Below are 72089 nucleotides of genomic sequence, written 5' to 3'. Positions count from 1 at the left end.
TTGGCTGGCAGTTTCTACATCAGCAATCCTTGGTCTCTCAGGTAATCTTCAAATAGGTCCTCTTGAAGGAGATGCCTTTGCAGGTGTATGGCCCCAGCATTATGTAGAGGTGGCTGCCTCTGTTCCTCCTTCATTTCCACCATTTTGTTTTTAGATTTTGACAGTGTAGTGGGAACAGGGGTGCCTTTGCCTAGACATTTTGACCCCACCTCAGAGGATTCCCAATATACTGGACTATGCCTGTCTTAGATTGTCTTGTCTTTCAGGATCTTATCCATCATTGACTACCAGCCCTCAAAGATATATCACTCAAGAGGCATGTTACACAAGGGAGAACTGAGGAACAGCCTACATGGTGGTCTTACAGATCTATGCCATCTCCGCTTTGATCACTTCCTTGGGGGGTGCTATGATCAGGATTTTCAAGAGTCATCAGTACCTGGAGGGCCACCTTATTTATGGAGTGCTCCTTGAAGATATGCTGTGGGAGATACTTAAACAAAATAATTGTTAGTATGACAATTCTTCCCATAATAGACTGACTATCCACAAGAGGTCAAACAGCCTCTTAATATTGTCCCACATTTTTCCCAATACAATGATTGCACTGAGGTTGGCTATGTTCTCCCTTAAAAGAACAGAATAGTTAAGGAATTTGTCTGACCAGATACCTTCAAGATATTGAGCCAACTGTTGTTGGGCTTCAGTGGAGTTATGCATCTGGTGAGGGATTATGAAGATTGAGTGAAACCTGGGGTTGTATGCCAATAGAGACATTTCTTTAACAAGGGTCAATTCTTCTGCCAGTAAGTCAATCTGTCGTTGTAAAATGTAGATGATTTGATAAAGATGTTGATTTAGTACCTTCTGACCTGAGGTACTTCAGCTGACTTAGAGACTACAGCATTGACAGTGGCTGTCTGGGTTAAGTCAATAGCAGCTATTATCACCCCAAGCAATGCCCACAATGATGGCCACACTGATGGTATCTGTAATACTAATATACCTCTTTTCTGGGTATAGGGGTTATAAGTGAGTCTGGTCCATCAGAGTGACATCGTGAAAGTGAGTGGTATTTACAGCAGGCATCCAAATGGCAACTGGTTCCTACATCAGGATAGTCATTTTGATTACTCCATCCAGCAGACAGTCAGGAGACATCTCTCATTAAAGCAGTTAAGGCTGATTATGACAATGGAGATATTGGTGACCAGGAAAAAAAAAAAAAAGGAAGGTAAGACACAGACTGGGGTGGCTTTCCAGACAAACTGGCTGCCAATGGTTACATTCTCAGGCATTGCCACACTCTACATTTTTGGTGACCAGTTTATATGGAAATATGTCCATTAAATAGACTGCCACCTTTTAGGAGAGTAAGGTGCCATAAATCAAGACAACTAGAGAGGCCACATAAATCCTAATTGCCCATAATGTGATCATATGAGAATCTTATGGGATCCTTGTTAACATAGAAAGTAATATTGGAAGTATCATGTGAGGTAAACCTCCACATGCTAAGTGTGAGGTTAGATGACAATATTGGGTAGTCCCTGGTGAATTTTGTACCTAGTGCAGGCTGATAGTGCTCCCAGGATCCCAAGACAGAAAGACCCATGGAAGTGGGCATTTCAGGAACCTTTGGACAGTGAAGCAGGGGTGGACGTGATATGCTTGGGGGATCCTTTGGGGATTTTTAATCAGGAAGGGGAATGCAAAATTCCATGCCTAACATGGTGCCATAGGTTAGAGTCCCATGAAAGTGCCCTGTGGTCATATTGTGTAGCTGGATACAAGGGCTGACAGAGGAGACATTGATGGTAAAGCAAAGAATTGCCTCCATGGGCCAGTTGCCATTTAATCATCCTGCAGTCGTGACTAAGTCCAAGAAAGGGAAACCCAAACTCACATTGGAAAAGAAAAAAACAGGGTAGGCCATGGATTTAGCAGCTACAGACAAAAGAATGGAGGGCAGGGGCACCAAAGCCCAGAGATCATTGGTCCTCCTAAGCTGAAGAAAAATTAATAAACACAGTATGTTCATTACAGCTCCATGTCCTGACTCCTTTATTGCCCCCTGGTCCATGGACAGTAAGCATACAAGTAATGTTAAAGTTATATTCCAAATTAATCCTAGCCTGATTCTCAGACAAGTAGCAGATGTCCAACTAAAACACATGGTAGAGTCAAGCACCACCTTAAGGAAATTATACCAATTGTAATAGGTCTGGAGGTACATGGCCCATTGCTTTAGTTAATTATTCAAAATAAGGAGAAACTGGGCCAGAGTCGTTGGCAGCTTTTCTAATTAGTGCCAAATCTGCCAGAGGAGTGGGAATACAGGATCTAGTCCCTGAATCAGGGCTAAGATTGACAGGAAAACCCTCATGATATACCTGAGCATAATGGAAGCCCTCGGGAGAGAAGCAGTTTAGCATGAGGGTCAGATATCACAGAAATGGCCATCACAGGAATGACTGCTGGAAGGCAAAGTCCCCCTATATCATGCCAGCAGTAAGTAGAGTGTAGCTCCAATGGGGCAGGATAGAAGGGTTAGTTGAATGAGTGACCTGGGATAACAGGGTTAGGGGATGGTTTGGAACCTGATGGCTGGAGATCCAGAGCAGAGGCACTTTCATTCTCACCCTCATCCTCATCGTTAAAAGCAACCTGTTTGCCCAATGAATGTGGGACGGGCTCAGGAGTAGAAAGGTGAATATTAGCCTGATCCTGGCAGTGTTCCTTATGGTCGGCTACCACTTCCCCTAGGGAAGAATTCTTAAGACTGATGATGACTGCAAGGAGAATGGAGACAAAGATCAGGGGAGGGGTATTATCAGGCTATACCTTGCACTTTCAGGCAAGGAAGAGAACACACATCCAGAGGTCAGGGTTCCACATGTTCTCCAGTGATATCCAGGGGGCCAAAATAGCAGCCTCCTTCCAAAATTAGTCTGGGTCATGAATCTTGAGCTTGAGAACACAAGTAATTAGAAGGGTTTTCAGCACCCTAATCTGGTGTTCCTAGATGGTGGAGAGGAATAACACATGGCAACAAGCCCAAAGGAAACAAACAATAAACAGATTTGACAAATATGACAGAGGAGGTGATGAAAGTCACTTACTAAGCAGGTGTAGCTCAAAGGTCCTATGCCTGCACAGTGACCCTAGGATGGTACTGATCCCTGGTACCACTTCCTTGCAAAACCAGCTCCTATGTCAGGTACCAGGATGAATCCAAACCAAAAGTGAAAATGAGCAGACAGAAGACAGAAAATTATGTCCACACTCTCACCAAAAGTGAGAGTATATCAGTTGCTGGGGCGAGCAGCCAAACAAGACACAGAAGACAGAAAAGATGGCTATGGCAGTGGCACAATCACCCAGAAAAACAGAGACAAAAAAGAAAGAGAAGATGACTACCACATGCTCACCCTTGAACCAAGACCAAAGTGAGATTACAATGGTTTCCAGGAGCAATCAACAAAACAGACAAAGAAGACAGATATGAGATACATGTGTTCACCTTCATGGGACCCATAACACAAAACACCCAAACTTGAGACCTATCACATGAGCAAGAACCAGTTTCTGACACTATTCATGATACTGTTACACTTGCAGACAGGAACATGCTCTCCTCTGAAAGACTCTACCCAGAAGCTGATTCAGACAAATGCAGAGACTCACAGCCAAACAATGGATGGAGCTTGGGGACTCTGTGGAAGAATAGAATGAAGGATTACAGGGGGGCGGGGGGAACTCCACAGGAAGACCAATAGAGTCAACTAACCTGAACCCTTAGGGCTCTCAGTGTCTGAACCACTAATCAAAGAATAAACAGGGGCTGGACCTAGGCCTCCCCACACATATGTAGCAGATGTACAGCTTCTTGTGGATCCTGAACAGCTGGAGTGAGGTCTATTCCATAAGCTGTTGCCTGTCTGTGGGATATGTTATTTTAGCTGGGCTGCCTTGTTTGACCACAGTGGGAAAGGAAGTGCCTTGTCTAGCTGAGACTTGAAGTTCCAGATTGGGGAAGATACCAGGGCAATGACACCAACTCAGAGGACAAGGGGAAGGGGAAAGGATTGTGGGAGGGGTTAACAGGGAGGGGGCAGTGAAAGTAATGTAAAGTGAATACATAAAAATGAATGAAAGAAAGAAAAAGACCAGGTGGCTCACACCTGTAATCTCAGCTGTAGCAAAGTGAAGGGAGAAGAACTAGAAGTAAAAAGTTGATGTCATTTCCTCTGTTATATTTGAAGCTGTGGGCCAGTCTCATATACATAAGCCCCTATTATTTTGTTTTATAGCTAACTGAAAATTTTACAAGTAAATCCACTCATAGGGAAAAATATTCCAATCTTGAGCAGGAGGAACAAGCTAAAGGATCATAGATCCAAGTTGAGGTTCAATTTGTTCAGACTCTAAGAGTGGAAATGATGAGGAAAAGAGCACGATGTACGAAATTTTCTAGAACACCGCCTTGGCTAGTCAGCTATTATTGATCCAGTTTTCTGATTTTAAAGAATCTGAATAAATTATGTCTGCAAAATACTCACTTCATAGCTACTGTTTGTATCTTGATATTACAAGCTGTGTTCTTCCAAAAATTATGAGTTAATTTCTGAGCAGAACTTTGTTAAAGCCTGAGATTCTTAGAAAATAAGTTAACTCTGTTATGTAACCTATGAAGACATGGCTTCTGTACAAGATGTTATAGTTAATAATGCAAATAAGATGCATTAGAATGGAAGTTCCACAAATGAAGCATATAATCTAATTTACATTACAGAACATGAAGTATTCTGATCTCATAATTTATCTCTGTACTTTAATCATTCTGAGACTAAAAGAAAATACACGTTCATTTGCCATCAAATAGAAAAAAAGGATGGCTCGGAGGGCTAAGTCATCTACTTTAATGACTTATGATCTGTCTTCATTCCCTAGAACCTACATGGTACAAGGAAAGAAATGACTTCTATAAATTGTCCTCTGATCTACACACACACACACACACACACACACACACACACACACACACTCAGATACACATATGCTCACACATGATCAAATAAACGAAAGCATACATAACCCCCAACCAAATATCCATGATAAATAAACATAGAGAACAAATCCTAAAGTCTATTCCAATCAGCTAAATTTTATTCATAAATTATAACCTCTGCTGAAAGGAGTATCTAGTTTCCTACTGAATCCAACTATTCACTTGCTGTCTGCAAAATATCTGAGGAAAACCATTTGCATTCATATTCTTCGACTGCATTTCAATATTATTATTACATGAAGTGGTTTACACATTCATCGCTGTTTTAGTTTGCTAGGGTTATCATAACAAACTCCTATACTCCGTCTGGATTAAAAAACAGAAATTTCATTTCTTACCATTCTGGAGTCTGGAAGCTCAAGATCAAGGTGACGGCTCAGTTGGTTTTAGCCTAGGTCTTTCTCCCTGGCTTGCCCTCCCTATACCTCCTCACCCAACCTACCCCCTGTGGACACATGTCTCAGCTTCTCTTAGACAAATACGACTCATTAATGAACTAGGGCACCAGCCTAATGAACTCATTTAACTTGATCAGCTCGTTTAAAGACCGTATTCACAGTTATGCTTGCTTTCTGAGATACTGGGAACTGGACCTTAAACCTGGACACTTTAGAGATGATTAATTCAACTCATAAAAACTAACAACTTTGCTTTATATAAAATATATCGATTACTGATATGTTCATATGTATATTTATCGTACTTCATTGACTCTTAAAATGCAGTAGGGAGTATATGATAATGTATATTCCTGGAATAAAGAAGCTATTTGACATAGAGAAGACAATTAATCAATATTTATTATGTAAATAAATTAATACATGGATCTAATTAGTATATCTAGAAAATTCACATAGAAACAAACTTCTTAAACATAACCTTTCTAAAATTGGACTCATCTCTTTCCTCTCAGAAGTTCGTTTCTTTACCTTTTTCCTCAGCTATAATATTTTCTCCAATTTTCTTCTTTCTCCCTATCAGTCACTAAGTCTTGCAGATTCCACCTCGTAAGTTTGCATTCAACTATGTCTCCTTTTCTTCACCTCACAATTTACCTCCCATATTATGCAACATGTATTATTGAAAAACATATTACACCACATATGATCATAACATACATTATTGCAAACAGCTACTGATCCATGATAGTGGCTTGTGTGTCCCTAAACTGATGCTTGCTTTGCTGGTGCACCGTTTTGTTAGGGTCCTTTATAACCTAGAACATTCTACTTATATTATTCTCATGTTATAATTACCAAGTTTCCAATTAATCCTGAATGTTTAATTAATAGGCAGCTCCTTAGAGGAACTTCTTAAGCACAAGCTAAGAGCACTAATTTTCTGTCCCCAAATATTCAATGAAAAAAATCTCAGTGAGATTAGCTCAGTGAGTAAAGCACTTGTTGAACAAACATGAAGTCTGGGTTTTGCATATGAAGAACCCAAGCAAAGGCAGGGATGACATGGGAGACTACCTGTAATTCCAGCCTCAGAAGATATAGACAGTGAATCTACTGACCGAGAAGGATAGTAAGAATATTCATTTTAGGTGGGCTCTAGAGGTGATTCTACCACAATTAATAAGGTGGAAGTATGACCCAGGATGATTCTTGACCTCAGCCTCCAGCCCCACATACATTTGTACACATATGCATATGCACTCAGACATATATGCACTGCCACATGCAAAATGTAAATACATAGATGTGCAAAACCACACATGCATATGCACATTACATGAAAAGTGGAAGAAAACTCTTAATGTGTTTTCAGTTGCTACAGATACAAGAAAATTTAGTAAAGTCAGTGGTTTCAAAATTAAAGTGGTAATTTCAAGAATCAGTACCATTCCCATATGCAAATAAAATTGTTATAAATTATAATAAAGAACGTTCTATGATAGAAGTTCTAGCGATAGAAAAATCTTAAAAGCAAATGACTATTATAAATGAAGATAGGAGGAACAATAATATGAACAAACCAGTACCCACAGAGCTCAAGTCTCTAACTGCATATGTAGCAGAAGATGGCCTAGTCGGCCATCAGTGGGAGGAGAGGCCCTTGGTCTTGCGAAGATTATATGCCCCAGTACAGAGTAATGCCAGGGCCAGGAAGCAGGAGTGGGTGGGTTGGGGAGCAGGGCGGGGGGAATGTATAGGGGACTTTCAGGATAGCATTGAAAATGTAAATGAAAAAAAATATCTAATAAAAATTGTTTAAAATAAAAAAAACCCCACAATCATTAATCATCTAAAAAAATAAATGAAGATTTCAACTAGGGGATAGTGCTGTACTTATAAGCAAACAGGTCTCATTTATCAACACACACACACACACACACACACACACACACAGGAGCATTAGTAGTTTAGGTATTTATGCAGATTCCAACATCAAATGGAAAATAAGTGACAAGCATCATCAAAAAGGAAAATCGCAATGCCTCACTTCTAACATCATAACAAATTCTAAACAGACCAAATTTTAATGCTGTTTAAGGTTTAAAAACTTCTAGTGAAAGAAAGCATAGGATACATTATATAAGAGTTGTGTGAAAATAGTCTTTTAAAGTATAATTAGCCCCCAAATTAAAAAAAATATGTATACCAAATTCACAACAATCAGTGAGTATCTCAGATTTAAACAAACATAATCCATTTATAATGAATGAGTGAGTGAATGAATGTGGGGGTGTTGAGTGTAAAGAAACGAGCAGCCAAGCTGAGGATATGATCATAAGTAAAACAGTAAATTAGTATGCTCTCTGAAAGCTGACAATAACAGGACACAGTAGTCCCTTTTACATCTCTAAGAGGGCAGTGGAAGCACTTACTGCATTCAAATAGAGAAATATGTACTCAATGTGGCCTGGTAGAGCACAGGTTTCCTCCAGGGATTCAGAGAAGAAACTCACACTCCTCTTTTAATCCTTTGCTAATAGTATTGACAGAATTGATCAATGTTGCTCAATCAGTATCTATCAGACCATACAGTTTATTCTCTTAGCAAATAAAAACTTAAAAACAGGCAAAATTAAGAACTTAATGAATGGGATTATTACATTAGAGCCTACAAAAAGTCTATGAATTAAAATATAAGCCAGCTATAAAGTAATACACTGAGGTATAGAAGAAAAAGACAGTAAAAATCAGATAAAAAGGAAATATATATTGTTAAATATTTCAAATTAGACAAGATAATAACAAATTAGACAAAATAATACATAACAGAAATGTAACTTGAATATGTTAATAAAGAACATTCCAAGTTAATGACTGTTTCCACAAATGTTGGGGCTAAAAAGTGGGTGTCTGTGTAGAAAAGAAAGAAATAGGATTATTATCTCAAACTATATATAAAAATTAATTCAAATTGGTCCAAAAATATGAATGCCCATTCCATAGTAGTTCCAGAAAACTTGGTAACAAACTTGGTGACAAGACCTTAAAAAATGGTTTCTTGGATAGAGCACAAAAATTAAACAGAAAAGAGCAAAATGATTCAACAAAATCTAAACTGTGGATGTATTAAAAACTACCATCAGTATAATTCAAAGTCTACCTACAGGATGGAAAAAGTAATTTTTAATTTACCAACTCATAAACGTTAATATCAAACCATGTGAACCACTTCCACACTTCAATAACAATGACAAAACTGCTGAAAAAGCAAAAACTGTACGCAGACAGTCTCCAAGGAAACGTATGTAAACACTTGTCACAGAAAAAGATGCTCAGCCTCACTAAATATCATGATAACACCACACAATGAAATACCACTTCATACATATTTGTTTGGTCAATGAGTGGCAAATATTCACAAAAATGTGGGGGAAAGTGGAATTCCTAGGCACTACTAGTCAGAAGAGAAAATGATGCAACCTCTACAGAAACTGATATGATAGTTTCCCCAAAATTTAAAATTAAACTATTGTATAATTCAGAAAGTTCACTTCCAAAATAATTTAAAGGCATAATTATACTTGAATGATCCCAATCTACTGAAAAATGAGGCAGCATCTATTGATTAATGTATTAGTCAGGGTTCTCTAGAGTCACAGAACTTATGGATAGTCTCTAGATAGTAAAGGAATTTATTGATGACTTACAGTCGGCAGCCCAATTCCCAATTGTTCAGTCACAGCTGTGAATGGAAGTCCAAGGATCTAGCAGTTACTCAGTCTCACGCAGCAAGCAGGCGAAGGAGCAAGAGCAAGAGCTAGACTCCCTTCTTCCAATGTCCTTATATTGTCTCCAGCAGAAGGTGTAGCCCAGATTAAAGGTGTGTTCCACCACACCTTTAATCCCAGATGAAAGGCGTAGCCCAGATTAAAGGTGTGTTCCTTAAACTCAGAGATTCAATCTTCTGGAATCCATAGCCACTGTGGCTCAAGATCTTCAAACCAAGATCCAGATAAGGATCTCCAAGCCTCCAGATAAGGGTCACTGGTGAGCCTTCCAATTCCGGATTGTAGTTCATTCCAAATATTGTCAAGTTGACAACCAGGAATAGCCACTACAATTAATAAATGGATATACAATGTGTAGTAAGTGTATATATGGTGATATAGTAATAACTTTAAACGTAAGGAAATTCTGACACATGTAACCATGTGCGTAAAACCTTAAGACACAAAGCTATGTGAAACAAGCTACTGCCAAAAGAACTATGGTTCATGTACATGAGGTGCCAAGAGTAGTCAAGTTTGTAGACAAAGAGAGCCAAGCCATGGCTGTCAAGAGCTGGAAGGGCATTACTCAGTGAGAATGTGATTTCATTTGTAAAAATAAATATAGTTTTGGGGTGAATCAAGGTAACAGCTGACCAACAATAGGAATCTACATAATAACAATAGACCCTTTATATTTTTAATTTAAAGAGAGTTTGAATATAATGAATGAAATATTTTAAGCATAATATTATAAACATAAATTAAAAATAAACCAAAAATTGTTCCTATCTGAAAAATGCAATGTTACAATGAAGTAAATGCATTACAGATTTGTCTATGCACTCAATGTCGGGCCAACCAAAAGTATATACAGGGAAGCTCAGATCTAATTCTAGGCAAATGAGTGAGTCCCTGAGGATAGATAGGGCTGAGTATAGGTGAGGATGCACAGAAATAGAATATGGTATTTGGGGAAAAACTCTAACCTTTATGTTGTATATGATAAATATAAGGTGCTAGATAAGTCTCTTTTAATAATTCAAAAGTTTTAAGATTTATATTGCAATCTCTATATATTTGCTTTTCTTAAAAGTAAAATTATATGGGTGTGAACTTTAATCTAGCATTCTTACTATAAATATTTAGTCTTTTAGGACATAAAATTTGCCTACAAGTATTAAATTTATGCACAGACACACAATAGAAAAATATGCAGTACTCAATTTTACTTCAAAATAGAAAGATTGAAAAAACTAATTATAAAAATCTTATTGACACATAATTAAATGACTTGAAATGAGGTGTTAATTTCTCCCTGCTGTCTCATTTAACTCATCAAAGTGTCAGCAATAGATGACATTGGAGGAAGAAGTCTATAGTCAAAATAGGATGCCCAACCATATAGCAAATTAGGCACAGTCTTGATTATTGACAACTCAAAGGATAGCAATAAAAGACATAGTCACGTGTAAAGAAAAATCTCTGTAAATCTCAGGATAGTGGTGTCCAATTCTCTGAAAGAAGGGATAATAAGACACCTTCTGTTTGTCCTGTCAGTCAGGGAATGGTGGTTTTGGGGAGCATGGTGGAAATCCCCTTAACACTAGCACTGAGAAAGGGGATTTTAAATATATCGTTGGGCTCAAAGACTCAACCATGGGCAAGATTGTAGAAGCTTTGGTATAGGGTGACATTTAAAGCAAACACCTCAACATCAGCTTGATGTGACCTTGGGCAGGATGTTTCTACAGCAGCATCTCAGACTCTGAATGTCAGGGTGACATTGTGATAGCGCAGATGTGAGGCAATGCCTCTAGCTGTGCTCCAACGGAAAAACACATATGTAGCAGGATATTTAGCCCTCACTTTGACCATGCTCTTTTCGGCACTCCTCTAGGAGTGGGAGTTCTGGAGTCCTTGGAAAGTGAGTCACAGTTTTGGATATGCTATCTGTTCTATAAGCTACCACCATAAGTCTCAACTACTTGCTACATTAAGTTACACTAAGCTACACTAAGAACCCTTGCTCAGTTCTCCCGTTCTCTCTTAGACTCTTGTTTTATTCTGCTAATGGTTTTCGTTACAATTCTCTTCTGCAGAGGAAGAGGCAAGTCCAGAGCATCTCTGCTTGGCCATCCTGCCAATCTGTTGATTTTTAGCACTTAGGAAATGTAACTGGCTTGCCGACTTGCATGATTCCTAAAAAGGCGTTATCTTGATCATAACTTTTATTTTTCTGTAAGTAGCACCGTTTTAGCACAGTGTTTTCAGCTTTTTCTCTGTCTTTGTTTCAAGCAGCTTGGTTATGATGTTTCTGTTCTTCTAATTTGGTGTGTGTATAATGTGGTGAAAGTGTATGTATACACGTATGACTTTAATAGTTCTTGTGTGCGCGTGTGGAGGCCTCATGTGGACAACATGAATCTTTAGTTATTACTTCCCATCTTATGTTTTCCAGTCAGATTATCTCACTAAACCAGAAGCTTCTCATTTTGGATGCATTTGGTAGCCAGTGAGGCCGCAGAGCCTCTTGCCTCTGTTCCACACTCAGATGGCTACTGCCATTTTTTCTATCCCCCCTGCCCCCTGCCACATAGGTGCTAAGAATCTATACTCATGTCACAACAATTTAATCCCTGAGCCATCTCCCCTGTGCTGGGTGTGGCACTTCTAGGTGCATAGGTGCATTCGGATGCATCACTACGACTGCTGTTTCCTGTTTTCTGAGAATGTGAATCTGCATTTGGGGTTTGGCGACTATATCTTGGAGATTCATCTTTTATCCAAAGATACACCCATTTCTACTTCTCATGCTTTTTGTTTCCTTCTAGCATTCCAATCACACATGTATTAAAAGAGTCAATATTGTTCTCCAGTCCTGAATTGGTTCCCCCACTCTTGTGTTTCTCCCCACCCCTTACAGATCCTTTTTGTTTTGGTCTGGAAAAATCAGTCTGCACTAGTTGATGTTCACGTGACAAGCTTTCTGATGCAACCTTTGAGGAAATTCTTCACTTGCACTGAATTTTTAATTTCTTGTATTTTATTTTGACCCATTTTCTTTATAGTTTCAGTAGTTATCCACGTGATCTTAAATGTTATCCACTCTTCTCACCAGGGGCTCAGCATATACCAGTCATGGGTGGCAATCACAGTTAAAGACCCTCTCAAGTCTTCCTTTCATTGTGATCTGTCTGCAGTTGAGTTGTGTTTGCTTCTCTGAGGAGATTATGTTACTTTCTGCCTTCTTATATGACAAATATATTGGCTGAAAGCTAAATTTTTTTGTTTTTTTTTGTGTTTAGTTCAAGCGGATGAGTGCACCACCATTATGGTCTATTGTACAGTCTCTGTTGATATGTAGTTATGCATTTATCTTACATTCAGCAGGTTTGCAAATAGCAATGATTTTGATGTGCCATTGTTTTGCTCAACAAAGTTACCTCAATTCCTTTGCACACCTTTGTGAGCCTTTACTTTCAGTTCTTTGGATAAGTACCTGGCAATATCTGTCCCAAACCTCAACCACAGGGAACATCGTGATGCAGTCAAGGGCACTCTATAAAAAAAGGAGACAATGCTATTTTTGGCTTTATATACCTAAAACTATTAGATAAACATCTGTGTTGATTAAATTGGCCTGTCTTTGATATTTTATTATAGCAAGGAAACATTGAATATTTTACTTTTAAAATACATATACATATTTTACTTTTTAAAATTAAAAAATTTTAACATGAAAAGAACCATTAGTGAAAAATAAGTTAGAGCAAATATTCTATATCTATGAATATGACAAAATTCAATCTTTTATCTGGTAAATGAATTAACAAGTGCTCGTGTTGACTAAAACTGGGAGTGTGTTTCGGTACAATCACTCTGAGAACATGCGGATGGATATATGGTTAAAGTTGCTGAAGTATATATTAGAAGGCACAGATGGTTTCAAATGATATAGTGTCATTAACAATGATCACAAAGAAGAAAAGTGGGAAATAGTTTTCTGGTTACTGTAGACACTATATATATGTTAAAACTAATGAATTAATATTTACAAAACAAATTTCTAAAACAAAGCTGAATTAAGTTTAAAGGTTATGAAATACCATGCACAGAAATAGTGTTCCTATGAAACAGAAAAAAAGGCCAAAATAATTATTTGTATGCTTACAGACTTATACTTGTGTTTAAAAATTGGGAAAGTATGCTCTAGGATGAGTCATAACAGGATCAAAGCACTAACAACCTTCAGTAGGGAAAAAGGCACCAGAGAAAGATCGCAAATGTGTTTTGGAATCACCTAAAATAGATGTAAGGAAACATCTGGTAAATATAGATTTTGGTTGCGCACAGTCAGCTATTGGATGATTTTTTTTTTTTTTTTTTTTTTTTTTTTGGTTTTTCAAGACAGGGTTTCTCTGTATAGCCCTGGCTGTTCTAGAACTCACTTTGTAGACCAGGCTGGCCTCGAACTCAGAAATCCGCCTGCCTCTGCCTCCAGAGTGCTGGGATTAAAGGCGTGCACCACCATGCCTGGCTGGATGATTTTTTTTTTTTAGTCTATGTGTTTTAAATATGTTTCAATTAAGCATTTTTAATAATTTTAAATATTTTAAATTTAATTAATTCAAAATCTAATTGTCCTCATAACTACTACCCTAGTGTAATAGAGATTGCTTATTTCAAAGCATTTGGATCTGCCTTAGATAAGAACTGCCTGTACATACTGTTTTTTCAGTTGGTTTAGAATAACATGGGAATTTAAAAAAAAAAAAAAAAGGTCTCCTTTTACCACTCTCTGAGTTTGCAGTCACAATGTAGCTAGAAGACAGTATTAGTTCTTAGCTACTGTGAGGTGAATATTAGAAATTTTTCACTGGAGTGGTGGGACTTACATTTTCTCTTTAGCAATGCCTCTAGGCATCCGAAGCCCTTTTACAGATCATACACCCTGGCCAATTTCAAGAAGATTTAAGTCAACAAAGTCAGTCCTGATGGATTTATATTGAAATTATTTCATTGTTCAAGCATCCCATCATGGTATGCATTCCTAACACTAGACTTAGGTTCAATACATTTCTCATAAGATAAAATGTTAAAAGATAACAGGCTCTGAGTACCAGTTCTATCTATCTATCTATCTATCTATCTATCTATCTATCTATCTATCTATCTATCTACCTACCTATCTATGTAATACACGACTCTAAATACTGCAGAACTGCAGGCTAGTAGGCAAGTTTCCTATCATACTCAGAGGCTTCATTTCTCTTTTCCTATTTTTCTTTTTTTTCCTCTTTATTTATTTATTTTGCATTCCAATCTCAGCACCCCTCTTTCCAGTTCCCCCTCACATTGCCACTTTTCCCAATTTCTCCCTCCCCTTCATCTCTGAGAAGGATGAGATACCCTCCATGTACCGTCCATCCTGACACATTAAGTCACTGCAGAACTAGGCACACTATCTCCCACTGAATCCAGACAAGATGGACCAGTTATGGGAACAGGATCTGCAGGCAGGCAACAGAGTCACAGTAAGCCCCTACTCCAGTTGTTGGGGAACCAGCATGAAGACCAAGCTGCATGTCTACTGTGTATGTGCAGGAGACCTAGGTCCAGCTCTTATGCTCTTTGGTTGGTGATTTAGTCTCTGGGAGCTCCTAATGGTCCAGGTTAGTTGACTCTGTTGTTCTTGTGGAATCCCTTTCCCCTCTAGGCTCTTCAGTTCTTCCCCCAACTCTTCCACAAGACTCCCTGAGCTCTGTTTAGTGATTGGTTGTGGGTCTCTGCATCTGTTTTGTTCAGTTGCTGGGCAGAGCCTCTCAGAGACTAGTTCCTGTCTGCAAGCATAAAAGAGTACCATTAATAGTGTCAGAGATTAATGCTTTCTCATAGATGGATGTCAAGTTGGGCTGGTTATTGGTTGGCTATTCCCTCAGTCTCTATGACATAGTTGTCTCTGGACTTCTGGTAAGCAGGTCAAATTTTAGGTGGAAGGTTTTATGGGTAGGCTGGTGTCCTGATCTGTCCTCTGGGAGTCCTGCCTGGCTACAGTAGCTGGCTCTTTCCTGCTCCATAACTCCTTCTGCCTCAGCTCCAGTCACCCTTATGGATTCCATGGAGTCTCTCCAATCTCAAATCTCTAGTGTGTCTTAGAGATGCCTGCCCTACCAAGGGTGTGCTGATTTCATTTCACTGCCCTGGCCCTCTCTCCCATGCTCTCACTATATCTTATCCCTACCTTTTGCTCCCCATCTCCTGTCCTATCCAGTTCCCTCCCTCCCTCCAACTCTGATGACAGGTTTATTTCATCTTCTAAGTGAAATTCAAGCATCCTACCTTGGGCCCTCATTATTTAGCTTCTTTGGTTCTGTTCATGAAACTTTATCTCTTAATTCATATAAAATTTTCGTCTTTTGGGTTGTTTTTTGTTTGTTTGTTTGTTTGTTTTTTGAGACCTCAAACTCATAGAGATCTGCTTGTCTCTGCTTCTAAGGTGCTGAGATTAAAGGTCATGCCACCATGGTCAGCCTCATATAAATTTGTAATAAATTAGATTATATGGACACTCATAGATATACAATTCATTCCTAAACTAGCTGTGCACCACTAAATGTCCCAGATGGGATTACAAGAAGCTCATATTATGAAGATTCAATGTCAGATTACAGAGAACCAGAAATTTATTATTGTGGCTAAAAATCAACTCCCATTTACGTTAGTATTTACATTACTAATATGTTTAGAATATATGCTATTTTCAGATGCAATAACTTGCCCAATATGTTTACAAATGTGTGATGCTTTTTATACAATTCTCCAGAATGAGAACAGATGGAATGAGCAGAGTGAGGAGGGAAAACATGTTGGAATAGTTAGGTATAGTTGGAGGCTTAGCCTTCATGCCCCATATTGCAGAATTCATATGAGATACATTGTAAACTGCTAGGCAGCTGTAGCAGTCTCAAGTAAAGTGAAAGGCCATTAGGATACTCACAGTGACAAACAGAGACTTTGTCAAATCTCACATTCCATTACTTAATAAACTCACATGCAAATTTTCTTTTAAATATTTTAGTCGTGCTAATATGGGAAGATTAAGGAATTAGCATTCTAATCAGTATAAATTGGATCTGAGATGTAATAAGGAATAATCAAGTTGAAATTAATACCTTCAGTAATGAGGTTTTACTCAAATTACTTGCTACGATACTCTGCTTAAATCTAAGTGATGTTTCTGTTAAATGTGTTCCTAATTTCTGAGTCAAGATGACATATTTATGAAACATAAAATACTCAGTTAAAATATTGCCTATTATTGCTCACATCGAATTCTAATACAAGCAAATATATCTATACAGAAAGGAGAGAAGAATATCCATTTTCTACAAGGATGAAGTTATTTAGGAAGTGTTAGGTCTTATCTCTCTGTTTTCCATTTATTACATGTTGGACATGATGTTGAGTAGCCTATACACATATTCTCAACCAGTCTATTTTTATCTAGGAAATTGATTTACACATTAATTTTAAAAGCATTTTATGAGAGGAAGACTAGATGGAGCTTGAAGCACTAAGTGGTATTGCTTGCTTTCACTGGTTAGTACACTGGGCATATTGAGCAGTCTGCCAGCTCTGCTGCTCAAGGTAATAAAATACAAATCACAGCTGCTGATTCTTTGTTTCCTGCAGTTTTCCTCACTAAGGAAGACTCTAGGGAAGACAGAAGAAAGCTAATAGACACCATCTTTCTGACCTAATGGCTTGCCACATGGAATCAAACTGACTTTCTTTCTTTCACAGACTTTTCCAGAAACATCAAGCTACCAAAATAACTGACAATGATATTTTTTGACACATGACAATGCCAAGTTTTAATCATTGTAGTATATTACTTCACTAGAGCACTACATAGTAAAACACTGATGTGATTTTCCTATTATTTTTGGTTGCCAAATCTATTTTTTCTGCATTTCTCTTCAGTGATTACAGATAGTTTCTGCACTGCCAAGCTATGCTTACTCATCACTGAGTCAACAACAGAGAGGCTGCTGACTTCAAACAGTGTAGCCACACTGCCTTAGGTCATCTCAGATATTACATTATTCAACGATCATGACAAACATGTGAAATCCTGATAGCATGAAAACAGAAGATCCTGGGAGAGGGTCTAGGTGGCCAGAGTGGCACAGCTAGCGTGCATGACCAACTGTCTTAACTGCCATCTTTATCCATTCTCTTCCCTTCATTTCCCTTTTTTGGGGGATAAGCCAGGGCATGTAAGAATACGGATTGTAACATGGTTTGTAATATGATTCCTAATTATGTCAAAGGGATGCACACCAGTCACTAATACTCATTGATCAATTACTACATATCATGCCGCCTTCCAAAATCTTTGGAAGGATTCCTCCATTTGATTTTTTTAAATAAACTTTAAAATATGTAACTTCATGTTACATGTCCAGAAACCACCATTTAGAGATGCCTAAAAAATTACCCAGGGACACAGAATTAGAAAAAAAAAAACAAAAACAAAAACAAAAAGAAGCCAAACACTTAGCCATTAGTAGATAAACTGATATCAGACACATCATAAAAACATTCCACATTTAACACATTTTTTCCTATTTGTGTTTTTATAATTTAATTACTCTTTTCTACAAAATATTATGTCATATCTTGAGTTCACAGAGGAAGAAAAGCCAGAATAAACATGCTTAATAATTTGTAATTTTATTTATAAAATGTTCTATGATAGACATAAACAGAAATTAATTATGGAGGTCACTTAATAATAAACAAAGAGAAATGTGAGTGAAATCTTATATATTTGCTGCATATATTTATTAATAGCATCTTCCTTTTATAATATAAACTACATATCTATGAATATGTATATATGTATACATATATATGTATATGTATATGTATATGTATATATATATGTACATATATATATATATATATATAAGTTTTGATCAAGTTATCTGATTCAATAATATGCAAAAGAAAAAGCAATATTTTCTTTATCAAAATGGATGGGCAACTCCTGATAAATTATTAGCCCCTGTTCATGTTCCCCATAAAAATTCATACAGTTTTTATTTGTCTTACATGGAGTTCTGTGTGGATGAGATGAATCTGTCAAATTATTCTTCTCTAGAGAATGCTGTTGATCTGATGGTCTGCATTGGGAATTCAGAAATCAAATATATTTGGACACATAGCTTTAGAATCACCTTGGCTAAACTATCTCTTCTGTGTGCCTATTGGAACAAATCTAACACTGGCATTTATTATGAGCATCTGGGTATGAGACCAAGACAGACTAAAGAGGTTTCTATAGCCATAGATAACAATTACTAGAATAGAACAATATTTACTATCATACAATACCAGCTTTAATCCTTTAAGAGGATGTTAGAGAGTAGAAAAGCACACTTTTTGTTGTAAAATAGAAGCTAAACTAACAAAGGGAACAAAACTCTTTGTGATTAGCTGAATTTGCGCTGTGTCATTGAAAAACCCTGGACCAAAATCACAGGATCAGTCTGAGGTGAGTGAATAGCGGACGAACCACTGTCTGCCAAACTTTTCCAGAAGGAATCTAAACTGCTGACCCTTGTTTCCCAATCTGGTCTGGTAAGTTTCTCACTTTTTGTTGTTATTATTATTGTTTATTTCTATGACCTTTTAGCAAATCAATCTCACTATGTATGTGTCTGTCCCTCAAAAAATGACCCCCCCCCAAAAATACAAACAAAACCACACCAGTTACAGTAAATTTTTGTGATTTGGATTAATGCCCATTGTGAATTAAAATGTCAAATTGCCATACTTCCATGTCCTTTGGAACATCCCTACTAAGAGTCCACAGCACCTCAAAATGGGCCCATATAGTAGACAAAACTGTTGAAAAAAAATCAGACTTAGAAGTGTAGTTTTCCACCACAGCTATGAACTGTTAACACAATTTCTCATGTTGCTGTGACCCCCCTAACCTTAAAATTATTTTCATTACTACCTCATAACTGTAATTTTGCTACCATTATGAAGTGTCATATAAAAACCCGTGTTTTCAAATGGTCTGAGGTGGCCCCTGTGAAAGTGTCATTTGATTCCCCCAAAGGAGTCACAACCCATAGGTTGAAACCACTTCCTTAGAGAAACCATGTATAAATTTAGAGTTGTAGAACTTGTCATTGCTATATGGGCAGATCCAGCCAGAAGTCCCAGCAAGCTGTTGAGAGCCTGCACATGGTCTATAGTTACTTATAGCATTTACAGGTTGTACAGCATGATTTTTATTATTTCTCATATTGATGGGGTAGTGAAGTAGACTTTAAGAGTATGCATGACTAGGCATGCTTACAGAGCAAACCCAATGAAGAAGAAGGGGAATAAAACTTGTAAGAGCTAGAAGATCATGGAGTTTGTGATGAGATATGCCTCCTAGAAATATCAGAAAGTACACTCATAAAGTCTCATCAATGTCACTGCCTAAACATGAGTTGAATAAAGAACACAACAGTAGACATGCCAAACTGAATGGGACCTGATACATGAAGCCTCAACCCTACCTAAAGACATACAGAAAACTATGCAATTATGGGAATAAAATATATAGTCTTCTCCAGGGTAAATAACACCAACCAATTGGTTATCTAATACCAAATGGTCAGTATGGACAGTTCTGAATATATATATAATATATATGCAATATTATACAGATCTAGCAGCTTATATTTAGGAAAAATATATGCAATACATATAACCATGTAGTAACAATTAATGAAAAGAAAGAGCATGAATTTGAAATAGCAAGAAAGGGTATGTGAGAGGGTTTTGGAGGATAATTAAAGGAAATGTAAAATGATGACATTATGTTATAATCTCAGAAATAAAAAATATTTTAAAAAGCACAAAGAAGGTTCTCAACTTGTGGGCTATGACCCCTTAGGGACCAATTGACCTTTTCACAAGGGTTTCTTAAAACCACTGGAATGAATGTTTACATCACCATTCATAACAGTAGCAAAAGTACAGTTCTGAATTAGCAACAAAAGTAATCTTATGATTGGAGGTCTGTACAACACGAGGAATTAGGTTAAAGGGTTGCAGCGTTAGGAAGGTTGAGAACCAATGGATTTAGAAAACTTGATGCTCTTACAGATGGGTTTTGTTTGGTTTGCAATACTTACATGAAGGTTCACAACCATCTACACTCCAGTTCCAGGAGATATGACAGCCATTCTGGTTAACAATACATTCATGCAAGCAGAGCTATTATACACATAAAATAATACTAAAGCTTTAAAAAAATAAAGACATCTCATCAAAGCAAATTTGTAGATAGTAAATATCACATTACTAGGAGAAAATGTACATGAAAATTATGATGAGGTATCACTGCAGAGTTATTGCAATAGACAAAATTAAGAACACTGAAAAAAAAAAAACAGTTGCTACCAAGAATATAAGCTAGCAGGAACTCTCATTCTTTGCTGGTTGTAATACAAAGTTGTATAGCTACTTCAGAAAATATTTTGCTCTTCTCTTAAAGAACCAAATATATTTTTATCACATAATTCAATAATCGTATTTTCTGGTATTTATCCGAAGGAGAACAATGATACTAGCAGTTCTATTTATAATTCTTAAACCACTGAAACATGCTCATCACCAGGTAAAAGAATAAACTCTGGTATATTTAGGAAATGGAATATTATTTAACTTTAAAACAAAATGAACTTTCAGTCCCTGAAAAAATATGGAAGAACTCTGGGTGCACATGGCTAAATAAAATAGAGCCAAAAGAATGGATGCATATTGTGTAAGTGTAGCTATATGACATTTTGACAAGGAAATCCTATGGGCATATGAAAACCCAATAGTTGCCAAGATTTCTGGGGAGCTGTAATTGAATAAGCAGAGGGCTATTTAGAACAATGAAACTACTGTGTTACTGCAATGAGATTGATACATTTGTTAGTTCCCTAGAATGGACAAGCATAGACCATGGTCAACATCATGGACTTTGATTGGTCTATGTAGTTTAATTATAAATAATACATTATTTCTAAGAGGTACCAATATGGCAGAAGTTATACATAAAAGGGAGCAGGCATAGATGTAAATGAGTTACGCTTCCTATTCAATTTTCTATGAAATTAAATCTATCCTAAAAGCAAAATTTAAAGAAAACTGCATATTGCTTTGATCAAATAGTTCCAGTAAATTAAATCATACCTACAAATCCTTTTTAATATGAATGTTTTCATTACCTCATTATAACCCCGTGGAAGCATTAAGATTAGATGGTACTTAGTTTGGGGGTGGTGGAGATTTTAAATACTTAAAATATTTAAAAGTATAAAGTCTATTATCCTTCTAAACTCACAAATCATTTGAGAGTTCATCCTATTAATTCCTGCCAGACAATTGCAGATTTCAAACAGTACATTTTATCCTCGAGCAGGACTAATTTTTTTTTCTTGACATAAGGGAAATTAAATTAGAAAGCATTTGTTATTCTGAAAATGAAAACTGAAAAATAAGCTATGCATATAGACTTTCTTTGTAATTTGAGTGACATCAAATCCACTGAACATCCACATTAAGGCTTATAGTTTTTGCACCAGACAAGTTCCTTAAGGCCAACTGATTCGAAAATATTTGATTTAATGAGTTAAAAATCAATAGAATACAAGTAAGTTTCAATAATCCTGTAATACATGAATATATAAAGATATTCAGAAATGTATTTATGAAAAGTTACATTAGCTGGGCTTAATGGTACACATTTGCAATTTTAGCATGCAGAAATTAGAGGGAAGCTGATCACTAATTTGAAGCAAGTTTGAGTAAAATTTTGGCATAAGAACAAACGATTTTTTCAGTGATTAAAAAGATACCTTCTCAGTGGAAAAATATTTCATTTGCTTTATTCACAGAAGTCAGGATATTAGTAAGGGATATTGGGGAGAGAGGATCCTAGCTGAGGGGCCAGAAGGACACAATAACTCAAGAAAAGAAAGGAGAAACTGGAACATGAAAGCTTAAATGGAGTGGGAGATAGGCAGATTAAAGAGGAAAACAAGGGGAGAGATAACTAACACTAAAGAAAGCTACTACTGCAAAAGCTTACACATACACACACACACACATATATATACATATACATATATATGTATACAGAGAGACGGAAGGAGGGAGGTAGGGAGGGAGAGAGAGAGAGAGAGAGAGAGAGAGAGAGAGAGAGAGAGAGAGAGAGAGAGAGAGAGGAGAGAGAGAGGAGAGAGAGAGTTTGAGTAGAGTTACCACACAGTAGGGTAACAATGCCCCTACTAGACACTACTGGCTTCCAAACAAAAAACCCAATGTCAGAGATAGGTTATCTTTATTAAATTTTGGGGGCAGTGAACTTCAACAGATAGTCAAATACCAAAAGCTACAGCCTTTGCTAAATGTTGGTTATGTTAGATAACTTGATAGACTCTATGACTGAAGATATTATATACTTGAGTACATGAAGAAATCAAGCTGGAACTGTCATAGAAGCCTTATCCTTATTGGCTAGTTTTCATGTTTTATAAGATGCTGTGCATGTTGCCTGATGAAAAAAGTAATCATTAATTTTATCTAATTGTGAACCCTTTGAGATACAATGATAACCTGCCTCAGAAGATATGCCCACTGACGCAATAGAAGCATGAAGGTGATGGAAGTTACCAACTACTTTCTGATTGAATTTAAAGCCAGGTCCACAAGATGGAATCCGTACCTTATACCATTGTGAAAGCCTGGGACCTGTGGCTAAATAGGAGGGTGTAGGGGAGAATCTACTATTGTTGACCTGGTAATGGGCTTATAGTATTAAAAAACTGACTCCTAAGGACTTATACTACCCATAAATTAGTGTATCTCTCAAACCTCTTCAGAAAAGCTTCTTTTTTGGGATAGCATTTGAAATGTAAATGAAGAAAATATCTAATAAGAAAAAAGAAAAGCTTCTTTTTGCAACTGATGATGATTAAGAGAGAGAGCTATAGTTGTGCAGAGAAAACGAAACATTGAAATCCTTAGCTACATGGGACATCTACATTAGCATCTACTTGCCAAGGCTCAGTGATCACTGAAAAAGAATTGGAAAGATAGTAAGAGCCAGCAGTAGTAAAGGTTGACCACAAGGAAACAGTGTTCTCTGAACTCATTAGGGCTTTTACATGTGTGAATGCATAGTGGTTGTGACAGCATACACAAGTCATGTGCAACCTCAAGCCAAACAAAATCCCAGCTTGTAAGTGGAGTAACACAAAGTCTTACCCCAAGAGGAGGTCCTGTGGCTGAGAAGGAGAATTGGTTTTCTTTAACAGTGTGCCCTAAAAGTATGTATATAGAAAGCATTATTGATCTTGACAGATTTTAAACTTTAAAAAAAATGAAGGAGAACACAAAGTTGAGTTGGTGAGGAACTGGGAAATGGATCTGGATTGAGATGGGAAGAAAGATAAATATGATAAAATAAGGTATATGAAAATCTCGGAGAATGAAAAGAAAGACTTATGAGTATATAAACTGTTAAGGAAGTTATTTGAAGAAGTTTATGTGTTCTCATTTTGCTTTGTTGTTTTATTATTAAAATAACTTATTACAATTGAATAAATGCATGTTTTTAATAGAAGAGTTGAGCTATACAGATTAAACCAAAGATTACATGTATCATGTGTCCACCCCATGTTATATGTGCTAAAATCACCAAGGAATAGACACCAGTGCAGCATGCACAGGAAGATGGAGATGAGTACTATGTCTAAGAAGCAACTGGTAAGCTACACAGTCTTGAAAGGTTTTCCTTTTATGGCTTTCTCCAAATACCTTATCATTCCAAAAAGGTGTAAGGAGTTTGGAGCTCCTTGTATAATTAGAGTTAATGTTAACTACTCATCTTTTACCTCTAGTGCGGAAGATTTTATGTTTATTGAAACCAGGAAAGTTTATACACACACACACACACACACACACACACACACACACACACAGAGAGAGAGAGAGAGAGAGAGAGAGAGAAAGAGAGAGAGAGATTCAGAGACAGAGAGACAGAGACACAGACAGAGACACAGAGACACAGACAGAGACAGAGACAGAAACACACACTGAACCCGAAAATGTTATCCACAGGTCACTGCTTTACCTGGATTTACAGAATTTTCATTGCAATGGAACAGTAAGTAAAGGTTAGACTCATTTTGTTAAGAGACTGGTTAAGACAAATTCATAAAAGATGCCATTTGGCAATAAACATGAACAAAATTCTTAGAGATTTTGCAGAAACGCTGTTTGATATTAGCATCATTCTTGGGAATTTTCATCATTTTAAGAACTGTCATTAAGCACAAATCTTCCCTCTTTCATGTAGGCAAGATAAATGCCAAACACCAATTCCGAGAACTGCCATGAAGATTTCTTTATTGGACCACAGTGATACAAATTTTTCTAGTCAGAGAGTTATTTTGAACACTTTAGAAATATTGTTTTAATAACATAAGACTTCACAGAACAGAGAAAAAGAATAAACTTTGGTCATTACACCAGTGTAGCTTGTCTGCCCAATTATTAATAAGAAACATCTTTTATCAGCCAAGACTAATCATAAGAATCTTTATTCATATTTTGTAAAAAGTAAAATTTTGGTTCATAAGGTTTTTTTTAAATATGATCTTTTATTTGAAGATGGAATGCTCTTTAGAGCCGAAGAGATGTGGTTAGGGAATTGCCAACTGATAAGTGTTTGACCTGTGAGGCCCCGTGTTGCTTTTCAACAGTCCATTAGGTTCTAATCTAAGGCCCAGGGGTATGAAGTGTGCTTATCACAGTTACTCTATGGTTTGAAATGGTGTGTTGAGTATTTATACATTTTAGATAATATTTTGTTATTATCTAAAAAGTAGTTTTATTTACTGGAGCAGCAGACAATGAAAGCTTCCAAAGGAAATGTGTGAGAGGCTGCACAGGTCCTGTGTTTAGGAGGTAAACTCATATCCTTGAGCTTTGCAAAACTCTTTATGTTGAAGTGGAAAAGCACTTTGAGTACAAGATGAAGCGATTACCAAATCCCAATGCTTTCAGTAGCAGAAAGGTGCTCAAAAACTAACAACATCCTTATGTGTATCATTTTAAAACAAGCAAGCTTTACTTCTATGAATTTTAATGTATTCCTTAAATCCAAATCACACAAGAGCATCCACACTGCATTTCTACCATGAAATTCTCTGTGTAAGAAAGAAAACTTTGCATATGATTGAGAAATACATATTTTTTTCCTATCCATAATATTCTATATTAGCCCTCTCATTGCAAATGTTTATTCTACAGAATTAATGTACCATATTTTTAAAAACAAACTTTCCGAGAAGAACAAAGCCTATCATTTTCTAAAAAGAAAAAGGGAAAGCCCTATGAATACAAATTAATTTTCTTGCACAATTGCTCTCAAAATGAAATGAATTTACAGAGTATGCCTCAGAATACATCATGTGAAGACATCGAGGTTGGTTTACATATTCATCCACTTGCCCAGCATCTTGCTTTGTGACCTGGCAGGCTTCAGCTGTGCGCAATGACATTGAGACAAGCTGCTAAAAAGTCTGTTCTTTCAAAATGTCACTCCACGCTGTGGACTATGTTTTATTAAGGGTAATGGGAAACGTGCAGATCTGGTGGTGAACTTGCTTTTCTTTCCTCAGAAGAAATTTAAACACAGACATAATAGAAAAATTTGCCATTGACCTAAACTACCAGTGTTGTCTGGTGCTAGGACCCCGCCTCCACTCCAAACAGAGGGCCTCAGTCCAAATTTTCAGAAAGGTTGACCAACACATCCCAGAGTGTCCATTGTCTGAAGCCAAGGATCACATGGCTAAGATTAAATTGTTTGAGACAAAGCTTACAGCCTAAGTAGGAACATTTTCAGGACACCATGAAAAAGAGCCATTTTAAGACACTAGTGTTGATTCATCAACATGACTCATTTTGCTGTTTTTCAAAGAGATAACAACATGCAGTTAAAAAAAATGATTAAAAGCATAGTTATTACAAAGTGATATTCATGAGACTTCAGTTTCATGAATTTCCTAAAAGGTGGGCATTCAATGTTTCCATCAACGTTAGACTCAAACAAAGATTCCTCTTATCCAAACAAAAGCAAAAGACTTCCTTTTGGTAAGTGAGTTTTGATGTTCAGTGAGCTATAAGTATGGCCTCTACTGAAAGATCATGATCTTTAGAGTAGGAGGAAGTAGACATTGGAGTACTATGTGAATTAGTTATATTTCATCATCTGTATTTAATTCTGAAAATGCCAGCATCAGAGCTTTGTGACTCTATGAATTTTTATGAATAAAACTTAATGAGCTGTTCTTAATGAGCTCTAATTTTCAGATAGCAAGACCAGAAAAGGCCTTATTTTAATTTCACCATTTAGCCTCATTGTCTTAAAATTTATTCTGAAATATATTGGGATTTATTAGTGAGGTCTTCTGGGACAGTGGTAGATGTATCAGGGTCGTAAAGCCTCATCTCAAGTCCTACCTCTTATAATCTCCCTATTTTCTTGGGACTAAATATTACTCTTACTCTGATATTTTAAGTCCCATTAAGATACCACCTTTTATACCCACCCAGTAACCACTAACAATATAATCTTGTAAAAATTTATATTTCTAAGCCAAAGCTTCCATACTTTGAAAATGGATGTGATGATGACCCCTGTAACACAGACCTATAATAAAAATTCAACTTCTAAAATTCCATGGAAATGGTATAAGACTTGATGAGCTACAAATAGACCAATAACACTATGTGTTAATTTCTAATGTTAGAAAATAAACAGGCAAAAATATGCCTTGGCTCCATATACTAATGTAGAGCAGACAAGAACATACTTCAAGGCATTTCAGAAAACCCAGGGCTCATATAAATATTTCTACACATGACTTTCTGAACTCAAAAGACTCAATATAATGTTTTTATGGTAAGACATTTGCATTTCAAGAGCAACCTAGAAGTTTTCATTTGTTTTATTAAAAAAGAACAAATTGTAAAATGTTGAAAATAGTAGAGAAAAAAAGACCATTTAAAATATTTAATATTTTATTTACTCTTTGACAGTTTTATAAATATATCAATGTAGTTTTTCATGTCAATCCATAACTCATTCATTGTCATGTACATGTCTTCGTCCCCAGTACATGACTCTATACTTGTGCACTAAAGGGAACATGAACTGGACTCAGTGAGTTAAAAACAACAACAACAACAACAAAAACAAAACAAAAATACCAGACATCTTAAGGAGTTGCTTTTCTGCTGCAGGTGGTACCTCATGAAGAAGACAGCTGACACAGAAGCAGTAGAGTTAGAGTTACCTGCTTGAAAGGACTGTGGGCAAAGCCCTTTGCCACAATGAACACTCAGCTCTCCAAGGTTGAAAGACATCCAGAGGAAGTGTCTTGGGCCATACTGAAAATAGTCTATACATAAAAAGAAGTGGAAAGTGGGGGAAGGGATGTAAAAAAAGATGTCAAATGCTTTGGTAGGATGGAACCATCTTTCATGAAGCACAGAGTTATCTACTTCATATACTATAGTATATGGTAATATAATTTAAAGTGGTAAGTCTCATATGTGTTTGGGTAATTGAAAAAGATCTTGAGAACCTATGAGAGATAATTATTAGGAATTGTGTAATGCAAACTTGGACAATGAAGAATAAAATAGGGTCTTGGCAGGAGGTCTAGGAGACTGCTCTTTTGATCACTCTGTTTTTGTGTTTGTTTGTTTGTTTGTTTGTTTTTCCTTGCCCGCCACCCATACAAGATTCAACATTTGTATATTTGATCATTCTGCTAACCAAATAAATGTCCATGTAATTTTGTAGAGTATTCCACACTTTGGCGAGATGGGGGAAAATGGTTTGTTTGCTTATTAGATAAATTGTTATCAATAAAAATCTCAAATTGGACCTAAATAAAAACATTCCACTCCAAAAAAATTAAAATAAAAATAACATGGTCAGTCTAAATATGTCCTCTATAATGTCCCCCAAGTCACTTTATACTTACACCAGACTGTGAGCTCTTGTTTAGATAGAACTCTCCCTTGGCCATTTATAGAACAAAATCTATTTCTTGGAGGCATTAAGAGTAAACCAGATCCACAGAGGCTGTGTCTTATCCTCTTGCAGCAGGAGCAGAGTAGCCTGCTGAACAAGAATGTCTGGGTTCTCACCGCCTCTTGGCAACTGCACCAAAAGCAGCAAAGCATAAGTAAACTCAATGGTCACATCCATAAGATTGTTCAGATTCCTTGTAGACATGCTGTCACTATTGCAGACTACCAAAGCTCAGAAGATAGAGGCAGTTTCTACATGATGGCCATTTTTAATAGAAAACTGTTGAAAGGAATTTTATTTTGATGAAAGCAAAAATAAAGGGAGATGAATGTCATAAAACACACAGAGGAACAAAGAGTAATGAACCAATAGTCTGAGATCTGGCTGATGATTTTACAGATATTGTTATTTGTTACATTTGTGTAATGCTTAATAGTTAGTAAATATATATCTCTTCTTGAGAATTTTAGTCTCCTGAGATGCATCATATTCTCACCCCAGTTTTATTGAGATTTATTAGTCACTAATACGTGCATTTGATCTCCAGAACTTATTTATCCTACATAATTGAAATACTGAGTTCTTTTCCAACAGCTTCCATTTCTCTGCCTTCCCCCGGATCAGGAAATCTGTATTTCTGCTCTCTGATTATATTAACTTAATTCTGAGGTATAATAATTGAAATGCTGTGTATGCCCTTTCTGTATCTCATTGGGTTCCCTTAACATAATGTCCCCCAGACTCATCCATGCTGTCCTGGATAGAAGGATGATACTCACTGGCACATGAATATTATTATACACACACATACATGCACAAGCTGTACATTTTTATCTCCAAATTGATTCATGGATGCTTACATTGTTTCTCCTTCCTGTTTATTAAAAATAATGCTACAATGGGCAGAAGGGTATAGATAACTTTTAAATATAGTAATTTAATTTCTTTAAGATAGAATAACAATAGTGAGATCACGAGAATTTTTTTGAACTGCTTTCCATAATGTTTGTATGAATGTAATTCCTATAAATGGTGTTCAAAGGTTCTCTTTCCTCAATATTCTCTTCATGCCTTGTCTTTCATCTTCTGGAGCTATCTTAGCCAGCAGGAGGTGACAGCTCATCATGTTTTTATTTGCATTTCCTGATGGTGTGATTTGTTTGGATTCTTTCGGTAATGTTGACTCAGGGTCTGTGCTCACATACTCACATTTCTCAATTGCCTAATTTTCTGCTATGTTCAGTTTTCTCCCTCCCTTCCTCTCTGTCTTTCCCTCTTTGCTTTACTCTCTTTCCTTCATCCCTCTTTCCATTTTCACACACCCCAAAAATACTCTATCATATATGAAAATGAGATATAGTCTTCCCCAGGGAAGAGCACACTAACATTGGCTGTCCTGTGTTAAATGATCAGTCCTGAAAACATACAAATAACATTCTACAGACTGAACAGCTTGTATTCATTTATTTAGTAATACATATGTGTGTACATATATATGTATATATGTGTCAACAATTAAGAAAAAAAGAGGCTAGTCCATAATTTGAAAGAGGCAAGGAGTGGTATAAGAGAGATCTTGGAGCAGTGGTTCTCAGCCTTCCTAATGCTATTCCTTGTATGGTGACTTCCAACCATAAAATTATTTCATTGCTACTTTATAACTATAATTTTGTTACAGTCATGATTTTTAGTGTAAATATTTGATATACAAATATCTGATATGCAACTTCCAAAGGGGTCACAATCCACAGGTTGAGAATTGTTTTTAATGTACAGTTCATCTTTAAATGCTAAGATTCATACTTTACACTTCTCTTCTGTTTTGACTTTAAAGCACATTTAACATGATGACTTGTGTACTAGAAAACTATAAACAATAAGAATTAGAAAAAACATTTTGTACCTGAGTCCTAGAAGATTATGCTGAGAAAGCTGAAATATGTATGGGGTTGTATTTAAATTAAAAGATGCTTTTTTTTTCTTTTCAACAACCCTGCTTTTAATATTGGGGAATGGAGGACAGTTAGCGAACAAAAGGGAGGAAGACACAATTTATCTCACCTTGTTTATTGGAAGGAGTGATACCATCCTTAAATAGGTGCAAGAACTAAAACCGACCAAGTAAGAGAAATATGTCCTGGGAGATTGAGCTGGCCTAGTAAAGTTGAAAGGGATAAGGAGGCTCCCCAGAAGCCATGCAATGTTCATTACTACAAATACGAAATGCATTCAAGAAGGCATTTTAGGTACTGAAATTTTGCAACTTTTTATTTTTATGTTTTACCTCTTTTCTAAGCATCAAATATTAAACATACAGACTTCTTTGTTACCAGAGGAATCACACTGAGCATCTTTAACAAAATAATAATTATTAGAATTTATGTAGTATACATACTAAGTTTGTTAACATGGGGAACACTGAGAAAAGACTCTCTTTAACCTTAAATAGGTTACTTTTAAAACTCATAGTGATAGCTACTAACTATGACCATCATCTTTCTTTGCTCAATATTAATTTAGTGGTAAAATTTCATTGATATATGCCAACAGTATTTCACTTTTGTAGATAGATGTCAGTACAGAAGTGTACCAGCCCACAAAGCAACGAGTCTTTTTTAGATGTGCGCTCATTCTTTGATTTACAGCAACAATATCCATACCAACTAAAGAGTCAAAGAAGATCTGAAGTCATTTACCACTTGTATCTGACAAGTGCCATGCATAAGGCAGAAACTGTCATGTAGCTGAGATATACAGCAGTCTGTGTAACATGTAGGTTTAATTTACCTTCATTACTATTCTCAATCTAGTCTTTTCTCTTTTATTTTCCCTTGACATATGTTTAATGGTCATTTGCATAGTTGTTAAAACAAAATAATAAAGAAGTCATATCCAGTCTGTTATGTGGAATTGTGATGTATAAGCGTGGGTTAAGGTAATAGAGAGACCTGGATCAAAATAGCAAAGACAATAAAACCTTGAGCAAAAGCCAAGGTCACCACAGGATGAGAAAGCTCTAGTGCTCTCATGTTAAAAGAAAATGAATCAGGTGATGGAGGTAAAAGAAGAAGAAAATGAGCAATTCCGATTAATCTCCTTAGTTGCTTCTTTGCCAGTTACAATGAGTTTGACTTCCCCCCTCCCCCAGTATCACTGTAGTACATTTACTTGATAAAGTGAAATGGCTCCTTTAAAGATAATTTAATTCCATTTAATTAAAGGAACCTATTATACTAGCCAGCACTTTGATCCATGTGGTGCTCAGGGCTCCCAACATATTGAACACCACTGCTCATTAGGAAACTCTTTAAAAAGTCATTTAGTGCTGACAGTATCTTCTGCTCCACAAATGCAAACCTATAACTCAGGCTCAACATAATTGAACTATTATTCATAAACTCAAAGAATGATATTGTAAACATGCAAAAAATTAAGCTTACTTGCAGCAGACACCTGGACATGTAGGCCAGAATGTATTTTTTCATTGGATAAAAAGGCAATACTTGCCAGTTTGGTTTCTCTTGCCTTTATTAGGAACATTCACTAGCAAGACCCTAATGTTATAAAGAAGCTAAAAGTCAGTGTTTCATTGATCAAACCCCTGAAAATGACTTTAGATGCAAACATTTATTTTATTGATGAAAAGCAAAGTCTAAAATGCAGAAATCCAAATTAAATTCAATGACATAGTCTCTTCAACAAGCCTTTGCCTCTATCAGGCAAGTTAAAGTGTAAGAGGACTGATTTGATTTCATTAAGTTGCTGCCACTGGAAGCTGGTGCTTATCACAGAGGGTTAAGGATGTTATCACAGAACCTGCAACAGGAGATGTGAATGGGAACCCCATCCTCCAGGTGGTCATTTACAGGTAATTAAACCCTTGGAAAAAGTTCAGCTCTGTAACAGTGTATAGCCCAGTAATCCAGATAACCAAGTGATCCTTTCCTAAGCACCTCTTTTTAAAACCTTTTTCCTGTCAGCTATACAGCACAATGCAGAAGAGAGCTGACAGAGAAGACAATTAGGAGTCACAGTGTTCAGTGCAGCTTTTCCTACTAGTCATGCTAACAAAAGCCAAGTATTCTTTCTCGGGAAGTGTTTATTTTGTACTTAGCAGCAGCACCACCACCACCATCAGCACCACCAACATCATCACATCACCATTGTCAGTATCACTTTTTGTTTAGCACTACTGAGTATTAGACCCAGGGCTAAATATCACAAAATGTAACCCAGCCTTAAACTGTTCAATTTTTTCACTTGCTGCTCTCTGCATTTCCTTGGGACCAAATGATATAGACTGAATGCCCAGTTTGATCCATATACAAAATCCAGTGGGACTAATCACTGATTCACCATGACAAGGGAATTTTGACTTAGTATTTAACATACTGTAACAGCTTCTCTATTAGCATAGAGCTAAACATATCAGAGGCACTGTTTTGAAACAAGAAAGCTGTCATAAACGTTCCTTCCATATTCCAATCTGGAGGTGAGCGGGAGCTGCTGAGTTAGGTATCAGGAAGGCATTTTTGGACATTGAGGCTTTTATTTTATTTCTCTAACAGAATGAAAAATTTTATTGGCCATTGCATTTCTTTGCAAGGCAAATGTGTATATGGACATATTCAAATTTTAATCTATAATTACAAGGCAGTAATGTTAACATATTTTTGGGTTTTGGTTATAAACTTCACCTAAATATGTATGATGAATGCAATGGAAATATGCTGAAAATACAGACTCTGTGTAGATGCAAAACCCACATCTGCCCAGCTGTATCACCTTGAGTAATGTTCTTTTTTTTCCTTTGTTATATTAGATATTATCTTTATTTACATTTCAAATGCTATCCCCTTTCCTGGTCTCCCCCACTCCAGATTACCCCTATCCCATTCCCCCTTCCCCTGCTTCTATGAGGGTATTCCTCCACCTATCCACCCACCCCCACCTCCCTGCCCTGGCATGAAGAGTGTTTTATCGGCCTTTCATACTGAACCACTCCATGGCACTGTATCACATCCTCATGTACCACTGATACTGATGTTGCTGATCTAGGGACTAGATCTAGCGCTCTGAACCATGCCTCCTTTCCTGAATAGTAACAGAATCTCAAGAATCTCAAGAACAGAGTTAAGGGATGTCAAAGAAGTGAAAATATCAAATGGTGAAAAGGCTATTTTCCCTTTATGGATCACAGTGCCCTCAATGGAGGAGCTAGAGAAAGTACCCAAGGAGCTAAAGGGGTCTGCAACCCTATAGGTGGAACAACAATATGAAATAACCAGTACCCCCAGAGCTCGTGTCTCTAGCTACATATGTAGCAGAAGATGGCCTAGTTGGCCATCATTGGAAAGAGAGGCCCATTGGTCTTGCAAACATTATATGCCTCAGTACAGGGGAACGCCAGGGCCAAGAAGTGGGAATGGGGGGGGGTAGGGGAGTGGGGGGGGTAAGGGGGTGGGGGGAGGGTATGGGGGACTTTTAGGATAGCATTGGAAATGTAAATGAAGAAAATACCTAATAAATAAATAAATAATGACAAGGTTTTGCTTATTGACTACAATTCAAGCACAAAAGCATTAAAAAATACCTATGTTGTAGCGACTATCAGACTGGAAGAGGATATAATAAAGTAAAATGTTTAAATGATGCTTGTCGGAGAGTGATGTAAGTAACATGGCAGAAGAGTACCTTTGAGATACTTTCTCCAAAACATCCACTTGACAGCCATACATGGGAGAGAATGTCTTTTTAGGAGTTTAGATGTCTTTTGGCAACCCACTGGGGTAAATACAATCCAAGAATCTATTCACTAAATTTAGAAAGAAGGATAATTTCATTTCCTTCACTACCCTTGTCCTTAAGGCAGCATAGCTCAATGCCAAGAGTTCCTTTTAGCTTGATATTTTTCCTGTAGTAAGAGGTAAAAAGACAGCAAGCATCTGGTTCCACAGCCAAAAAGTCTGCTATCCAGGACCCCTGTGATATACCCACTCAGGATGCTGCTGGACTGACAAAGCTGAGTAGCATGAAGCCGGAAATAAGAAAAGAAGCTGTGTGTCAGAGCAACTGAGGGTGTGGAACCCTACAAATAGCATCAGTTTCTATTGAAATTCCAGATTCCTCCATCCACCAGTGATTCCACATTAGACCACAGTGGTCTGTGTGTTCCTTCTTAAGCAACAAAACTGAAGAATATAATAATTTCTTCAAAGAGAAAAAGCATTACAAGGTTTTAAGGAACACACATATTCACACACACACACACATATGCACTCAAGTATGGATGCAGGAAACAATATCACCAAAAGAGCATAATATTCTCCAGTGATTAACTCCAAGGAAATGAAGACCTATACCTTTTTTGACAAATGATTAAAAATAGTCAGGCTTAAAAATTCAGTTTGTCACTGAATTAAAAGAGCTAAACAATCATATCAAAATGCATGAAAAAAATCGTTCAGTGATGAGACAGAAATGATAAAAAGCAATGAGACAATTTTTCTGGGTCACAAAGAATAATCAGTGAATGGACTGGAGATACAGCTTAGTAGACTGCTTGCTTCTGTGAGGATCTGGTGCCCAGCATAATGACAAAGCTAAACAAATAAAACCAATTATTTTAATTACTTTCCAGTTGCTGTGATAGAATACTCAGAAAAACACTAGCTTAAGAAAGTAGGAGCAGATTATGGTTTACAGTTCCAGAGAAGAGAGCCCATCCTGGCAGGAAGACAGGTGGCAGGCAGGTAGGGCATGGTGGCAGGAGAGAGAAGCTATTTGTTGATACTGCATCTGCACGCAGGAAACAGCAAGTGAAGATGGAGTGCCACCTGTCTATAAAACTTCAACACCTGTCGATATTGACTCAGGACCTCCTATAAAGCTTTAACTCCTAAATGTTCCACACCACCTTCCTAAACCCAGCTATCAGCAGGGAACAAAGTGTTCAAATATTTAAGATATGGGGACTTTTTTTTAAAAAACCACAACAACAACAAATAAGTTAAAAACACAATACAGCACTCCCCAGCCAGGGCAATGAGACATGCAATTAGAGTAAGTGCATCTGAAATTCATTATTGCAGAAAAAAAAAAGGAAATGAAAGAGTGAAGAAAAGTTATGGGACAAGACCAACTGAATAAATATACACGCTATCAGTAGCCAAAGAACCAATGGTCTGCCTGGAAAGCATTGAAAGAAGCAACGTTACACAGACTGAGCAGGTTGGGTTTATGAGATTAGGAATATATATGTTTATAACAACAATTAAAATTAAAGAGATCGGTAAGATGGCTCAGCAGGTAAAAGCACTTGTAATTGACACACACACACACACACACACACACACACACACACACACACACACCTGTTTGAAAAGACAGAGTGCCCAAATAGATGTGGGAATTTACAGGGCAGTAAAATCTGACTTCTTTGAAACCTCTCTTAGCTTCAAGGAAACACAGGGGCTGAAAACAAAACAATGGAAAAAAGAAATTCCACAGAAATGGAAAGCAGAAAAGATCTAGACTGTCTGCACTACACCAGATGAAGAGACTCTTAAGTCAGAAACACTCAAAAGAGAGAGCGATGGTCACCTAGCAATAAAGGGGGTCAATTAATAAAGGTGACTGCAGCTAGAAAGAAACTCTACACTGGAGCAACTTCATATATAAAGCAAACAGCAACAGAACTGAAAGAACAAACAGAAAGCAAAACACTAATTTTGCACAGGATTATCTGAGAAGGATATAAATAAAAACACATTGAGTTTGAGCTATACTTCAGAACAAGTAAGTTTAATATGTAAAATATAATGCATATTGAGAGATTACCCAATCATAACAGAACACTAAAATTTCAGAACTTCAAACATGATATTCTTCAGGCCAAATTTTGTGGCACAAAGTAAGTCAACAAATTTATGAATATTAAAATTATATTTGATATCATTTCTAAGTAAATGATACGCAGCTAGAAATCAACAGAAGTAGAGAAACTTGAGTTTTCAAATTTATAGAAACCCTATCTTCCCAAACAAAACAATAAAGCAAAGAAGAAATTGAGAGAGAATTTGAAAGCACCCTGAAAAAATGGAAATGTTACCACAACATAGGCAAAATATTTGGGGTTACGGAAAGGGAAGAGAATAACAAGTCAGCTTTAAATCTCAGGTAATAAGTAAAAGGATAGGAAACTAAGCTCAGAAGTTTAGAATGAAGGAGATAATAAAGATTACAATAGAACCAAATGAAATAAAAAAAGAAAAAAGATTGGTGAAATTAAAACTTGGCTTTAAAGCCCCCAGGAACTAAACCAACTAAAGAGTATACATGATAGGACTCATGGCTCTAGCTGCATATGCAGCAGAGGATGGCCTTGTTGGTCATCAATGGGAGGAGAGGCCCTTGGTCCTGTGAAGGTTCTATGCCCTAGTATAGGGGAATGCCAGGACCAGGAAGCAGGAATGAGTGGATTGGGGAGCAGGGAGACAGGGCAGGGGATAGGCGATTTTCAGAGAGGAAACCAGGAAAAGGGATAACATTTGAAATGTAAATAAAGAAAATATCTAACGAAAAAGCCAAAACTGAAAAAAAAAAACTTGTATTTTTTAGAATACAAGCAAAATTGATAAACCCTTAGCTGTACAAATTAAGAGTTAAAAGCACAAAGATGAAGTACAAAGGATGCTAACACAGAGCTATATACATTATACTAAAAAGGGAGAAGACACTGGGAAGTTTTGCAAACACAACCATTAAAGAGTAATCCAAGTAGAAAAAGAATATCTGGAAAAATGTCTAAGACACTGAGTCAGAAATTAATCAGCTCCCAAGAAAGGAAAGCCCAGGACCAGCTGTTTAGTGGTCTTCCCCAAATATTTAAAGAACTGTCCCCAAAACTTGCCCCAAAATTTCAAAGGTAGAAACTTTTCCATGTTTACTTTACAAAAAATTTCCTTAATTCTCAATAAAGCCAGAGAAGGATGCTACAAAATAAAATTGAATAAAGTTATAGGTCAATATCCTTTACTATCATTACAGATGGAAACATCCTCACTGAAATGAATGCAGAGAAAACCATGATTCGTTCTTGGAATATAAGAATGATTTAATACATGTCAATCAATAAATGTGATACACCATATTGTAGGGTGAAAGATAAAAACATACAAACATCATAGTCAAAAAATGCATTTTAACTTCCCATGCACTTCTATGATGAAAAAAGCCTTTTTGCAAATTAAGAATATAATAATTTGCTTCAATGCTTATTCTCAATAGTGTTAAGTAGAAAACATCTGCTCAGTCAACCCCTTTAAATAACAGAAGCTGTGAACAGATTAGATAAAAAAGAGAATATCTCAGGATTCATACTGAATGGTGAAAGGTGTCATCTAAGAGCTAGAACAAAACAAGGATGCCTACTTGTATCACTAAAATATAGTGTAGAATTGTATCACTAAAATATAGTGTAGAACTAGAAATCTGGCCAGCGCAATTAGACAAATAATCACAAACCTCATCCAAGTTGGAAAGAAAATGTTGGTGCAGAAAATGGTTCTGCAGGTAAGACACTAGCCATGCAAGCATGAGGGACTGGAGTAAAATCTCCTGATCTCACACAAAGCAGGGTCTAGTAGCATGTGTCCATAATCTCAATGCTCCTATGACAAGAAAGGAGGTTGGAAGAAAAGTATCCTCAAATCTTGAGGCCTTGGTAGCCTATGAACAGTAGCAACCTTCTCTCACAAGATGGAAGTCCGGTACAGATATCCAAATTGTCTTCTGACTCACACACTTGAAAATTCATCCATATGTTTCTCTCTCTCTCTCTCTCTCTCTCTCTCTCTCATACACACACACACATACTTTTCTTTTTTTTAATAGATATTTTCTTTATTTACATTTCAAATGCTATCCCCTCTCCTAGTTTCCTCTTTGAAAGTCTCCTATACCCTCCCCCTGACCTGCTCTCCTACCCACCCACTCCTGCTTCCTGGCCCTGGCATTCCCCTGTACTGGGGCATATAATCTTCGCAAGACCAAGGGCCTCTCTTCCCATTGATGGCCTACTAGGCCATCCTCTTCTACATATGCAACTAGAGACACAAGCTTGGGGGTGGTGGTGGTACAAAATTTTCTGAATAAATAAAAACTTTTAAAAAGACAGCCAGCCACCGTCCGGACCGGAGGACAGGTGCCCGCCCGGCTGGGGAGGCGACCTAAGCCACAGCAGCAGCGGTCGCCATCTTGGTCCGGGACCCGCCGAACTTAGGAAATTAGTCTGAACAGGTGAGAGGGTGCGCCAGAGAACCTGACAGCTTCTGGAACAGGCGGAAGCACAGAGGCGCTGAGGCAGCACCCTGTGTGGGCCGGGGACAGCCGGCCACCTTCCGGACCAGAGGACAGGTGCCCGCCCGGCTGGGGAGGCGACCTAAGCCACAGCAGCAGCGGTCGCCATCTTGGTCCCGGGACTCCAAGGAACTTAGGAATTTAGTCTGCTTAGGTGAGAGTCTGTACCACCTGGGAACTGCCAAAGCAACACAGTGTCTGAGAAAGGTCCTGTTTTGGGCCTTCTTCTTCGGCCAGGAGGAGGTCCAAATACAAGATATCTGCGCACCTTCCCTGTAAGAGAGCTTGCCAGCAGAGAGTGCTCTGAGCACTGAAACTCAGAGGAGAGAATCTGTCTCCCAGGTCTGCTGATAGGCGGTAACAGAATCACCAGAAGAACAATCTCTAAACAGAGTCAACTATAACTACTAACTCCAGAGATTACCAGATGGCGAAAGGTAAACGGAGGAATCTTACTAACAGGAACCAAGACCACTCACCATCACCAGAACCCAGCACACCCACTTCGCCCAGTCCAGGGAACCCCAACACACCTGAGAACCTAGACCTAGATTTAAAAGCATATCTCATGATGATGGTAGAGGACATCAAGAAGGACTTTAATAAATCACTTAAAGAAATACAGGAGAACACTGCTAAAGAGTTACAAGTCCTTAAAGAAAAACAGGAAAACACAATCAAACAGGTAGAAGTCCTTACAGAAAAAGAGGAAAAAACATACAAACAGGTGATGGAAATGAACAAAACCATACTAGACCTAAAAAGGGAAGTAGACACAATAAAGAAAACTCAAAGCGAGGCAACACTAGAGATAGAAACCCTAGGAAAGAAATCTGGAACCATAGATTTGAGCATCAGCAACAGAATACAAGAGATGGAAGAGAGAATCTCAGGTGCAGAAGATTCCATAGAGAACATCGGCACAACAATCAAAGAAAATGGAAAATGCAAAAAGATCCTAACTCAAAATATCCAGGAAATCCAGGACACAATAAGAAGACCAAACGTACGGATAATAGGAGTGGATGAGAATGAAGATTTTCAACTCAAAGGTCCAGCAAACATCTTCAACAAAATTATTGAAGAAAACTTCCCAAATCTAAAGAATGAGATGCATATGAACATACAAGAAGCCTACAGAACTCCAAATAGACTGGACCAGAAAAGAAATTCCTCCCGACACATAATAATCAGAACATCAAATGCACTAAATAAAGATAGAATACTAAAAGCAGTAAGGGAAAAAGGTCAAGTAACATATAAAGGCAAGCCTATCAGAATTACACCAGATTTTTCACCAGAGACTATGAAAGCCAGAAGAGCCTGGACAGATGTTATACAGACACTAAGAGAACACAAACTGCAGCCCAGGCTACTATACCCAGCCAAACTCTCAATTATCATAGAGGGAGAAACCAAAGTATTCCACGACAAAACCAAATTCACGCATTATCTCTCCACGAATCCAGCCCTTCAAAGGATAATAACAGAAAAAAACCAATACAAGAACGGGAACAACGCCCTAGAAAAAACAAGAAGGTAATCCCTCAACAAACCTAAAAGAAGACAGCCACAAGAACAGAATGCCACCTTTAACAACTAAAATAACAGGAAGCAACAATTACTTTTCCTTAATATCTCTTAACATCAATGGTCTCAACTCGCCAATAAAAAGACATAGACTAACAAACTGGCTACACAAACAAGACCCAACATTTTGCTGCTTACAGGAAACTCATCTCAGAGAAAAAGATAGACACTACCTCAGAATGAAAGGCTGGAAAACAATTTTCCAAGCAAATGGTATGAAGAAACAAGCAGGAGTAGCCATCCTAATATCTGATAAGATTGACTTCCAACCCAAAGTCATCAAAAAAGACAAGGAGGGACACTTCATTCTCATCAAAGGTAAAATCCTCCAAGAGGAACTCTCAATTCTGAATATCTATGCTCCAAATACAAGAGCAGCCACATTCACTAAAGAAACTTTAGTAAAGCTCAAAGCACACATTGCGCCTCACACAATAATAGTGGGAGACTTCAACACACCACTTTCACCAATGGACAGATCATGGAAACAGAAACTAAACAGGGACACACTGAAACTAACAGAAGTGATGAAACAAATGGATCTGACAGATATCTACAGAACATTTTACCCTAAAACAAAAGGATATACCTTCTTCTCAGCACCTCATGGTACCTTCTCCAAAATTGACCACATAATAGGTCACAAATCAGGCCTCAACAGATTCAAAAATATTGAAATTGTCCCATGTATCCTATCAGATCACCATGCACTAAGGCTGATCTTCAATAACAAAATAAATAACAGAAAGCCAACATTCACATGGAAACTGAACAACACTCTTCTCAATGATACCTTGGTCAAGGAAGGAATAAAGAAAGAAATTAAAGACTTTTTAGAGTTTAATGAAAATGAAGCCACAACGTACCCAAACCTATGGGACACAATGAAAGCATTTCTAAGAGGGAAACTCATAGCTATGAGTGCCTTCAAGAAAAAACGGGAGAGAGCACATACTAGCAGCTTGACAACACATCTAAAAGCTCTAGAAAAAAAGGAAGCAAATTCACCCAAGAGGAGTAGACGGCAGGAAATAATCAAACTCAGGGGTGAAATCAACCAAGTGGAAACAAGAAGAACTATTCAAAGAATTAACCAAACGAGGAGTTGGTTCTTTGAGAAAATCAACAAGATAGATAAACCCTTAGCTAGACTCACTAAAGGGCACAGGGACAAAATCCTAATTAACAAAATCAGAAATGAAAAGGGAGACATAACAACAGATCCTGAAGAAATCCAAAACACCATCAGATCCTTCTACAAAAGGCTATACTCAACAAAACTGGAAAACCTGGACGAAATGGACAAATTTCTGGACAGATACCAGGTACCAAAGTTGAATCAGGATCAAGTTGACCTTCTAAACAGTCCCATATCCCCTAAAGAAATAGAAGCAGTTATTAATAGTCTCCCAGCCAAAAAAAGCCCAGGACCAGACGGGTTTAGTGCAGAGTTCTATCAGACCTTCAAAGAAGATCTAACTCCAGTTCTGCACAAACTTTTTCACAAGATAGAAGTAGAAGGTATTCTACCCAACTCATTTTATGAAGCCACTATTACTCTGATACCTAAACCACAGAAAGATCCAACAAAGATAGAGAACTTCAGACCAATTTCTCTTATGAACATCGATGCAAAAATCCTTAATAAAATTCTCGCTAACCGAATCCAAGAACACATTAAAGCAATCATCCATCCTGACCAAGTAGGTTTTATTCCAGGGATGCAGGGATGGTTTAATATACGAAAATCCATCAATGTAATCCATTATATAAACAAACTCAAAGACAAAAACCACATGATCATCTCGTCAGATGCAGAAAAAGCATTTGACAAGATCCAACACCCATTCATGATAAAAGTTCTGGAAAGATCAGGAATTCAAGGCCAATACCTAAACATGATAAAAGCAATCTACAGCAAACCAGTAGCCAACATCAAAGTAAATGGAGAGAAGCTGGAAGCAATCCCACTAAAATCAGGGACTAGACAAGGCTGCCCACTTTCTCCCTACCTTTTCAACATAGTACTTGAAGTATTAGCCAGAGCAATTCGACAACAAAAGGAGATCAAGGGGATACAAATTGGAAAAGAGGAAGTCAAAATATCACTTTTTGCAGATGATATGATAGTATATATAAGTGACCCTAAAAATTCCAACAGAGAACTCCTAAACCTGATAAACAGCTTCGGTGAAGTAGCTGGATATAAAATTAACTCAAACAAGTCAATGGCCTTTCTCTACACAAAGAATAAACAGGCTGAGAAAGAAATTAGGGAAACAACACCCTTCTCAATAGCCACAAATAATATAAAATATCTCGGCGTGACTCTAACGAAGGAAGTGAAAGATCTGTATGATAAAAACTTCAAGTCCCTGAAGAAAGAAATTAAAGAAGATCTCAGAAGATGGAAAGATCTCCCATGCTCATGGATTGGCAGGACCAACATTGTAAAAATGGCTATCTTGCCAAAAGCAATCTACAGATTCAATGCAATCCCCATTAAAATTCCAACTCAATTCTTCAACGAATTAGAAGGAGCAATTTGCAAATTCATCTGGAATAACAAAAAACCGAGGATAGCAAAAACTCTTCTCAAGGATAAAAGAACCTCTGGTGGAATCACCATGCCTGACCTAAAGCTTTACTACAGAGCAATTGTGATAAAAACTGCATGGTACTGGTATAGAGACAGACAAGTGGACCAATGGAATAGAATTGAAGACCCAGAAATGAACCCACACACCTATGGTCACTTGATCTTCGACAAGGGAGCCAAAACCATCCAGTGGAAGAAAGACAGCATTTTCAACAATTGGTGCTGGCACAACTGGTTGTTATCATGTAGAAGAATGCGAATCGATCCATACTTATCTCCTTGTACTAAGGTCAAATCTAAGTGGATCAAGGAACTTCACATAAAACCAGAGACACTGAAACTTATAGAGGAGAAAGTGGGGAAAAGCCTTGAAGATATGGGCACAGGGGAAAAATTCCTGAACAGAACAGCAATGGCTTGTGCTGTAAGATCGAGAATTGACAAATGGGACCTAATGAAACTCCAAAGTTTCTGCAAGGCAAAAGACACTGTCTATAAGACAAAAAGACCACCAACAGACTGGGAAAGGATCTTTACCTATCCTAAATCAGATAGGGGACTAATATCCAACATATATAAAGAACTCAAGAAGGTGGACCTCAGAAAATCAAATAACCCCCTTAAAAAATGGGGCTCAGAACTGAACAAAGAATTCTCACCTGAGGAATACCGAATGGCAGAGAAGCACCTGAAAAAATGTTCAACATCCTTAATCATCAGGGAAATGCAAATCAAAACAACCCTGAGATTCCACCTCACACCAGTGAGAATGGCTAAGATCAAAAATTCAGGTGACAGCAGATGCTGGCGAGGATGTGGAGAAAGAGGAACACTCCTCCATTGTTGGTGGGATTGCAGGCTTGTACAACCACTCTGGAAATCAGTCTGGCGGTTCCTCAGAAAATTGGACATAGTACTACCGGAGGATCCAGCAATACCTCTCCTGGGCATATATCCAGAAGAAGCCCCAACTGGTAAGAAGGACACATGCTCCACTATGTTCATAGCAGCCTTATTTATAATAGCCAGAAACTGGAAAGAACCCAGATGCCCCTCAACAGAGGAATGGATACAGAAAATGTGGTACATCTACACAATGGAGTACTACTCAGCTATTAAAAAGAATGAATTTATGAAATTCCTAGCCAAATGGATGGACCTGGAGAGCATCATCCTGAGTGAGGTAACACAATCACAAAGGAACTCACACAATATGTACTCACTGATAAGTGGATACTAGCCCAAAACCTAGGATACCCACGATATAAGATACAATTTCCTAAACACATGAAACTCAAGAAAAATGAAGACTGAAGTGTGGACACTATGCCCCTCCTTAGAAGTGGGAACAAAACACCCATGGAAGGAGTTACAGAAACAAAGTTTGGAGCTGAGATGAAAGGATGGACCATGTAGAGACTGCAACATCCAGGGATCCACCCCATAATCAGCATCCAAACGCTGACACCATTGCATATACTAGCAAGATTTTATCGAAAGGACCCAGATGTAGCTGTCTCTTGTGAGACTATGCCGGGGCCTAGCAAACACAGAAGTGGATGCTCACAGTCAGCTAATGGATGGATCACAGGGCTCCCAATGGAGGAGCTAGAGAAAGTACCCAAGGAGCTAAAGGGATCTTCAACCCTATAGGTGGAACAACATTATGAACTAACCAGTACCCCTGAGCTCTTGACTCTAGCTGCATATGTATCAAAAGATGGCCTAGTCGGCCATCACTGGAAAGAGAGGCCCATTGGACACGCAGACTTTGTGTTCCCCGGTACAGGGGAACGCCAGGGCCAAAGGGGGGGAGTGGGTGGGTAGGGGAGTGGGGGTGGGTGGGTAAGGGGGACTTTTGGTATAGCATTGGAAATGTAAATGAGCTAAATACCTAATAAAAAATGGAAAAAAAAAACTTTTAAAAAGTAAGAAAGATATAATTCTATATGTAAAACATCCTCCACCATTAAAACAATTCATTGAGGGAGTCTTGGGGTGCCCCATGGATAATGTACTGATTCTCTGTACCTCTAACAAGGAACTGGATATCATGGAAAAGTAATAGTAAAAGGATAAATGTATTAAAAGTGAGAGTAAATATATAGGGCACTCCACAGGAGGAAGAGACTAAAGCAAATGTATGTGCCCCACAGGCCTGAGTTTGTTTCTGGGTTCTTTCTATAAGTTAACAGAGAGGAAAGAACTGGTTCCTAAGAGGAAGAATAGAGTAGATCCTTATCATATGGACAGACAAGATGCTATACAACTTTGTAGGATTTGCCCATGTAAACACATGGGCCATAAGTCTTGTAATTTGCAACACACATATTCTCATCATGCATACACATGATAAATAGGAGTTTCCTCCTGACAGGTTACTTCAAAGACAAACTGATCCTTACAGCACATACATTTGTTCAGTCTTGATTATCTCTCCTTCCATTAGGAAATACCTTACAGCGAATTACTCATAGTGAAGAAATATTGAGTGGTTCTACTGGGAAGGGGCAGCTAAAGGAAGATGAGGAGGGTCTGAGGCTGTAGCTATGACTGCCTGCTTTATAATGTCTAAACTCAGTATCATTGTACATTATAAAAATAACACAAAGCAGTGACATTTCTATGAGGTAAAAAATTAACTGTCTAAAAAAGAAATTAAGAGATTTGCCCATTCATAGTAATACATTTATCTAAGAAGGCCTTCAGTCTTATAAAATCTATACATATTGAATAAAGAGATCAACAAGCTGTCAATAAATTGAATGATATCATGGATTAGATAAGCTAAGTTTGTGAAATTTTCCATACTTCTGTGAGCAGTCTACAAAGTCAGTTGTTCCTCTCAGAATCATTTTGGTTCACTCTTGAAGACCTCTGCCACAGAATGTATTAACTGTATATTTATTCATAGTTATAGTTGCTAAACTGTGAAGAGGCAGGAGGCAGATAGTTTTACAGACTGCTTCATTTGTAATTTTCAAATAGGAGTCAGTAGCAATATAAACAAATAAATAGTTACAACATGCCCTAAGTCAGCAGAGTTGGACATGCTAAAGAAGAAGCAAAAAACACGTGTTAAAGGAGGACCTACAGGATTCCATCAATATTTACCAAGAGAAATAAGAGGAATGTCAGGGGCGTGTCTTCAAGATACTTCATGATGAATGAATAATAAATAGGTAAGAGAGTTGATCAAATATAGTTCCTTTCAATTACAGCAAATTTAACACATAGCAAATTCTATGCTGGCTCTGATGTCTTCTTGGAATGATTTGAAATTTGGAAATCGCAGTACCACACAGTGTAGCACCAAGATGCTGGAAAGATTGAGGCAGCTCATGGGAGAATAGAATAATGAAAACCAAAAGCCCCACCACTTGGCATTGTCCTTCACAAAATCTAAAGAACAACCAATTTACCAAAATGCTGAGGAACACCATGATGGAGAAGACAAGAGTGTTCTTTAGACTGTTAAGGTGCCAGCCCTCTGCAAGCTGAACTGACAGTGGAGAGTGTTGCAGATCTGAGCCTGCTGATAGCAATCAGAAGGAAAAGATCCTAACCAGCAGATGCAGGATCACAGCATCTCATTGTCAGATAGAAAATACATTAGACAACAAAGATAGGTCAGCAGACAAGAGTCAGATCTGGAGGGAAGGAGCCAGCTGTGCTGCCACTGTCTAACACAGCAATCAGATCCCAGGGGCAACTCAGTCTAAAGCCAATGACAGCAATGTTTACATAATTACAGAACAGTTCTAATAGTGCTTTCCACAAAAATATAAAAAAAGTTTTCCAACATACAAATAGAAGTAAATATTATCATAACTAAATAAAGCAGTCTTGAACAAAATAAGCAAAATTAAAGCACCACAATTTTACAAAATGTAACAAAATTTATTATACTGCTGTCATGTCAAACTATTACTTGAATAAACAGCATAATATTCAATGAAACAAAATTAAGTACAAGGTACAAGATGCAGAAATTTATAGTCAATGCATTATCAACAAAAGTCAAGGAACATACAAAAGAGAAAATCAATCTCTCTAATAATTAAACCGAGAAAACTGGATGTACAGCTACAAAATGAAATTAGACTATCTCATAGCATTAATTAAACAATGAATTTCAGGATTAAACACAAGGCTTAGGTGGTACTCTGAATAAAAATGGCCCCCATTGGCTCACAGGGAAGGGAACTATTGGGAGATGTGGCCTTGTTGGAGTAGGTATGGTCCCATTAGAAGAGTGTATCACTGGGGGTGGGCTTTGAGGCTTTAAAAGCTCAATCCAGGCCAGTGTCACGCTCTTTTACTGCTGCCTTAAATTCCAGATGTTTAATTCAGCTCCTGTTCAAGCACCATGTCTGTCTGCATGCTACCATGCTTCCTATGACAATAATGGACTTAAATGGAACTGTAAGCCACCCCTAATTAAATGTATTTTTTCATAGGAGTTTCTGCTGTCATGGTGTCTCATCACAATATATCCTTAATATAGCTACTAAACACAAAATTTGCAGAAGTAAACAGAAAAATTCTCATTTCTGCTGTTTTTAAATAATGTTGTTTCTGGGATGGGACCCAAAGTACAGGCAACAAAAGAGTATGGGGAACATATTTGTACATCCCACAATTATATTGTATAACACAATGGGAAAGGTTAACAAAACAAAGACAAAACTTGAGCTCAAGATGATACCTTATGATCTAAATACCCCATCAAAGGTTAATATCCAAAAGATGCACAGGATTCTAACCAACAGCAAACTGAATAACTCAATTTCAAAATGGCAAAAGATCCTAATAGACACTCCTTCAAAGAAGACACTGGATGGGCAGTGGATAAATGAAAAAGGCTCAATATCGCTAGCCATCTGAGAAATGAACATTAAAGCCACAATGAGATACCACCTACATCTGGTAATATGGATTTGTAGAAATAGTAAAATATTACAGATATTGATGAAATGAAGAAAAGAGATAAAGGGGATGTAAATTAGCATGGCCATTGTGAAGAACAGTATGGAGGTTCCTTTGGGTCCATATCACTCGATCCAAAGGGTACAATGCTAAGCGAAATAAGCAGACTCAGAAAATCAAATTCCAAGCAACCCCACTTCCATGTACAATAAGGAAAGTTTAACCTAAAAACGGAAGAGAGCTGTGTTTGCCAGAGACTAGATTGCGGGGACTCCACAACAATACATTTTACCTAGGCAGGAGAGAGAAATTTAAGAGATATATTATCAATTTTGGCAACTATAGTTAATAGCAACATATTCTAAACTTGATAATTGCTAGTTTAGATTTCAAGTGACCTTTCCATAAAGTTTTTAATAGTAATGTATATCCATTATATCATGTACAACTATAGCAATTCCTTATGTATATATACATAAGCATATACAAAGTTTACTTATCAATTAAAATACACTAAAATACATGAAATTATATTTCTTGGTTTGGAATATAGCTCAGTGGGAGAGGATTTTCCTAGTATATATGAAGGCCTGGATTTAGTCCTAAGGCACAGAGGGGAGGGAGAAGAAGAGGCAGAAGGAGGAGGAGGAACAATAAAAGCAGCAGCAACATTATCACAGATGTTATTTACATTTAATATCTAACCTTAAAACTTTCAAAATAGCTAAAATAAAAGAATATATAAGTATATAATGTATAAAAATAAAATATGAACATATAAAGATATAAAATTAAGTTTTAATATTCACTTCATCAATTTTAGTTAAAAATTATAGATTAATTATTCCTGTTGTATCCTTATTAACAACCAAGTTTAAATCAATGAAAGAGAAAACTAACATTTAATAATTCTGAAAATTCTTGATAATAATCAAGCTGAATATTGCATTTGAAATATATGCTATAGTTGCTAGACGTATTTTATAATGTTTAGTCATTACAAGTAATCACAACCTATAAATACTTGTGTATATTTTGCAGTACTCAGACTATTACAATTACTTTCTTTAGTTAGACACTCAAAAGTATAATCCCTAGGCATGGCTACCCTATGGCCTTCACCTGATAGTAAAAAAGAAAATTAGTTTGGAATCACTGAGATTGCCAACCTTCTCTTGACAGTGTTGGCGATTTTGTTTTTGAATTAATAACAGGAAACACTTACCATGTGTCAGTGTATTTCATTAGTATGTTTTAATCATGATTATTATTGAACAAATGGTTTGAAAGCTTACTGTAATCAGACACACCAAGAACAATGCTGACAGTCACAGGACTTGTTAAATCTGACACAGGAATAAAGAAGATTGTCAAATATTACATTGTTTATTTCACAGACTCTAAGTCTGTCGATTCTTACCCACTTCTTCCTTTTGGTTATTTGCCTTGGAGCAAACATTATTATTGAAATCATAAAGGAAAAAACTTAATTCTCTCAAACCATTAAACAAGTTTGGGAAGGAAGGCTTAAACATACTGTCCATTAGAAGCAAAGTGGAACTCTCACCTTAACATAACCAGGATTCTGAAGAAATGAAAAATTCAAGATATTCTATTTCCCAAACTACAAATTATAACATCTCACATAAATGCACCTTTGCAATTTAATCCCTCAGAGGCCAGCCCTTGAGCCTTAGAGACAAAGGGCAGTATATTCTGTGTTTAAAGGGAACAAAAAGAGGAAGCTTTAGAAAAATAGGTAATCAAAATATTTCAAATAGGCTGTTACATTTTTATGACCTGCTATTTTGTGTATAAGTCCCAGTAGAAGAACACAAAGGAATTCATATTTTTAGATGAGGAGGTTCCAAAACGGCCTCTGAATACTGGTTTCTTTACGGTGTGGCCATTTCAGTTCAGATAACTGTGGGTTTTTTTTTTTTTAACATTTAAAGAAACATATGTCTCATTTGCTTCATGTATATAGAGGGAATACTAGAATGTAATCAGTAAACAAACTTTCTTATCCTTATATCTTTCATCAAATTCAAGAATAACTCACAAGAGTTTGTGCTAAACTACCTCCACTAACTTCAGGGGTGGATCTTGGTGTGCTCCATATGATATCTCATTGGGAGTATGGCCTGTATTTCTAAAGACTGTCTTACTAGATGAACAATGTTTTCAATGTCTACAACACAATCATCTGCACCAGCAAATATTACAACCTCCAAACTGAGACCACAGGCAGACCTCCTAATGTTACACCTATACCTGCCATTCAGACCAAGGAAAATTAACTCTACAAGTCTATCAGTATTTTTTATTAAGATAGATTTATTTATTTATTTATTTATTTATTTATTTATTTATTTATTTATTTATTTATTTTATGTGTGAGTACACTGTCGCTGTCTTCAGACACACCAGAAGAGGGCATCTGATTTCATTACAGATGGTTGTGAGCCACCATGTGGTTGCTGGGACTTGAGCTCAGGACCTCTGGAACAGCAGGCAGTGCCCTTAACATCTCTCCAGTCCCAAGCCTCTCAGTTTTACCTGGCATCATCAAGGTCTGCTTTCTTGATTTCTTCTTCTATCAATATCTTGATCAGATCAGATCTTCCTAGTTACAGCCATATGCTTCTAAGGCACTGTATTCCCAGAAGTATACATATATGTATATATAGGCAAGCACACTAACTATACTAACTATGCTTCTCTCTGGCCAGCAACTCTCTTGGTTAGCATTATATATGAGTCCTTCAAAATAGCAGACGTCTCTGAGTTTTTCCTTTATGCAGAGCATTTAATACCTTCCCCTTAGGCCGCACTTCCTGCCTTTGGCGACACTGATACCCTTCACTTAGTAAGCAAACCAGTGGGGATGCCCATACAAAAATCAGTATGATGTTTGCTATAAATGTTGGAAGAATTTTAAGGTTTCTTTTAAAACGTACTTGGCTTTGAGTAACTTTCTCAAGGTTGGTGGTAATTTTTCTGGCAACCGATGATGATAGTTAGAAGTTGAATGAAATATGAAACTGTACATAATCTGTCAGAGTAACTGCACAGGCATGAATTAAATTACTATTAATTCTTGAATCCATAAATCTTCACAAATCAGTACACACTCACAAGCACACAAAGCATGTTAATTTCCTATTAGGTCCAATTTCAGATTCTCAGTAATACCTGTGTCTTCCAAGGATACTGGGAATATGGGTATTGTAAGGGAAAGGTTAAACAGTATTTTACAGCATACGCATCAGATCCTCTGCCATATGATCCTGAAGCCGACTCAAGACATATTACCTAACAAGCAAAATTGTTCACTCTGAAAATTTGAAAGTTTAGATGATCTTTACTTTGTTGGATAATATACCTCACCACCACTCCAAAAAATCTCAGAGATAAAAAACCCAAGACTTTGCATATACTAGGCAAAAGTTCTGCCCCTGAGACATCCCAAGTTGCAACTGGAAGTAGAGACTATTAGATAATCGCACTTTCTTCTTTTTACTCTATTGAAGAAATCTATGCTACAAGGTTATCCATATAAGAGATGTCTGATAGTAGTACTTTAAAAAGCAGCACTGGTTATCTTTTGTAGAGTAAGACTATTAATAATAAACAAACAGTAACATTTGCATTTTTCAACTCCTTTTTTCCATCTGAAGAAAATGCACATGTACTCATATTATGCTAATGCTATATATAATTTACTAAATACACTTAAGAATTATTGACTTTCATATGTTGAATAAAGTATATGAATCTTGAAGAACTTAGAGTAGCCCGAACAGAACAGAGGGGTCTGGAGAGAGGCCTCAATCAAGTAAACTGACTTTTGTGACTGACGTGCAACTAAAGCACAGTTTGGTTATTTTCACTTGAAAGATCCAGAAAATGGTTCTAAGCAACTTTGACTCCATTCTTGGTCTCATATCTACTTCTAGATAGATCTCCCATAGCCATAAGGCTGATTTATATAGTCTTTATCCAGTTAAAACTTTTCCAACCTCCTATCTTATCAAGTAGAGCCAAAGTCTGAGTTAACATATTTTGCTTGAATTCAGATCACCAGCACACATAGAAAGGCTAAGTATGGAGGTGTGTGCTTATAATCCTAGAGCTAGAAAGGCAGAGATAACGGGATTCCTGAAGTTGACTATCTTCCCAGACTTCCTGAATTACTAAGCCCCAGATTCAGAGGGAGACTCTGTTTCACAACCAGCTGTCAACGTCATTCTCTGACCACATGAACATATACATACATATTCAAATATTGACACCACATGCACACATACATATCATATATAGATAACACACACACAGAGAAAGAGAGAGAGAGACAGAGAGAGAGAGAGAAGTCATCTGGAAAATTTTGTCTCTAGAAATCACAAGTGAAAGCAAGGAGTCACAGGAATTGAAGATTGTGTGACATTGGTACAGCCCAGACATGAGCCACCTGTGATGAAGTCTGACAACTTTCTAAATTAAATGCAAATATCATTTTCAAATATGTGCTATCCTCCTTGGGAATAAAGCTTCCTTAACAATCTGAGAGTCAGCTACTGAAAAGGACCAGACCAACACATCCAGGAACACACAGTCCTCACAACATTCTCATTCCGAGCAGCAGCCTTGGACTCTGAATCATAGCTACAGACAGCTGAGTGAACCAGTGCAAACAAATATACGATAACCAAAGCAAATATGTTAACTCAACTTTTGGCTCTATTCAATGAAATAGGAGGTTGGAAAGATCTTTTTTTAAAAGATTTTGTTTATTTTTATTTTTATGAATACGCTGTAGCTATCTTCAGACACATGCCAGAAGAGTGCATTGCATCCTACTACAGATGGTTGTGAGCCACCATATGGTTGCTGGGAATTGAACTCAGGACCTCTAGAAGAGAAGTCAGTGCTCTTAACCACTGAGGCATCTCTCCAGCCCTGGTTGGAAAGACTTTTATCTAAGTAAAGACTATATGAATGAGCCTTTTGTGGGCATTAGAAATTAGAAATAGACAAGAAACCAAGTTGCCTGGAAGAATTTTTTGGGCCTTTCAACTGAAAATAACTAAACTTGGCTTTGTTTGATGCAAGTTGGGAACAATGTGAAAACACATCATTTATCTACCTTCCTCAGTTATGTTCAACTCCTGCAAATTTAAGTTATGATTTTCAGATCTTGAGCTGTGTCAGAGACCTAGAGATTATTGTCATTTTGTGCAAATGCCATAAAACAAGTGTTTCCATGTCTTCAGCCCATGAGAAAATGTTTCTTATAATACCTGTTAATAAAGAAGTAACAATTCATAACACAGTCTAGAAATGCTGCCACACCCATAGGATGAGTAGATAGCAAGTTACTGTGTTGTGTTCATTTTTACATTTTTTTGGAAGTGCAGAGTTTGGGTCTGCCTAATATTTAGACGTTGATCCCTGACTAGGTGACAGTGAATGGGCAGATCAATGAAGAGATAAATGGTAGCTGCAAACGCCAAATACTCACTGAATAATGGGATGGATAAGTGAGTGCATTGCTAAGAAGAACTACCAAGTTCAGGAATTAATAGGTGAATTAATAACTGGAAACATGAAAAGTCCATAACCGCATAGAAAGCTGCCACTCTGCCATGCCTGCTGCCAACTGCCTTCAAGTCTGTCTGCATACTGAAATCAACTGTAAAGCTTTGAACATTTACTTACTGCAAAGAAATCAGATCTCATTGGTCCAGGGCCATAATGATGGAGAAGTACTTTATAATCAGCCTTGAAAACAGCTGCTGGGTTTCTCTTTCAGTCTCAAATTATGTCAGCTACCTAGGTTTTACATTTTGCTCTTTCTCTAAAAGCCCACATAAATACTAAGTCTCCCTCTCCTTCCAGCCTGCTTTAACTCTTGAGACCTTGATTGATAAATGGGGTCACAAAAATCAATGTCCTTTTTCCTCTATTTTACTAGTTAAATCTTTTGTTTGTTTGTTTGTTTTGGTTTGTTTTTTCAAGACAGCATTTCTCTGTGTAGCCCTGGCTGTCCTGGAACTCACTCTGTAGACCAGGCTGGCCTCAAACTCAGAAATCTGCCTGCCTCTGCCTCTGCCTCCCAAGTGCTGGTATAAATGGTGTGTGCCACCACGCCCGGCTAGTTAAATCCTTTGCATCTTCACTTCAAATAAATAGAATGTAGAGCCAATTCTCCGTTTAAAGTCTCCAAAGGGGCATGTGGAGCATATTAACTGTCAAAAATTATACATTAATATTATCATGTTTTCTATAGTCACTTTAATGAAACTCTAATCTGAATAACAGGCACCTGCAAGATGGAAATGTATTTGTTAATTTCGTCACTTAAATATACTTCAGTGAATGTGAACATGGCATGTGATTAAACAAAGCTTACAAAGTTCTGGTGTAAATTGGGCCCACAATAAGTTTGAAGCATCACTGATTCTGAGGAATATCATTATTTACAATGTACAGAAGAAAACAACACAAAGAATTTAAATGATAGTAAAAGGTTAAAATTAAAAGATGGTAAGGGCAGTGATGGAAATGTCATGTACTTTCACATTTTACTGCTTAGCATGCATCGTAAAATTCATTCCAGACACTGTTACAGTAAAATGTCTTAGTAAGTCTGTCATATGTAATATTCCCTAAATCAGTGCATATTCGTTTAAGTATGTAGAAATCTCAACTCAAGCCAGATTCAAGTAAAAAGTAGAATACTTCAGCCCTCACAAGTGAGTACTTCAAAGCTGTGCCTAGCTGGAGACATAAGGGAAAATCAGATTAATTCCATTATGTATCTCTCTTAATTTTGTTTCCTTTATGACTTAGCTATAACAAACAAACAAACAAACAAAAACTCATGAATTCAAATGGCAGCGAGAGCTTATGGGACTTCTAATTGTATTAGTGATTGTTCAGCTGAGTGATAAAGCACTCACTGTTTTAGGGTTTTACTGCCATAAACAGACATCATGACCAAGGCCATAAACAGACATCATGACCAAGGCAACTCTTATAAGGACAACATTTAATTGAGGCTGGTTTACAGGTTCAGAGTTTCTGTCCATTATCATCAAAGCAGGTACATGGCAACATCCAGGCAGGCATGGTGCAGGAGGAGCTGAGAGTTCTACATCTTCATCTGAAGGATGACACTAAGACTGGCTTCCATGTAGCTTGGATTGTGGGGTTTAAAGCCCAAGCCCACAGTGGAACACCTACTCCAACAAGGTCACACCTCCAAATAGTGCCAATCCCTGGGCTAGGCGTATTCAAACCACAACACTCACCAAAAGTAACTTAAGGAAAAAGGAGGTTATTTTGGCTTCTAGTTCCAGGAGTTTCCATAATGGTAGGGAAGGCATGACATCCTGAAAGAAATAGGAAACTAATCACATTTTCCTACATACATAGAAGAGAGAAGAAAGGGAGGAAAGGAAATAGAGAGATAAGAGATGGAGGGAGGGAGAGATGGAGGGCTGGGAAGAGGTAGAGGAAGGACAGAAACTTACTTCTTTCTGTGAGTCTGGAGCTCCTAACCATTGCATAACCTTTGGAAACAGGGCCAACAAGTGGGACAAAGTGTTCAAATACATGACTCTATGATGGGTATTTCTCATTCAAGCCACAGCAAAATCCAATCAAATTCAGTAAAAAAGAAATATACTCTATACACGGGATCTTTTATCAGAAGTTCTGCATTTGAGGTTTACTGTGATGTGAGAGCCTTCACTTAGGACACCTGTACATTCCTGAACTGATTGTTGTGGACAGGGGAATGTGGCAATCCATCTGACTTAGATCTGTTTGCCTTGAACACCCCAATTATGGGTAAGGCTCAACAGAAACCACATGGAGGAATACTGGGTAAGAGCTTTGTTTCCAGACTAAAATAGTGATTCTTGGGTCATGATGCATCTTTGTACATAGATGACAAGACTTCTTAGAAGTCTTAGAATCCTGGCTTTTATTGTAGGACTATGAAGGCATAGCAGACCTATTATAATGCAGTGTTTCATATCATTGACTATTACAAATGTGCCAACCAGACACTGAGAAATAGATAGAGAGGATACTAGAGAAAAATCTATAAAACCAGGGAGGCAGGGAGTAAGGCAATTCTTTCCTATAAATAAGGTAAAATGTGAGTGGGAAAATTGTAAAAGTAGAAAAACTGCATTTTATTGCCTATCTTATTCATTATATCATTAGATATAACAGTTTTCTATGATATTGATTATATTAGTTAGGGTTTATTATATAATAATATACCACAACCAAAAGCAACTCCAGGAAAATATAGGGTTTGTTTTTGTTTGTTTATTTTTTTATCTTAAGATTCCAGAGGGTTAAGAACTATCTTGTCACAAAAGACATGGTATAGTAGAAAAAGCAGGAACTTAGTTGATCACATTTTTGTCCATTCAAGAAGCAAAGAGTAAGAAAAATTGGTGGAGTAAGGTTATATACCCCAAAGCTCCCCTAGAAAAGTACCACCTTCCTAAAAGGCTCTGCCTCCAGAAGGTCTCATAAACAGCACCACTAATTGGGGAACAAATGTTTTAATTCATCAACCTATGGGTGATATTTTTCACTTGAACCATGGCACAGATCATTACAATCAAATTTTTAAAAACCTGAAAAGTACAAATTGCACTGAATATATCAAGAGAAGGTGGGTTTCCTAGCACTCATATGCAAATCACTTGCACGTGATTTATCAGCTGGTGGGTGTATGGTGAAGGCAGGGCTGTGCCCCCAAAAACTCTCTAAACAGAACAAAACTCATAGCTATACTAAGTACTGTTTTAATAAAAGATGCTCGATCAATTATTAATTCTCATGGAATATTGAAGATTATTTAAAAATGCCAACATCCTTTTGAAAAAAAAATGGACAGTTCTACAGAAATGGCATCAAAGTGAGCAAAAGTAGCGTAATATGTCCTCTACTGAGAAATGTAGTCTGAGTAATGATTTTCTTACTGAAGATCAGCAGGTGGGAGTCAGAGAGTTCTTACACAGCACTCATTTCTGCTCACCAATCAGTAGCTGTGAAGACAGAAAGGAAAGGCTACAAGCCTCTGCAGGTGTTGGGAGCAAATACCTGCAGCCCCAATACCATTGTGTTTTTGGAAAAACAGAGAAGATTGAGAGAACCCACATTTCTATTATTCATGAAGAACCACATGAATGCCCAATCTGTATATTGTTCTCTAATTTGCTTCGTAGATCTAATTTCCCTCACAAAGAGTTTTGCATTCTGCATTCATTTTCTATGGAAACCCCCAAAGCAAGAGAAACTGTTTTTAGGAGAAAAGGAAGGTTTCATTTATTTTCCCCTTGCCCAGAAAAAGTTTCATTTTTTTATTGTTTATAGAGATCTATACTAATTTTAAAACCAAATTCCACTTAATTTTGACAGACCTATGCATCTATGTGACACACATATCTATTGTTACAAAATTTATCACTCCACAAATGAGCCTGAACAACTGTAAAACTACTACCACCACCTTCCCCGTCCCACCGTACTCTTTAGTGGATGTTAATATAATCACTTTGTTCCTTTTTTTGATGAGTCATCTCTCATACTTACTCATTCTTCTACTGGTGGGAATTTGCACTTTTTTTTCAATTTCGAGATTTTTAATAACATACTCTATTTTGAGAATACATAATTTATTTCTATTAGATCATTAAGAGTGAGAATGGGAGAAAGTGAGGGTAGGAAGTAACTTTGTTAGACTTTCCCAGTGAATAATCCAAAGTTTTACCATGTTGCATTCCCACTAAACTAACTCTCCCAGAGAGTTCCAGTGGCTCTGCATTCTTCTCAACACCTGACAGTGTCAGTCTTATAACCTTATACCCTTATTTATGGTGTCTAAATTATAGATTTCTCATAATTAATATTGATGATGCCTTTCCTCATCCTTTAATAAAATATGCATTCACATGTTTTGCCCTTTTAAATATAGAGATATTATATGTCTGAGATGTAGGGATATTTTATCCACTCCAAATACAAGCCTGTAGTCTGAAATGACTAGTGTAAATAAGGAGCTGCAATTGCTGCCACTGTGGCTTGCCTGTTCATTTATTGATAAGCTTAAAATTTCAACTGTAACTTTGATTCAAAATTTAAACTTATGAAACCTTGCTGTATGCCCAATATTAATGAATACTTAAGGGACATTTAAAAGAAAGGCACATTCCGCTGAGTTAGATGTTTGTGTTTGTATGGCAGTGCATACAGCATCCCAAGTGTTCAGTGGGCTTCCTGAATCACTCCACCAACAGTCAAAAGAAATCCTGTAACAATCTTCACCTTGACAGAGCTATTTTCACCCTTAGTTCTATGGATTGTATATTCATGTATTTGAGTGTTTCTAGGTGGTTCAGTGTCACTTTGAATTGTGCTATGAATATTTGTATCCTCCCCAAATTCCTCTGTTGAACTCGCTCTTGAAGGTGGTATATTAGAAGAAGAAAACCTCTGGAAACAACAGGATTTTTATTATCAGATCTCTGATAGATTTTCTTTTTCATTTCCCATCTGAATTCCTTTTATTTCCTTTTGCTGTGTAACTCCCTCATCTGGAACTTTCAGTGTAATAGTAATACATGTCCTGTTGTACTTTATGTTTTCTGCACACTCACAACTAATGTCTTACTGGGTAATTTGTATACAGTCATGATATATACTAATTTTAACATGTTGCTGGATTCAGAATGTTAATTCCTTACTAAAGAAATTTAAATCAATATTCACAAAGGACTTTAGCCTGTAGGATCTTTTTTCTTCTCTTCCTGTGGTGTCATTTGCTTTAGTTTCTGAATAGTAGTCTCAAATTTCTGGAAGAACTTTAAGTCTTTTTTGGAAGGTTTTTGATTCACCGTCTTTGATGTGGGTCTTTTCATATGTCCTATTGAGTAAATTTTGGAAGTTTTCAGGACTCTAGGAATTTGACTGCCCCATCTAGGCTATCTCATGTACTGACATCCAGTAGTTCAGAGTATTCTATGCTCTCTGTTTCTGTAAGGTTGACATCAGTGTTCACTTTGTCATTTCTTGATTCAAGTAATTTGAATCATCTCTCCTTTTCCCTCTGACATAGAAATGAGACTTGAAAAATATCAATTTGTTTTTGTTGTTGTCTCATCTCCATTTTATTGAACTCTGTGCCAATCATCCAATTAAAGTCTATCATTTATTCTACTTACTTTACTTGTAGTTTATCTTTCTTTTCTAGCATCTTAAAAGGGACATATGAAGGCTTAAGATTCCCAACTTGACAGAATCTAGGTTCACCTAAGAAATAAGGAAAATGTCTGTGAGGAAGCTCCTACAGTTATTTGAGGTGAGAAGACCTAACTTTAACATGGGTGGGTACACCCCATAGGCTAGAGTTCCAGACTGAATAAAAAGGTGAACTGTGCACCAACACTCATGGATAAAATATTTCCTCCATAACATTCCTGCAGAGATGCAGTGTACCCTCCTCCATATATAAACATTAAACCCTTATCTTAAATTACCTTCACCATAGTATTTTCTCACAGCCATGAAGAAAGAAAGCCAATTTATTGACTTGATATCTCTTTTCAATTCAATGTAGGCATTTTTTTTTTCAAAATTTCCCCCACTGATGATTTTTGTTATACTCCTTCAGTTTTTTTGTGTTCTGTTAGGTTTTATCTCAAAGTGCAACAAGTTACTTTTGTGGTTTCCTTTTTGGTTCATGTGCTTTGTTAAAGTCTAGAGCTTTACTACCTCACACATTACATCTCAGGCACAGTTTGCCCTTCATCCTCTTCCTTCTACCTCGATCCATATCTCCATTTCCCTTCAGAAAAGGGCAGGCCTCTCAGAGATATCAACAAAACATGATATTTCAAGTTGCAATAAGCCTAGGTACCTCCCCTTATATTAAAGCTGGGCCATGTAATTAAGCAGGAGAAAGAGGCCCCCAAAGCAGGCAAAAGCTGGGTCTTCAGGTAGATCAATCTCCATTCCCACTATTAGAAGTTTCACAAGAAGATCAACCCTCACAACTATAGCGTATATGCTGATGGCCTAAGTAAACCCAGGCAGGCTCTCAGAATGTCAGTTCATTTTCTGTGAGCCCCTATGAGCCTAGGTTAGCTAATTCTGTGGGTTTTCTTGTGATGTCCTTGAGCCTTCTGGATGCCGCAATCCTTCCTCTCCTCTTCTACAGGTGTCCCTAAGCTCCAAGTAATGTTTTGTTGTGGGTCTCTGAGTCTATTTCCATTAGCTGCTCGATGAAGTCTCTCTGATAACTATTATGCTAAACTCCAGTCTACAAGTATAGTACAGTATCATTAAGAATCATTTCATTCAGCTGGGCGTGGTGGCACACGCCTTTAATCCCAGCACTTGGGAGGCAGAGGCAGGCAGATTTCTGAGTTCGAGGCCAGCCTGGTCTACAAAGTGAGCTCCAGGACAGCCAGGGCTACACAGAGAAACCCTGTCTCGAAAAACCAAACCAAAACAAAAAAAAAAAAAAAAATCATTTCATTCATGAACTGGCTTGGTTTGGTTTTGACAGTCATGTTTGGTTTCATCCTCCTAGATCTCTGTGTTATCCAGGCTATGGTTCCTGGCCTCTGAGGCAGTGTCAGCCATGGGCTTCCTCTCATGGCATAGGTCTCAAGTTGGACCAGTCATTGCAGCCCATCTTACAGGCAGGACAAATTATAGGTAAAAGATTTTGTGGCTGGGTTGGTGTCCTAATCTCTATACTAGGAATCTTGTCTGGTTACAGAAAATGGTCAATTGATACTCCATGTTCCTATTACTACGAGTCTTAGGTAGGGTCACCATTGTAGATTCCAAGGAATTTCCAATGAATTTGGTTTCTGTCCTACCCCTGAAATTCCTCCCAACTCCAGTTGACTCTCCTAGTACTCTCTCCCTCCCTCCTCCTTCCAGATGATCCCTCCTGTTTCAGTCCCCAGCTGTCCCCAGTCCAACCACAATATCTTTTCTATTTCCCCATTCAGAGAGATTCATGTGCTAGTCACACTGCTTTGAGCCTTCCTTGGTATTTTTTTCTTAGTCTCTCTGAGTCTGTGGATTGTAGCATTATTATCCTTAATAGCTAATGTCCACTTATAAGTGAGATTATACCATATTTGTCTTTCTCAGTCAAGGTTACCTCACTCAGCAATAATTTCTCTAGTTCCATTCTTCCATTCATTTGCCTGGAAATTTCATGATTTATTTTTTTAACAGCTGAAAAATAGTGAGGTAAATATATAACATTTTATTTAGCCCTATTTCAGTTGAGGGTCATCTTGGTGGTTTTCAGTTTCTGGCTAATATGAATAAAGCTGCTATGAACATAGTTGAGCAAGTGTCCTTGTGGTAGGGTGCAACATTCTTGGAGTATATGCCACCTTACCCCTTCCCGCCCCCCCCCCCCCATGATTATTTTCTTCTCCTTTCTAAGTGGAATTCAAGCATCCTCACTTGGACCTTCCTTATTATTAAACTTCTAACAGGTTCTGTGGATTGTATTCTGGATATTCTATACTTCTTGGTTAATAGCTACTTATCTACTTATCAGTACATACTAACATGCATGTCCTTTTGGGTCTGGGTTATCTCATTCAGGGTGATATTTTCTAGTTCCAACCATTTGACTGAAAAATCCATGATGTCCTCGTTTTTAATAGCTGAAGAGTATTCCATTGTGCAAATGAAACACGTTTTCTGTATTGATTCTTCTGTTGAGGGACATCTGGGTTGTTTCCAGCTTCTGCCTATTACAAATAAGGCTTCCATGAACATTGTGGAGCACGTGTCCAATGTTATAGTGAAACATTTTTTGAGTATATGCCTAGTATTGATACAACCGAGTCTTCAGATAGAACTATTCTGAATTTTCTGTGTATTGTTGGCCTCTACATGAAAAGTCTGATGGCTACAGAAATATGAGTTTATATGTATATGTACAATTCTGGTCCATTGATCAAGGTATCTGTTTTTATGTATATACCATGTTGTTTTAAAATATTGTATATTGTATCTGATGGTAACTCCAGCAGCTTTTCTATTGTTCAAAATTGTTTTAACTATTTTAAGTTGTGAGTATCAGTGTTGCTATATTAATTTTAAGATTTTTTTCAATTTCTGTGAAGAGCTCTATTGCAATTTTGATTTTGATTGTACTAGATTAGTAGATTAATTTTTGTGAGGTGAACATGTTCACAATTAATATTGTTCTTATCGGTTCATAAGCACTGTCCCTCTTACCCTAGTGAGAAGCTTTAGGCAAATAATGGTATCTAACAAAGTGACACTCTGAGTTCTTTAAGGATGTGACTCTTGGTAGGTTTACCATCCTACATTGGACAGCTACACACCTAAGACTGTTTAGCTAACCCAAATTTGATTTGATGTCTTTTAAAAGAAAACAAAGATTTGTGAATAAGGTACTAGAGGAAGATTTTGGAGGAATTATAGAAGAAAAAGTCAATATTATAAAAAATGTTGTATGAAACATTGAACGAACTAATAAAAGTTTTAAAAGAGCATGTGAAAGAACTCTGTAAAGAACTATAGTAAAGAAATGAATTATTTTAAGGTCAGTGCAGACATAATTTTACCATCTGAGGTAGAACATGAAATATACAAGTTCTATGGTGTTTTGTTTTCCAAAATCATTGATGACCACATCATATATCGTATTCCTAGTATTGACACTTGGAGATACCAACTACACAATCTATGACTAAAATTTATTCTATTACTGCTTTTGAAAAAAACAAAACAAAACTATTAAATTAGTGAAAACCCTTCCTATATTTTTAATAATTTTAACTCAGGAAATTTAAAAATAAAATAATTTATTTTATGAGTTAGATTAACATGCAAGCTTGAATCAACTTTAAAAAATAATTACCACTGTAACTTTCTATAACTTTTTGCTGTAGGTGACCAAAAAATTTCAAAAGAACCATTAATATACATACATAATTTTCAAAACTATGTTTGAAATATGCATTATGCATTATGTTTGCAAATAATCATTGATAATGAAAAATGAATCACCAGGAAATTATATAATCCTTCCCATCAAGTCTAGGAAGAACATAAGTAGCTGAGTAGATATGAAACCTACCATATCTTTAAAACGAAAATTTAAAGATTATGATTTAGCCATGCTCTCTGCAAGATAAAGGTCTCCCTAACGGTCAGAAGCTTGTGGTCATAACATACTAGCAATGCTTTATAATCTTTGATATTTATTTAGCTATATATTTACTATTAGCTAAAATTACATATATCTCTGTACCTAATTTTCTTTATTACAAGGTATTAGAGTTTTGTGTGCTTTTTTTTTTAATTAAAACAGTGAGAATGGATATTTGCCTAGAAATAAAATTTAGAACCTAATCCTTAGGAAATCTAATTAATGTTTGAAGGTTGACCAGGAGAAAGTGCTGACAAAGCAAAGAAGAAGCAATTAGAGGAATAATTAGAAACTCAACAGTGTGGCATGCTGGAGAGTTTTTAAATATATTAAAGAAGTATTGGTCACATTCCTGAAAAGCTAAAGAGTCTCTGGATGATTCCTATTGGAATTCTGACTGGGGCTTTGTAAAGTTCTATCCCACTCCATCATCAAGTAACTGGTATTCTAGGAAGATCAAAAATAAAGAACCGGGCTTCAATAGCATGAATGTGGGTACTTTTAGAAATAGAGCCCAGATTCCCAGTTCTCCAGACACCATAGGACACAATAGTAATCTAATGTCTCTAAACAATGATTTTTGTTCTTATTCAAAACTGAGAGTTTGGAAGAATAGTTATAGTAGGTGAATTTATATATATTTTCTGTCACACAAATGCCAGGATTATAAGTGTCAGTTTTCCTGATGGCCAAACACCACTTTTCCTCATTGTCTGAAATCCATTCTCCTAATTATTCCTTTCAGTATGAGTAATTGGATATTTAGAAAAATTTACATGTAGTAGCTCCAAGCAAATCATCACACATATTAAATACTAAAAATGCTACTAAAAAATCTACTTCTCCAGGTCCTCTCTGTGTTTCATTATTTCTAGCTGACTCGTTGAATCATTTCTTTCATTTTATTTTACTTTTTTTTCCCCCACTATCATCCATTGCCGCAGACCCTTTTGGGTCCCTTTGTCTTCGCGGAACGGGTCTCTAGTCGCAGGTGGGCAAAGTGTTGGTGGTTGCCAGACAGACCAACATGCGAGATTGTGTAGAATCTGAATGTCTTGTCACAAAGTAAACCCCAGTCTTATATAGTACAGAAAATATAAGGGGTAGGAAGTCACAACAGGCAAGGTACATTGAAGTTACCAGGTACAAAACAAAGGAATGACTTCAAAAGGATTTACAGGAACCAGGTAAATGTTTACAGTAAAGATAAAGCAGTCTTGCCTAGGGTCAGCTTAGTGACAGGCAAGGATTTCACACTCTAGTGTTATACCTTTGAACCTTGTGAAGGCTAGCACCAGGGTGTTCTGCTCTTTGCAGGCCTCATGAATAATGCAATATCACAATAATTCCTAGGCCTTGCTAAATTCTTATATGAGTGTAACTTTTAAGTATCTGGAGAATCTCCATTTGTCAGGAGAATTCACCAACTTGCTTCTAATAAACAATGTAACCTGTACTGAAGATTTCTATCTCAGTGGGATTCCCTGGCTCTATTTTGGTATTCCCTTGATTGGGTACGATTTGCTACTGCCCTTTGACCAGCTCTGAGCCACTGGCTCCGTCTTATGTAATGTTAAATTAGATACTGAATAGTTTAACTTCCTTACTGTATTCTAGCAGGATTGTAAGCTTGCAGGCTTCTAGGACCTTGGAACAAGGGGGAGACTTAACTATAACAGAATTTAATCCTAAAAGGCATTTATAATAAAATATTAAAAGAGAGCTTGTAGATCCATACACCAGACTAATGTGGGAATAGAGTATGAGTATATGGGTAAATGAGAAAGCCAAAACTCCAGGAGGTGAGCTTCCTTGAAACTCTTTTCCTCGATGAGTGCTTACAGACTTTTTCAGCCTGTCAAGCTGACTCGATCAGAGAGCGTGGCAATCCATCATCTACAGTTTAATGATATCATACACTAACATGATGTAGCTTGTTACCAATATCCTGTTTTTCTACAGCTTCTAGTATTTGAATAGTTCTGTAAACAAGAACATTTAAAAATGGCCTCTATCAAAGAATTTTCAAAACATATGAGCCTTGGAAGAGGTAGGCTCAGTGAGTAAGACGTTGCTCTGAGGCCTGATGACCTCAGGCTGTGCGACTCACAGAAATAGAAGACAAAAATCTACTCAGGCAAGCTGCACTTTAACTGCCACGTGAGTGCCTTGACACAAACATCCTAAGTGTGAACCCGTGCAAATACACAATGAATAAGTAAATAAATACATAAATGTAATAACATTTTAAAATGAAAAAAAAAAAAAACAACTCAAACCCTTTCAAGAGAATAGAAATGATTCACATAAAAACTCAAGAAAGCTTAATCAGAGAAAACTGGGCATAGGAACTCCAAATGGCAGGAACGGGTGGCTCTATTGAGCAGACTATGCTGGTTTTGACACTTACTTGAAAGGGAAGCATTATAGGAAGGCCATAAACCAAAGACTGCGGCCTGCCGTCCACTCAATGTAAGACCAAAAATGTAAACCAAACAGGAAAGACCAGATTAAAGTTCATGAAAACTGTTCAAGAAGCTACAAAAGAGTAGTACATTTCAGAAAAAAATATCCATCAAAATATTTGTTAGTTTTTGTTTTCATCTAAGACCTCTCAGTGCAAAGCAGAGTTAAAAGGATGAGGCACTCCTGTACCAGAGGAAACAGAAATGGAACAAGTGTGTTCATCAGCTTGCCTTAGCAGTGTCTTTCTTTGATTATTTTTGTCTTGTTTTTCAAATGGTATACTGAATAACTCTCTCTGTCTCACACCCACACTAACCCTAATTTAACCATTTGTTTTTCTTGTTCGCATCTATAAATATGTTTATATCTGATGAAGCACATACTTTAGAGACAGAACTATTGGGTATCTTTAGACGACTTAGGTTAGTTGAAAAATCTAATGGCAATCTTAAATTGGAGCATTTGCTTTAGATGCAATTTATCTTAGTGTATTTACTGTGGAGCTAAACTAAATTTTAATGTAAACCATTGAACAAATTGTCTATGATCTTACCACTTTAAATGTTATAATTTTAATTTTAATGTATTTTATCTTCTCCATCTTAGCACATGTTCTTCAAAATTCTAATAATACTCTATTCAAAGTTTATTCTGTTTTTCATGTAATAAGAACATAATAAACTTCAACCATTTTATTGTGGCAAAATAAATATAAAATTTACTGTAGTAATTCTTTAATATTAGATTTTTGCCTTCATTTTATGTAAGTATCCATATAGTGGATGTAATAACAATAACTTCAATACTGTACAAATGTATGTTATTCAGGATAAGTATATATTTTCAAGGCTAGATAACTTGATAATAACCAAAATTTTTATATAGTACTGAATATTTGAATTTGTGATAATAAATTATCATAAATGATTCACTGGATTTAGTTTACCATAACAATAGTAATGCATGAACTTGCTGCTTTCACAATGAACTCTTTTTTTTCTTTTACGTATTATGTTTGAGTTTCATTTTTTATTTGATATTTTCTTTATTTACATTTCAAATGTTACCATGTTCCTTGTTTTCCCTCTAAAAATCCTCTATCCCCTATCCCCTCCCATTGCTTCCCAACCCACACACTCCCATTCCTGGTCCTGGCATTCCCTTCTACTGGGGCATAGAACTTTCACAGGACCAAGGGCTTCTCCTCCCATTGATGACCAACTAGGTCATCTTCTGCTACATATATAGCTAGAGCCACAGGTTCCACCATGTGCTTTCTTTGATTGGTGGTATAGTTGCAAGGAGCTCTGGGGGTACTGGCTAGTTCATATTAATATTCCTCCTATGGGGCTTCAGTCCCCTTCAGCTACCTGGGTATTTATCTGGATCCTTCATTGGGGACCTTGTGCTCTGTCCAATAGATAACTGTGAGCATCCACTTCTGTATATGTCAGGCATTGGCATAGCCTCACAAGACAGAGCTATGTCAGGCTCCTATCAGCAGGCTCTTGTCATCTGTCTAGTGACTGGGTTTGGTGGTTGTTTATGGAGTGGATCCTCAAGTGGGGTAATCTCTGGATGGTCATTCCTTCAGGCTATGCTCTAAAATTTGTCTCTGTAACTACTTCCATGGGTATTTTGTTCCCCATTCTAAGAAAAAATGAATTATCCACACTTTGGTCTTCCTTCATCTTCAGTTTCATGTGTTTGGCAAATTGTATCTTGGGTATTATAAGTTTCTGGGCTAATATCCACTTATCAGTGAGTGCATATCATGTGTGTTTTTTTGTGATTAAGTTACCTCACTCAAGATGATATCTTCTAAACCCATCCATTTGCTTACGAATTTCATAAATTCATTGTTTTTAATAGCTTAGTAGTATCACATAGTGTAAATGTACCACATTTTTTGTATGCATTCGTCTGCTGAGGGACATCTGGGTTCTTTCCAGCTTCTGGCTATTATAAATAAGGCTGCTATGAACATAGTGGAGCATGTGTCCTTATTACAAGTTGGAACATCTTCTGGGTATATGCTGAGAAGAGGTATTGCTGGATCCTCCAATAGTACTATGTCCAATTTTCTGAGGAACCACCAGACTGATTTCCAGAGTGGTTGTACCAGATTGCAATCCCACCAGCAATGGGGGTGTGGGGGGTGTTCCTCTTTCTCCACATCCTCACCAGCATCTGCTGTCACCTGAATTTTTTATCTTAACCATTTTAATTGGTTTGAGGTGGTATCTCAGGCTTGTTTTGATCTGCATTTCTCTGATGATTAAGGATGTTGAACATTTTTTCAGGTGCTTCTCAGCCATTCAGTATTCCTCAGTTGAGAATCCTTTGTTTAGTTTTGTACCCCAATTTTACAGGGCTTCTTTGATTTTCTGGAGTCCATCTTCTTGAGTTCTTTGTATATATTGAATATTAGTCCCCTGTCTAATTTAGGATTGGTAAAGACCCTTTCCTAATCTGTTGGTGGCCTTTTTGTCTTATTGAGAGTGTCTTTTGCCTTACAGAAGCGTTGTGATTTTGAAGTCCTGTTTGTCAATTCTTGATCTTACAGCACAAGCCATTGCTATTCTGTTCAGGAACTTTTCCCCTGCGTCCATATCTTCAAGACTTTTCCCCACTTTCTCCTCTGTAAGTTTCAGTGTCTCTGGTTTTATGTGAAGTTCCTTGATCCAATTAGACTTGAGCTTTGTACAAGGAGATAAGAATAGATCAATTTGCATTCTTCTACATGATAACCTCTAGTTGTGCCAGCACCATTTGTTAAAAATGTTATCCTTTGGATGACTTTAGCTCCTTTGATCTACCTGTCTGTCACTGTACCAGTACCATGCAGTTTTTATCACAATTGCTTGAGGTCAGGCATGGTGATTCCACCAGATTTTTTTTTTTTTTTTTTTTATTGTTGAGAATGGTTTTGCTATCATTGGATTTTTGTTAGTCCAGGTGAATTTGCAAATTGCCCTTTCTAACTCTTTAAAGAATTGAGTTGGGATTTTGCTGGGGATTGCATTGAATCTGTAGATTGCTTTCAGCAGCATAGCCATTTTTACTATATTAACCTGCCAATCCATAAGCATGGGAGATCTTTCTATCTTCTGAGATTCTTATATTTCTTTCTTCAGAGACTTGAAGTTCTTATCATGCAGATCTTTCACTTCCTTAGTTAGAGTCATGCCAAGGTATTTTATATTATTTGTGACTATTGAGAAGGGTGTTGTTTCCCTAATTTCTTTCTCAGTCTGTTTATCCTTTGTGTACAGAAAGGTCTTTGATTTATTTAAGTTAATTTTATATCCAGCTACTGCACTGGAGCTGTTTGTCACGTTTAGGAGTTCTCTGGTGGAATTTTTAGGGTCACTTATATATACTACAATATCATCTGCAAATAGTGATATTTTGACTTCTTCCTTTTCAATTTGTATCTTCTTGATCTCCTTTTGTTGTCAAATTGCTCTGGCTAGGACTTCAAGCACTATATTTAATAGGTAGGGAGAAAGTGGGCAGCCTTGTCTAATCCCTGATTTTAGTGGGATTGCTTCAAGTTTCTCTCCATTTAGTTTGATGTTGGCTACTGGTTTGCTGTATATTGCTTTTATTATATTTAGGTATGGGCTTTGAATTCCTGATCTTTCCAAGACTTTTATTATGAATGGGTGTTGAATTTTGTCAAATGCTTTCTCAGCATCTAAAGAGATGATCATGTGGTCTTTGTCTTTGAGTTTGTTTATATAGTGGATTACATTGATGGATTTCCATATATTAAACTATCCCTGCATCCCTGGATGAAGCCTACTTGATCGTGCTAAGTGATTGTTTTGATGTGTTCTTGGATTCAGTTTGTGAAAATTTTATTGAGTATTTTTGAATTGCTATTCATAAGGGAAATTGGTCTGAAGTTCTCTTTGTTGGGTCTTTGTTTGGTTTAGGTAACAGAGTAATTGTGGCTTCATAGAATGAATTGGGTAAAGTACCTTCTGTTTCTATTTTGTGAAATAGTTTGAGGAGATTTGGAATTAGGTCTTCCTTGAAGGTCTGATAGAACTCTGCACTAAACCCATCTGCTTTTGGGCATTTTTTTTTCTTTTTTTTTTTTTTTTTTTTTTTTTTGGTTAGGAGACTGTTAATGACTGTTTCTATTTCTTTAGGGGATATGTGGCTGTTTAGATTGTTGATCTTATCCTGATTTAACTTTGTTACCTTGTATCTGTTTAGAAAATTGTCCATTTCATCCAGGTTTTCCAGTTTTGTTGAGTATATATAGCCTTTTGTAATTGGATCTGATGATGCTTTGGATTTCCTCAGGTTCTGTTGTTATGTCTCCCTTTTCATTTCTTATTTTGTTAATTAGGATACTGTCCCTGTGCTCTCTGGTTATTCTGGCTAAGTGTTTATCTATCTTGTTGAGTTTCTCAAAGAACCAGCTACTGCTTTGGTTAGTTTTTTGTATAGTTCTTTTTGTATCTAGTTGGTTGAATTCAACCCTGAGTTTATTTCTTGCCATCTACTCCTCTTGGCTGAATTTGCTTCCTTTTGTTCTAGAGCTTTTAGTTGTGCTATCCAGCTGCTAGTGTGTGCTCTGTCTAGTTTCTTTTTGGCAGCATTCAAAGCTATGAGTTTTCCTCTTAGGACTGCTTTCATTGTGTTGCATAAGTTTGGGAATGTTGTGGCTTCATTTTCATTAAACTCTAAAAAGTCTTCAATCTCTTCATTTCTTCCTTGACCAAGTTATCATTGAGTAGAGTGTTGCTCAGCTTCCACATCAATGTTGGCTTTCTAGTATTTATATTGTTTTTTAACATCAACCTTAGTCCGTGGTGATCTGATGGGATGCATGGAATAATTTCAATATTTTTGTATTTGTTGAGGTCTGTTTTGTGACCGATTATATGGTCAGTTTGGAGAAGGTACCATGAGGTGTTGGCCGTGTTACAGCGCCTGGAAGTGGTGTCTTCTCTGGGGACCATGGGGCTGTCTGGTGTGTTGAAAACCAAGGTATACCAGCACAGATCACAATGAACCCGAGCTGCTGGTCAGGCAGGGCTCCAGTGTCCTTGTTCCTGCTGTCACAGGTCTGTCACATGCCCAAGGTGACCTGGAGGTGACACCAACCTAAAGGAACTTGAGCCCCTGGTCAGGTGGGCTGTCATGATTGGTTTTGAATGGATGTTGTGTTCCACTCACCAGTGATCCTAAGATCTCGTGGAGAGTCCACTGGGGACCGTGGAACCATCTGCCGAGTTCGTGCCCAAGGTAGTGTTTTCTCAGATTGAACTCTTTTTTTTTTAACCTGTCTGATGACCATTTTTATGGTCCTTATACTTGTCCCTGGCTCATGAGATTTATTAATTAAAAATCTTTATTTTTCTAATGTACAATCAGTGTTATTAACATAGAGAACAAGTTATTCCTAAATGAACCTTTACAAAAGACAAACTTTTGTTTGGGCTGTGGGGTAGAGAAATCAGAAGGGATTTTTATTTCTTAATCACTATGACATCATTTTTTTAAAAATATATGTATGAATAATATTATCATGGCTTGGATTTGATGAAACTTATTAGAATTACTACTTTAAGTGCAACTAGAAATTTTATCAGGAGAGCTGATCACACAAAGATTGCTTAAAAGGCATAATTTTTTTAATGAAAAGAAAGTTTAAATATAAATAATTGTATAGAAGTTTAGCACAAATAATGAAAAATGTAATGCCATTTGTCACATGACTAAAATTATAAACCCAATTCTTGATTCCCAAGCAGATATGCCTAACTACGTATGAATATAAAATATACTATTACAGAAGAGTAACTCATGGTAAGTTGCAGCAGAAGGAATGTAAGCTGATGTCAGCTAACCTCTTCTTTTTTGGTTCTTTTGGGAGAAGGTCACCTATACATTTATTCATCATTCAAAACTTACATGGCTCCCTACTAAGGGCTGCCTGTATCTGATATTGAGAAGTCAATAGTTTTGCACATGATAGAAATCAGTATGTAGTCATGCAGACTTTCACATAAATCATTTCCTTTCAGTAAAATAAGAGCTCTGATTTTCATATGTGCAAGAGGAAAACAAAGGACTCAATGAACAACTGTTCATGATACCAGTGATACAATTTCAACCTAATATACTACTGCCTAGACTCTTTTTTTCTCCACATGGACAGCTGTTTCCTGGGGAGTGTGGATAAGATAAAAAACAGGACAACTGGAGAAAAATGAGTAACCAGAATATTTGAAAAGTGTGTGGGTCAGAAGCCTCATGTCACAGATTCTACTGATTTGTGATTCTGAACCTCAGAATAACCCACAATACCCTTCATGCTACCTGCCCAGCTGATTTCAATGTGTAGGAGGAGGTGCTAAATCTTATATAAAGGATGGGACATCTCATGAAGATGTGTTAACACACTCTTATTGGTGACTGAAAACCCTTTAAGACAAGATGAGCTCTCTAATTTTAGGATAACTG

The sequence above is a fragment of the Mus musculus genome, chromosome 2 (genome assembly GCF_000001635.26).
Source record: "Mus musculus strain C57BL/6J chromosome 2, GRCm38.p6 C57BL/6J".
In the NCBI taxonomy this organism is placed as follows: Eukaryota; Metazoa; Chordata; class Mammalia; order Rodentia; family Muridae; genus Mus; species Mus musculus.
The sequence above is the reverse complement of the archived record's forward strand: the minus strand, read 5'-3'. Positions refer to the sequence as shown.